Source organism: Bufo gargarizans, chromosome 5 (assembly GCF_014858855.1).
Source record: "Bufo gargarizans isolate SCDJY-AF-19 chromosome 5, ASM1485885v1, whole genome shotgun sequence".
Lineage (NCBI taxonomy): Eukaryota > Metazoa > Chordata > Amphibia > Anura > Bufonidae > Bufo > Bufo gargarizans.
The window spans coordinates 74,744,393-74,816,481 of NC_058084.1; the positions used below are offsets into that span (position 1 = coordinate 74,744,393).

At 43.0% G+C, this 72,089-nt stretch overlaps 1 protein-coding gene across 1 annotated transcript; it reads left to right on the plus strand.

Annotated features, from left to right (window-relative positions):
* Positions 1-17,595: 17,595 nt before the first annotated feature.
* IMPA1 (inositol monophosphatase 1) lies at positions 17,596-45,613 on the plus strand. Its single transcript, XM_044293406.1, has 9 exons — positions 17,596-17,735; positions 23,754-23,822; positions 26,907-27,040; positions 27,658-27,762; positions 27,942-27,987; positions 32,338-32,446; positions 41,578-41,686; positions 42,949-43,100; positions 44,842-45,613. The coding sequence occupies exons 2-9, from the start codon at positions 23,760-23,762 to the stop codon at positions 44,961-44,963; spliced, it is 840 nt and encodes a 279-aa protein (XP_044149341.1). The 5' UTR covers positions 17,596-17,735; positions 23,754-23,759; the 3' UTR covers positions 44,964-45,613.
* The last annotated feature ends 26,476 nt before the right edge of the window (positions 45,614-72,089 follow it).

The following is a 72,089-nucleotide window of genomic DNA, read 5'->3' on the forward strand; positions in this document are numbered from 1 at the left end:
TTCAGATAATTTTTAGTTTGTAACTTATAACCATCTAAAAAACATAAAATAAAATAATTTAAAATAAATAAGCTAAAAAATTTCATTGAAAGAACCTTATTTTCTTACGAAACATTTTGTTAAAGAACCGTTAATTGTGGTCTTATTTAAATGTAAACATACGACTTTTAATACAATTTTTTTAGTCAAGTTTGAGTTGTAAAATTCGTATAGGCAACATGTTGCTGAATTCCTGAATTATAAATTATCAACCAACAGAAAACTATAACGCTGCATGGATATTTATTGTTTCATTCGAAAGCCATAAATTCAGCAGGGCTATCGGGATGTTGTTTGTAACTCATGTATTCTTGGTCCGGGTCTGGGAAACAATTGCGTATTGTGGACACAACACAGGAAGGGATTGAACGCCGGTTTCCGATCCCTAAGGCCTCTTTCACACGGGCGTCATTTTTTTTGCCCGGATAAGAGCCGGGTGCGTTGCGGGAAAATGCGCGATTTTTTCTGCGCAAGTGCAAAACATTGTCATGCGTTGCACTCGCGTGAGAAAAATCGCGCATGTTTGGTACCCAAACCCGAACTTCTTCATAGAAGTTCGGGCTTGGGATTGATGTTCTGAAGATTGTATTATTTTCCCTTATAACATGGTTATAAGGGAAAATAATAGCATTCTGAATACAGAATGCATAGTAAACCAGCGCTAGAGGGGTTAAAAAAATAATAAAAAATAATTTAACTCACCTTAGTCCACTTGCTCGCGAAGCTGGCATCTCCTTGTGTCTCCGCTGCTGATGAACAGGACCTGGGGTGAGCTTCTGCATTAAATAGAGGTTAAGGACCTGTGATGACGTCACTCCGGTCATCACATGTTACGTCACATGATCTTTTACCATGGTGATTCACCATGGTAAAAGACCATGTGATGACCGGAGTGACGTCATCGAAGGTCCTTAAGCTCTATTTAATGGAGCAGCTCACCCCAGGTCCTGTTCATCAGCAGCGGAGATGCCAGCTTCGCGAGCAAGTGGACTAAGGTGAGTTAAAAAAAAATTTTTAACCCCTCTAGCGCTGGTTTACTATGCATTCTGTATTCAGAATGCTATTATTTTCCCTTATAACCATGTTATAAGGGAAAATAATAATGATCGGGTCTCCATCCCGATGGTCTCCTAGCAACCATGCGTGCAAATCGCACGGCATCCGTACTTGCTTGCGGATGCCATCCGATTTTCACACACCCCATTCACTTTTATGGGGCCTGCGTCACGTCAAAATCGGAAAATATAGAGCATGCTGCGATTTCAACTGAACGCACAAGTGATGCGTTAAAAACATCGCTCATGTGCACAGCCCCATAGAAATGAATGGGTCAGGATTTAGTGCGGGTGCCATACGTTCGCCTCACGGATCGCACCCGCACGGAAAACTCGCCCGTGTGAAAGGGGCCTAAGTATCCATGAATCCATGCTGTGAAAGACCGATAGGCGGCCTTTCTTTTCAGTCTATTGGAAGAAGAAACTGAGAATTTAGATTGTAATGACCAACAATAAATTTAATGGTTCATTTTTAACAAGCACTATCTACAATGTTATTAGTAGTTATCCTATGAAAATTTGTTTCAGGCTAGTTTTCAGATTTGGATAAACTAATCAGGATCGGATTAGCTTCTCATTATATATAAAAAAAATAATAATTTAGAAAAAGTTAAAAATAAATAAATCTAATTTTCTACTCACTACGATAGCATTCAACCCCACCTCTCAAATAAATGGTAACATATCCAATTATGTCCTTTTTAAAAATTATTAATACTTTTTATATAAAGAAAAATAAAAATAAAAAAATATATTAAAATGTGTAATATGGACATGAAATGTACAATCATCTCACCTATTGATATCCTTTTGAGGCAGGGGAGATTGAACTTGTCCGATTGTCCGTAAAACAATAATTACTGTATCTTCCCTCCGACAAAAAAATAAATCAAAGTATTCATGCTGAATGATACACGTAAAGTCACACATGTACAGCTAATTCTGTTTAACCCTTCAGGGTGTCATATTGGTAATTTCTTTACAGCATATGGATTCAATGTTGGTTGGCATTATTGTACAATTAGAACAATTGCACCAATGCAATAGACCTATTCGCTGTTCTGTTTCCTTCTCTGCAAATATTTGGTATTTTGAATTTTGACTCAATAGTGGGTTTGTTGAAAAACATTCTAATTCAGAAGTATCCCCAGCATATTTTTGGTTTAGTTCTTGAATTAATATCTGCATCTTAAAAAGTAAATTAAAATTATTAGTACATTTTCATAACAACATAAAAAATCAAACAAATGAAAATTACCTCCTCATCATTTTCATTTTTATGCAATTCAACCGTTCCTGTGTCTATGACAGTTGAGGCTACTGGAGTAGTACTATCTGAATTGAGTTCAGCACTCTCAAAAAGTTGCTTTTCAAAAAAAGAAAAAAAATGTAATTAATAATCATTATATCTTGTTATACAAGATATACATACTTATAGTAAATACTTTTTTAATGCTTTGTGTAACACCAGGGTTTTATGCTGGATAAGATTTTGTTTATATTACATACCCAATAATACAATTATATAATAATATTGGTCAAGTATCTAAAGATCTAGTAAATGATGGAAAAAATTGGTGTTTAAAAAATATTAATTACGTGATTTAAAAACAAATAGGTCCTTTCTTTAAAAAAAATTTTTTTTTTTTTTTTATTCCTAAAAATAACTTACCGATGAATCGAAACTATCATCCTGGATATAGCAAGCCAAAATGTCATAATTTGTATTCACAATAATAGAAGAGCTATCGGAGCTAATTCTTAATTCCAAGTCTTCGTGCTGTAAAGTAAATCCTTTATAAATCATTTATAAAATGCTCTACTTTTGATAAACTAGTCTAATCGCCTGCATCAGCACTCACTATGAATGTAGCGTGCGGTCCCTCCGGCGCAGGACTTCATCCTGCTCCTGCTTCATTAATGAAGTGGGAGGAGCGTCACACGCCGGCCGGACCGCACGCTACATTCATAGTGAGTAGTGATGCAGGCGATTAGGGTAGTTTATCAAAAGGAGAGCGATTTATAAAGGATTAATGAAAGATTTTACATACAAAGAGACTTCTGTGCGTGGGGCTCGGTGTAATACAGTGACTGCACCGGGCCCCGCTGTGAGTTGCCTCCAGCCCCTCCTCCCTCCCCGCACTGTGACTGATGTATCGACGGCCACACTGTGCAGCATTATTTTTTTTTTTACCAGATAATTATGTTTATTTATTTAGACCTTTAAAATATATTATAAAATGTATAATACTACTCTGCAATGTAATTTGGGCGTATAAATGTAAAATAATTTCATTATGCCACTAAAAAAATAATTAAATGTATTTGATAATTCCACTCACCGAGTCTGGGTTGATTAAATATGTTGGCTGTTCTTCCGCAAAATCTGACATTTAAAAAAAAATAAACACTGAAGAGTAAAAAAAATCTCAATTGAAAAACAGACAATTAGTGACCAATATACCAATTCAATTTCTCATAATGTATAACGTACAGGAAACTGTCGAACTGAAACTTTTATTTTTTTTTGTTTGTAACATGGCCTGCACACATTGGTTCAGGTCTATGTACCACCGCCATATCCCAGGTAACATGGCCTGCACACATTTGTTCAGGTCTATGTACCACCGCCATATCCCAGGTAACATGGCCTGCACACATTTGTTCAGGTCTATGTACCACCGCTATATACCAGGTAACATGGCCTGCACACATTTGTTCAGGTCTATGTACCACCGCTATATACCAGGTAACATGGCCTGCACACATTTGTTCAGGTCTATGTACCACCGCCATATCCCAGGTAACAAGGCCGGCACACATTGGTTCAGGTCTATGTACCACCGCCATATCCCAGGTAACATGGCCGGCACACATTTGTTCAGGTCTATGTACAGCCGCCATATCCCAGGTAACATGGCCTGCACACATTGGTTCAGGTCTATGTACCACCGCCATATCCTAGGTTAAATTGACGGAACGTTAGTCAGGTCTATGTACCGACGCAATATCTGATATAATCAAACCAGAACATATTGACACTTTGGTATGTAAACACGCAATATGCCATTTAATAATTCACGAAGACATTGATGCGTGTACAATTAGTATAGATCCCACTGTAAGATGTCTCTCTTTGTGCCACCAACGTACACCAATCTTGCACTTTGCCAAACCATTTCAATATGAATTTTTTAAAGAAAATATTTGGTAAAAAATATATGTGTCTCTTATATAATGTATGGTTCAATATTTATATTGAAATCATTATTTAATTATTAGAAAATTATAGGGGTGGAGGTGGGCCTTATTACATAGATACGAGAAAACATGTAAAAATTTAATTTTGGGGCCTGAAGGATATTTTTGCATTTTATTAACCATTATATGGAACGATTATTAACAGTCTTAGTGGTGGCAATAAATGTTTATGTACAAAAATCTTTATTTACCAAGTCTTAGAAAATTATTGATCTCACAAAATGGCTCCTTGAGGATCTCAGATGGCAAACTCTTCCTCCACCTTTCTTCTTTGTCTGTGTGTACAATGTGCGGAGAGAAGAGTTTGAGGTCCGGCGCAGGCGCATTAACACACAGTGATGCCGCTGACAGCAGCGCTCTGAAGCGCTGGATAGGAGTGCCTGTGATAAGAGAGCCAGCGCAGGCGCAGCAGGAGACGCCGCATTGAAGAATATGGGACGCAGGCGCACTACGATTCCGGCGAGTGAGGGTGCCGGGTAAGGTATCCGGCGCACGGGCGGAAGCTCCAAGTAAGGCCGATGCCCATAAGTTTCTATTGGGCATGCGCAGGATCTAACAGCATCGGGGACTGGAAAAGCCGCCCAGCGCAGTGAATAATAATGAGCTGGGCGGCGCTAGGAAACGGCAGTTTGGACGCGGCTGGGCACAAATGCAGGAGAAAGACCGCCCCTTGGGCACAAAGGCAAGTGATTCACATATGAATATAAAGTTGATTTTACAGTGTTTGAAATGCGGACAGGGGGTACACTTATATGATTGGCATACACATTATAAGACCTATGACAGCATATGAATATCTAAATATGTTTATAGGGCCTGTCAGTGTCCCTTTAAGGCGGTTGTCCCCAGGTGAGTGTTGGGCTTACCGCGAGTTATGCGTTGACAGCACAGGGTGCAGATGGCAACCCTATTGTCAGCAGCGGACATGTTAAAAAAAGCCCACACTGCGGAGCCATGTGCCGGCGTCCTGGGAGCGCCAGATGTGACCGTGCATGGAGGATGGCTCGCTCCTGATACATTTGCAGTCTGCTTTTTGCCTCCTCTGCACTGTAAGTTCTGCCTGCGTCTCCTCCCTATCTTCTGCTGTGTCTCTCCTTCTGAACTCCCCTCCTCTTCCTCTCTTGTGGGCATCCACGTGACGTCCATCGACATGTCATCATCGTCACCTTCACCACCACTGACATTAGAGATCTTGGAGTAGGCAGCAACAGCGGGGACCACCCTCCTTGGGCTGATCTGGGTACTGTCGTCAGACCGATGGGTGGCGACCGTTGTTACCTCCTCTTCCTGATCCGATGCCAAGAATGGCTGCGCATCAGTAAGGTCTGGGAATGGATGGGAAAATAATTCCTCTGACTAGAGTGAAGGGGCTATGGTGGTGGTGGAGTCTTTGGGGGTGCACACAGTGAGGAGTGAGGAAGGTGCAGATACAGAGGATGAGGAGGGTGCAGAAGCGGAAGGCTGAGCCTCAACCAACTCTGGTGCGTCCTTTGACGTAATCGCACGCACCTTCTGCATCTTCCCACTTAGGCTCCGGCTTGGTGCACCTGCCTGACCCCTACCACCCATGCGGAATGGTCTGCCTCTTCCTCTGCCTGTCACTTTTAAAATGACCCTGTGACAAAGTCCCTATAGAAGAGCAGTATTTTGTGGAAACAGGTATATAGAACCCCTTAATGAGTATTTGCTGGAAGCAGGCATTTCAAACCCAATAATCAATAATTGGTGGAAGCCGGGGTATCACAGTCCTCAATCTATATTTGGTGGAAGCTGGTGTATCAATCCCCTCTATCAGTATTTTGTGGAAACAGGTATATAGAACCCCTTAATGAGTATTTGCTTGAAGCTGGTATATTAAATCCCTTAACCCTTTGGCTACTGGAGGTTTTTTTCTTTTTCATTTTTCTTCCCTATTTTCTGTGAGCCATAACTTTTTAATATTTCCAGTCTGTATGAAGGCTTATTTTTTTGCGGGACAAGTTGTACTTTCTAATGCCACCATTAATTATGGCATAAAATGTAGTGGGAAGCGGGAAAAAAAATTCCAAATGGGGTGGAATTGGAAAAAAAACACAATCCCTCCACGGTTTTACGGGTTTTGTTCCCACTGTGTTTTGCTTACGGGTAAAACTGACGCATGTTCTTCATTCTTTGGGTCAGTACGATTACAACGATACCCCATATGTATAGGTTTTTTATGTGTAAATAGTGTAAAAATTAATGTAAACTTTGAGATATTTTTTTTTTACATCACCATATTTTGACCCGCATAACTTTTTTATACTTAAGTCTACTGTGCTGCTTAGGGGCAATTTTTTTGCGGGACAATTCGTCGTTTTTATTGATACCATTTTGGGGTGTGCATGACTTTTGGATCACATTTTATTCAATTTTTTGGGGTAAGAGAAGCAATGAAATGATGGCAAATGGGCGATTTTGACCCTTTTTTTTGGTTATGCCATTCGCTGTATTGGATTTTTTTTTTTTTTATTATGGGCGTTTTCGGTTGCGGTGATACCCAGGATGTTTATATTTATTGTTATTTAGTTTTTTTTTTTTTATTATACGGAAAGGGGGGTGATTTAAACTTTCATTTTTTTTAATTTTTGCAATTTCTTAGCATTTTGCAAATTTTTTTATGTTGGCCTGCCATCTGGTGGCCAGAATAAGAATTGCAGCATTAATGCTCTGAATTTCTTCATAGAGACTCAGAGCATTCAGCACATGTAAGGAAGTCCCGATTGGCCGCACGGGGCTTCAGTACTAAGCCCGGAAGCATGAGCTTCCAGGTTTTTGAGCATTCAGGTGCCGTGATCTCACTTGATCACGGCACCTGAAGCATTTAATTACCGCGATCGGCATTATTGCCGGTTGCGGTAATTAGCCTCAGGTCTCTGTTTTTTTAAAGGGTTAATCAATATTTAGTGGAAGCCGGTGTATCGCAGGCCTCAATAATATATATTTTGTGTAAGCAAGTATATCAATCCCCTCTATCAGTAAGCAACCTCTCCCTACACTGACAAAACACAGAATGTAAAATGGCTGCAAGATCAAGTTTATTTATAAGGTAGGGAGTATGTCCATGTGCTGAAACGTCTCAACTGACTGTCCTGTCCCACCTGATGGATGTGTCATGGGTCAAAGTTCTGCATAATGCAAAAGAATATGGCGCCGGCAGACATCATCATATTCGGCGAACCGCGAATGAGCAAAGATCGCCGCAAAACGACTGCTGGGCGAACCGCAAGGCCATCTCTAGTGGAGGCTTTGATGGCTAATGCAGCGCTGAAGACCACCCATTAGTGGCAATGACGTCACGGGGGTCACAGCTAGGTGGAAACCTAGTACGTCACTGGATCTCAAGAAAAGCTCCGATGCTCCACTCATTCATGGTGAATGAGTAGAGATCGGGTTGTGTCCGGGTTCAGCTCTGAACCTGGACAACTCCTTCAACCATAGTTTTCACCTATTTCTCTGCAGGATGCTCCTGACTCCTTGTGGCCAGTAAGGCAGTTTTTTTTCTGTGAGAAGAGAAATAGCCTATAAAGTATAGTTTACAATTACATTACTAACTTATGGTGGTATATTTATGAATACATTAATATTATATCTGTTTTATGGTGCCTCTCCTTATAATCCCTAAGTCTATTTACTGAGTCCACACTCCTCTTTAGTAATAGCAATGCGCCGCTCTGGAACACATGCGGTCACCGAGAACAGCCTTCATTGGGTTGTTCTCGGAACTGCCTGCTCCCGGTGACAGCATGTGTTTCAGAGCGGCTTGCGGCGCCGGCACAGTTAAGGACTTACCTCTGCATCGCCGGACTTGGGAATAAAGATGGCAGATCGCATGTGTTCGTCGGCGAACACTGCGAACTGGCCATCACTGATCCTGATGCATCCTGAACGGATTACTCTCCATTCAGAATGCATGGGGATATACCTGATCAGTTCTTTTCCGGTATTGAGCCCCTAGGACGGAACTCTATGCCGGTATTCCGTTAAGATTTCCCTACACTGGTCACTTCCGGCCGCACCGGACATGACGTGAGGAGGTGTGCCATGCCGCGCAGGCGCACAACAGGGTAGGGAAATTTCACAGCAGAGTTAGCTGGACACCGGCCGGCACTGCGCATGCATCGGAAGCCTCACCAGTGGTTAGGGTAGGGAAAAATTACAGGCCAGTGCTTCTTACCTATCCTAACTGGTGGTGAGGCTCCTGACACATGCAAAAAAGAAAAAACGTAGCAGCACTACAAAAATGATGGTTGTTCCTTACTGTGGTGGTGCTCGCTGTGTCAGAAGCCAGTCTTGTGCTTCCCCAAATCCAGATGCAATTGTAATAGAAAACTGCAGCACTCTCCAGCCTTGATCTTTCCAAATTTTATTTCACCAATACAAATGCGACGTTTCGATCTGTGTGATCTTTCTCAAGCAATTTAACAATGTGAACCAAGAACCAGATACATATACCCTACTAAGTTGGTCACATGACCTAATCAATTATGTTAATACACCATTAAAAAAGACTGTGAGTACTGCCCCTTCCTCTATTCGTCCTACAGCGGGGTTAATGTGTCATTCTCAAACATCCTATACTGTGCATACATATACATAGATACAACTCCATCAACTTACTGCGATGCAAAATGTGAACCGGGGGAAATCGTCACTGAGGCAGACTTTAACGGCATATGCGGCCGATCGCATCACTTCCCTCGGCGTTCCTCCATATCGAATGCGCCTGCGTGTCTACCTCATGACGTCAGCCTCAGGACGCTCAACTGGTGCCATGGAGACAGGGCGGCACTATTCAGTCCAGAGCACAAGAGGTGATCACCACTCCTGTTCTAGAGTGAACCAGCGCCCACCCCATCTAAAAATCGTGATGGTCACAATGGCAACATGTCCCCCCCTATCATGGGGTTGACACATATAGCCTTGGACCACCCCATGCAGTTTTAGGGGGGCATACCCTCCAACCAGGAGGGACGTCCGTCCTATATATTCAACCATTCAAACCTATCCAGTCAGGTAATAGGTATCCCCGTCTCCGGGTATACATCTATAAATCCGACCACTAGGTCATCTCATACAATTCAACCCCCTCCACTATAAACCATACGGCCACTCTACAGAGGCTGTGCTTCTCAAACTCCCATACATGGAGCAAGTGGTGAAAACCATATGTTATAATCCAATGAATCTTGAATAGATCCGAAATTTGCCCCCCCATGGGGTGAATACTGAAATAAACCCAAAATATTGTTAAACATAATAGGCTACCATTCGATTTTCTATGCTCAGTCACCTCAGTCCGCATCCCCAGATCACACCCGCATACACAGTCATCTATAAAAAGAAGACAGAGAAATTATGTAAATGTGAGAAAAATAAAAAGTTACAAAATTATTAAAATAATCTCAACCTATCAGGTTGGGTACTAACTTCATTAAAAAAAATCAATTTATACTTATACTTAGATAGAACATAGTATTAATTAAACAAGTGTGGAGACGACTGGATTCCGCATAGTCAGTAGAGTGAGCCAATCCTAAACTCCCTGTTGAGGCCTTTGGGTTCGAGTGTTTGTAACTCGTAAATCCACCTCAACTCCATCCTTTTTAAGAGTTTCTCCCTATCCCCCCCTCTTTGGGGTGGAACTCCATCTATAATTCGGAAGCGTAGTTGCAAAATATTATGATTATAGTTGAGGAAATGTTCTGGGACAGGTAACTCTGTCTTGGGACTGTCGGCCTCCCTTACTCCCCGTAATAGTTTACGTATGTCATACTGATGTTGATTTATTCTCTTCCTAAATTCTTGGGTTGTTTCTCCCACATAGAAAAGTCCACATGGGCACTGCAGCACGTAAATCATGTACTCAGATCTACAAGTGTAGTAATTCCTAATCTGGTAAGTTTTCCCTGTCCTGGGATGTGAAAAGGAACTTCCCTTTAAAATCCCATTGCAATTACAACAACCCAGGCAGGGAAAACAACCCTTTCTCTGTATTAGGGGTAGGCTACGCTGTTTAGTGTCAGCATTGACTAACTTGTCCCCTACATTACGTGGTCTTCTATACGACATGAGGGGTGTGGTACGAAATGCCTCAATGTCAGGGAAAGACTCAGTGAGAATGTGCCAACTGTTTTTGAGGACATGTGATATCTGTTTACTATACGCTGTGTGCGTTGACACAAAGGGAACCCTCTTGTTCTTCTCTCCCTGTTCCTTTTTCTCCAAGAGGTCCTCCCTTCTATATTGATTCACCCTCTACTTATGCCTCTGTACCATGGGCCTCGGGTAGCCTCTCTCAAAAAACTTGTTACACATCTCACTGAGCCTTACCTCTGATTTGTCATTGTCTGTTACTATTCTTTTTACCCTGAGTAACTGGCTAAAGGGCAGTGACTCCTTCATAAACCCAGGGTGGTTACTCTGGAATAGAAACATGTTATTTCTATCTGTAGGTTTTACAAACAAATCAGTGTGGAGTCTACCATCTACACAGTATACTGTCGTGTCCAAGAACTGTAAACTAGTTTGGGAGTACACGGCCGTAAACTGCAGTTCAGCATGAACCGAGTTAATATCTCCCTGGAACTTAAGTAAATTCTCAAGGGATCCAGTCCAGACAAAGAATATGTCATCTATATACCTCATCCAGCCCTTCACCGAAGTAAAATGGCTGGATGGGTATACAGAACATTCCTCAAATCTGTTCATATAGATATTTGCATAAGTTGGGGCCACATTGGACCCCATTGCGGTCCCCCGCTGCTGTACATAGTAGGTATCCTCAAAGAGGAAATAGTTGCACGTAAGGACGATCTCCAACAGGGAGAAAACAAACCTAGCAATCTCTGGCTTGATCCCACCCCTAGAGAGGGTCCATTCAACCGAATCTAATCCTTTGATGTGGTCAATACTCGTATAGAGACCGACCACATCAAAGGAAACCAGGTATTGCCCTTCTTCAACCTGCAGAGTTTGCAATTTCTTGAGGAAGTCTGTTGTATCTTTTACATATGACCTAGTGGACATGGCATAGCCTCTGAGGTACCTATCAAGAAAAATAGCAGCTGGGGAAAAAATTTAGCCTATCCCAGAGACTATAGGGCGCCCGGGTGGATCAAGAAGATTCTTATGTATTTTGGGCAATGTATACAGTAGTGGTGTTACCGGTTTGTCCACCAATAAATATTTATGTAGCTTCTCATCTATTATATCCGATGCAAAGGCATCGTCTATTAATAGTTTAAATCTCCTTTGGATGGCAAATTTGGGGTCGGCATCCAGTGCTCGGTATACTGCACTGTCACCCAATTGTCGCTGTATCTCTGCTATATATTTATTGGTGTCCATGATTACCGTGGCCCCTCCTTTGTCGGCTTTTTTTTATTGTAATCTCCTTTCTACTGCTAAGCTCTCTCAGTGCTCTTTTTTCTCCCCGGCTCAAAATACTCTTGCTACCATATCTATTACTATTGATCTTGATTTTTTCTATACCTTTTTTTTAACTAGGTCAATATATGTATTCACTGCATCTTTCATGATAGGTGGTTGAAAATCGCTATGTAAAAATAAACCCGTCTCCTTTAGACACAGTATATCAGTATTGGCATTATCCTGTTTATCCGTCACAGTGATCATTTTAGGGGAATCTTTAAAGAAAACCTGTAATTTGATGCGCCTGTAGAACTTTTGCAGATCTACCTCATAGTTAAACCAGTCTACATCTGAATGTGGACCGAAAGATAACCCCTTTTCCAACAGTGAAATTTCATCTTTAGACAGTGTAACAGATGATATATTTACCACTAAAGTCTTTACATTCTCTGGTCCTGTTGCATTCACTATTTCTGTTGTTTCTGGGCCGTCTGTCCATGTTTGCAATCCAATGGTGGTTTCTTTGAGCGAGTCACCCTCGGCGCCTCGTTTCCTCCGCCTCTGGTGCTTGCGCCCCCCTCTTCTTGGTGTTTTTTGGCGCCTTGCGTCGATCTTTGGTCTAAAAAACTCTGGTCTTCACTTACCAGTATTTCCCCAGACGATTCGGTATCCGTATTGCGATTCCTCCTTATCTGTCGTCTCACCGGTCTTTGTCGTCCCTGTACGTTTCTTCTCTGACCCCCTTCTATGGGGTTCTTTTTATAAACTTCTCCCTTTAAATAATCGTCCTGGTCGCGGAACCACTTCTGTCGCTTTGAGGTCTCTATGTTGGCCCTGTACACCTGGAGGTCTTTATCTGTCTGTTCTTTCATTATTACATAATCCTGTGATGTCATCATGGATTTTAACTGTAATTCCAATCCTTCTATCATTGTTTTATTCTCCATTAGTTCCTTCTGTAAGTACTCCATATTTAGGAGCATTATGTCCATTGAATAACGGTTGGAAATTTGTGTAAACTTCATACAAAAGGCAGTATTCTTTGATAGAAGGATTGGTCTTAGGTGTGTTCTTAAGCCTTGTGGGATCCGCTCTGCAACGTAATACTCCTTCATAGTGGACAGGTGCAGTTCATAATTAATACTTTGTTTCAACTCTGTCTCCCATTTTCTTTTGATTAAATCTTTGGTCGGTTTGTTTAAGAATGAGCCATCCCCCACCGCACCATCTAAAATCCGCGTCACCTCCTCACTTGAAAAAAAGAATTTACTTGGTGAATCCATTGCTGGCTACCACTTGTTAACCACAAAAGAAAGTCTTTTAAGAAAAAATAATTATTCCTTTGTGGTATCGTGTGCACGCTACCAGACTAAACATAGCAAAAAAGGAAAAACGTAGCAGCACTACAAAAATGATGGTTGTTCCTTACTGTGGTGGTGCTCGCTGTGTCAGAAGCCAGTCTTGTGCTTCCCCAAATCCAGATGCAATTGTAATAGAAAACTGCAGCACTCTCCAGCCTTGATCTTTCTAAATTTTATTTCACCAATACAAATGCAACGTTTCGATCTGTGTGATCTTTCTCAAGCAATTTAACAATGTGAACTAAGAACCAGATACATATACCCTACTAAGTTGGTCACTTGACCTAATCAATTATGTTAATACACCATTACAAAAGACTGTGAGTACCGCCCCTTCCTCTATTCGTCCTACAGCTCCTGACACATGCGCAGTGTTGTTGGCCAGTGTCCAGCTAACTCTGCTGTGAAATTTCCCTACCCAGTCGTTGTGCGCCTGCGCGGCACCTCCTCATGTCACGTCATGTCCGGTGCGGCTGGAAGTGACGAGGGTAGGGAAATCTAACGGAACGCCGGAAAAGAAAAACACTAGTTGTGAAAGTACCCACACAGCTACCGCAAATGAGAATGGCGATGTTAGGCGGCCAGTTTCCTTATGAGCATAACCTTGTACACTATATAAGTTTCAGGGGTCACTAGGACCAAAGCATGGCTTGATTCACCTCTCTGACTGTCTTTCTGTCTTTTTACTTTTATTTCATAAAACATATGCTTTTTTTTTTTTTACTCGTTTTATTAAAAGAGAATAAGACAAGTATGGCATACACATGACATCACGGTGACCCGCGCAGGGGCCAAATGTAAGAGCAGATATAGAACGCAAGAATGGCATACAGCTGGGGTCGCATGTGAAAGATTTACATGAAAATGTCTCAGATGACACACGCTTAAAACAGTGCAGACATGATGCACACACAATAGGCTGGTCAGTAGAGGGTGTAACATAACCCACTGGTGAATATCCCGTAAGGTAAAGAACCCTAAGGGCCATCAGCTGTCGAGTACAGACATGAAGTATACAGGGTAAGCGGGGACGCACACCAATCACCCCATACTTTATCAAATCTTTGCGGGCATCCCCTATGCTTGTATACAATGTTCTCCATGGAGACCGCGTCATTCACAAGCGCAAGCCATTGTCCCCTTGAGGGGGGGGGGGGATCTCCCATCCATCGCAGGGCAATCGCCTTCCTAGCTAGGAATAAGGTTTCCTCCAGGAAAATTCTGTGGTAATGAGACCACGACTCCTCATCCACGACACCCAAGATACACATTTTGGGACATAACCGCAGTGCCGTAGGGACCACAGTAGTGAGAACCTCCAGCACCGCAGCCCAATACTGGCGAATGACTGGGCAATCCCAAATCATATGCCAGAAATTGGCACCTTCTGCACCGCACCTATGACACCTGGAGTGATCAATCCTACCCATCTTTGACCTGCAACTTTGACCTCTGGAGAACCAAGAGTGAAAGCTTTCTTCTGGATTTGCCCCAGACAAAGGCTGTAATCAGAGCGTGGATTTGCTTGAAGAAGCCTCGGGGAATAGGGGTACAAGCATGGGACAACAGGTACAAACCCTTAGGCAGCAGCACCATCTTCACTAAATTCAGTCTCCCCATAACTGACAAGGGTAGCGATTCCCATGTTTTTACTTTATCTTGGCCCTCTTCTTCTGGAGATCAGTCGAGAAATCCGGGAAAAGGGAGACTCTTGCATTTTCATGCCTGATATCCTGCTTGCTCCTAGCCTGGCTGATGATAAGGTTGCGATCCCTCCAATTCAAAAGGCGCGCTAGGAGTGGTCTTGGGGGAGCCCCGGGTGGGAGGTGTCTAGCTGGAACACAATGGGCTCTCTCCAACGCATACGCAGGGGTGAAGGGCGCCTCAGGGAACTGCGCCTTGAACCAGGTCTCCAAGAACGCCGCCGGATCTCTGCCTTCAGCTTTCTCAGGTAGGCCCAAGATCCTCACATTATTGCGACGCGATCTATTTTCCAGATCATCGCACTTCTGTTGCCATTGACCCACTGACCTCTACAAGTCTTGCACTCGCCCCTCCAGCGGTCTGGTCTGATCTTCCAGGGCAGACACCCGGTCCTCAGTGGATTTGACCCGATCTCGCAATTGCTGAATGTCATGGCGGAGTAGGCTGACATCCACTCTCACCTCCTCCAGCTTCCCGGTGAGCGAGGACTGGCATGATGATATCGCCACCAGCAGTTGATCGTAGGCAGCCTTAAGAGTAAACTCCATTTTGGGCCTCAGATCTTGCAAACTCCTTCAGCCTCTCAGCGGCTGTCTGTGCTTTGTTGGGCCCCACGATCGGTGTGCGGGGTCTCCTCCTGCGTCTACACACCGTCCACTCTGTCGGCAGTTTGTCAGGATGACTCAGGATTGTAGAGGGTAAGCGGAGCTGCTCTCATGCCGGCAGTTGGCCACGCCCCCATATGCTTTTATTTATTACACTTAAAAACACTATACTCAAAAGGATTAAAATTCCTCAGATTTGGAGAGGTGGGACTGTAGTTTTTTTCGTCCTCTGTATCACTTTTCCAGATACCCTTTGCTACAGGGTGCCTGATAATGTCTCAGGACATACCCTCTTCCCTATTATTAACTATTGAATGTCTCAACAACAGCTGTATATTAGGGCTCTTTCACACCTGCGTTATTGTCTTCCGGCATAGAGTTCCGTCGTCGGGGCTCTATGCCGGAAGAATCCTGATCAGGATTATCCCCATGCATTCTGAATGGAGTGAAATCCATTCAGGATGCATCAGGATGTCTTCAGTTCTGGAACGGAATGTTTTTTGGCCGGAGAAAATACCGCAGCATGCTGCGCTTTTTGCTCCGGCCAAAAATCCTGAAGACTTGCCGCAAGGCCGGATCCGGAATTAATGCCCATTGAAAGGCATTGATCCGGATTCGGCCTTAAGCTAAACGTCGTTTCGGCGCATTGCCGGATCTGACGTTTAGCTTTTTCTGAATCGTTACCATGACTGCCGGGACGCTAAAGCCCTGGCAGCCATGGTAAAGTGTAGTGGGGAGCGGGGGAGCAGCATACTTACCGTCTGTGCGGCTCCCAGGGCGCTCCAGAGTGACGTCAGGGCGCCCCACGCACATGGATCACGTGATCGCATGCCACGTCATCCATGCGCATGGGGCGCTCTGACGTCTCTCTGGAGCGCCCCGGGAGCCGCGCGGACTGTAAGTATACCGCTCCCCCGCTCCTACTATGGCAACCAGGACTAATAGCGTCCTGGGTGCCATAGTAACACTGAAAGCATTTTGAAGACGGATCCGTCTTCAAATGTTTTCAGTACACTTGCGTTTTTCCGGATCCGGCGTGTAATTCCGGCAAGTGGAGTACACGACGGATCCGGACAACACAAGTGTGAAAGAGCCCTTAGCTGTGTATTTTTCCCCACAGTGGGGGCCCTGCCTCTCCAAGTCTGAACTAAAAATGCGCCTGCATCCCTACATGTTTCGCCGTACTGACGGCGTCTTCAGGGGATAGCGTGCAGGTTGTGGCTGGAGGGGGTAGTCCCTAGATCAGTGATGGCAAACCTTTTACAGACCGAGTGCCCAAACTGCAACCCAAAACCCACTTATTTATGACAAAGTGCCAACATGCCAATTTAACCTGAATACTACAGTCCTTTATAGTATATCTTCCATGTACTTTATCATGTAGTAGGTATGATAGTCTGCCTACATTCCGTGCGCTGCCTGTGCTGTTCATAGTGCGCCCTGCGCTGATGAATGGCAGGAAAAGTCTAAGGCATATTGGTACACCTTAGACTTTTTCCAGGGTGCAGGTGCCCACAGAGAGGGCTCTGAGTGCCGCCTCTGGCACCCGTGCCATAGGTTCGCCACCACTGCCCTAGATTATATACCCTCGGTTCCTGTGGGCGGACTTTAGCCACCCAATCATCACTGGAGTCTCTATATGTGGCACATCTTTTGACCAATCTCTATTCAGTTCCGGCGCTCACCATCCGCGTCACTCGTCCTTTACCAGTGACGTCTCGTCGATGTCCTATGATGTTTCGCTATTCTCTGTCAGGCGCTCTATGATGACGTCGGATTCTTACCATCATCACAACTCTCTTCTGCGCCTGCGTCGGGACTTCGAAATTTTTCAATAATTGGTCCGGTATTCAGGATCGTTGCGCCTTGGTATTGCGCCTGCATCAGTACTTAAACAGATTTCTGGAATCTATCTGGTTATCTGGTATGAGACTACTGCCTTCATAATTAGAGGAGGATCAGGAGCAGGATGTTATATAAAAGCGTGTACGATAACCTTGTACACTCACACAGTGAGTAGACATTAAGTAAACACGAGCCAGACCCGCCGATTTCGTTGAGATCGGCCGACCATCTTTGCGCACCAGGGGAACGGTTACCTATGCGGCACGTGACAAGGCATGACGCTACAGGAACCGCCCACCTACTGGCGCATGCGTACTATATCTGTAAGCGGACTGGGTTACTGCTGCGCGTGTGATGCCTGGCGCATGCGTGCTATAGCCGGAAGCAAACTGCGTTTCTGGAGCGCTCTGTGCTTCCCGATACCTGACTGCGACTGCGCGGAGATCCAGCTGATCGGACACTTTAATTAAACGGTGAGTGAAGCCTCCTCTTGTGATCCAGCTAGTGAGGTTGTCTGACGTCACTGTGCTCGGAGAGGGGCGTCATAAGTTTTCTGGGGGCACATTGACGTCTCAGTGCAAGCCTGGGAAGACTGTGAGCAGGGTCCTAAGGCTGACACTCCCACCAGGCTCTCACTACAATGAAGAGGCTGCTATTTGGGGTCCTATCTGGGGCCCCTGGACTGAAGGGGGGTCTGGGTGCCCACATCCCTACTGATGCCATCCTGACATTTGCTCATCCTTTACCCAGTTCTATGCTGCCTTAGGTCAAGGTTGTCACTTTGCACTTTAGTTGCCCATTCAGTGCACACCCAGGGCGCTGACGAGATGGCGCTACTTTACGTTGTCTTGCGGCCTGATCATTGTTTTCTTGCTATTGTTTTATTTTGTGACGTCTTCAGTGGCAAAAAACCTGGACCTGCAGACTGGTTCTTGCACTTGGCCTTCACTGGCGGGGTGGTTCTACCCCCTGCATGTAGCTGGGTTACAGCGGGCTGCTGGGTAGAGGGGACATATGGTGGCACAGCATGCTCGGCCTGACGCTCTATCACGGCAGGAAACCATGCTCAGCCTGACGCTCCATCACGGCGGGAAACCGATACCCTCGTTCTTGGAACGAGTGGGGATCCTAGTGGTTAGTTATCGCCTATGCTGTAGATAGGTGTTACATTTAAAGGGGTTGTCTCACTTCAGTAAATGCCATTTATCATGTAGAGAAAGTTAATACAAGGCACTTGCTAATGTATTGTGATTGTCCATATTGCCTCCTTTGCTGCCTGGAGTCATTTTTCCATCACATTATACACTGCTCGTTTCCATGGTTACGACCACACTGCAATCTATCAGTGGTGGTCGTGCTTGAACACTATAGGAAAAAGTGTCGGCCTCTCTGTTAGCTGGGACAGTGGTACTGCACATAGGCTGGTGCTTTTTCCTATAGTGTACAAGCACGACCACCACTGGATTGCAGGGTGGTCGTAACCATGGAAACGAGCAGGTGTATAATGTGATGGAAAAATGAATCGAGCCACCAAGCAAAGCAATATGGATAATAATACATTAGTAAGTGCCTTGTATTAACTTCCTCTACATAATAAATGCCATTTACTGAAGTGACACAACCCTTTAAAGGAGGTTAGTGTAAAACAGTGACGCTCAACATGCGTCCCCCCAGCTGTTGCAAAACTACAACTCCCAGCATGCCTGGACAGCCTACTGCTATTAGGGCATGCTGGTAGTTGTAGTTTTGCAACAGCTGGAGGGCCGCAGGTTGAGCGTCCCTGGTGTAAAACATGAAAATCAGGCATCGTATAGTAGGTGATAATCTGTAACAGAGCTACAGCCAGCCCTGCACCTCACGTGGATCCAGATATCTCGCCATTCATTGCTCCAAATGATCTGCTAGATGTATTTCAAGATGGCAGCTCAGGGGCTGTGTCCTTTCTACTGCAGCTCAGGGGCTGTGTCCTTTCTACTGCAGCTCTCTCCCTGTAACGGTCACAGCCACCAAATGTAGATTCATCTGGTGACAGTTGAAGAATGGAACTGAGCATGTGTGACCACTTTAGCTATGTTGCCAAGATGGACATAGAAGTAAGGAAAAGTGAAAACAGCGGGTGGTGCTATAATCGAATACCCCAGGGGCTATACAACCTTTTTAATTACATGCAATTGCAAAAGTATCCAGACCCAGGCGCTGGTTTGAAAAATGTAGACTATTTTTCATGATACAAACCCTTTAAACATCTGGGACGTTTATGGCACATCAATAAGGTAGGCTATAAATGACTGATCGGTGCGGGTCCCACCTCTGAGACCTACTCCTCTGAAGAACAGGGCAGCCACCCTCCATTCACCTCCATGGGACTTCTGAAATTAGCCGGGCTTGGCTGTTTTTGGACATCCAATAGCAGCGTATAGCGAGGACTCCACACATGAGCGGGTGTTGACACTGGAAGTCGAGAGATCTGCAGCTGGGGAGTGAAGGAGCCGGAGCCCAGCAGTGGGTAGGGTTGTCACCATACCAAAATTTCCATACCATAAAAAAGTATCGTGATAATTGGTACCCCACAAAAGAAAAAGAAAACACCAAAAAAGCCACGTGCTTTCTGCTTTTTATGGACTTCCAGACCATAATAGAACAGTCCTATCCTATTTTTTTTTTTTCGGGGGACAAGGGCACTAAAAAAATGGCGAATTGCATGTTTTTTTTTTTTTTCTGTTACGGCGTTCACTGTATAGGAGATATTTATTAATATTTTAATAGTTCAGGCTTTTTTTTAGATGTGGCGATACCGAATATGTTTATTTTTTATATATATTTTATATGTAAAATTGGGAAAGGGGGTGATTTTAAACTTTTTTTTTTTAATTTTTCTTTTTTTCTTTTTATTTAATAACTATTAGCCACCTTAGGGGCTAGAACCCTTGTCTTATTCACCCTAATGGAACTCTATTCGGGTAAATAGGACTTCACACTCTTCCTGTTGCCCTGGGATTTGTGCACACAGCAGCAGGGAGCTTACCATGGCAGCCATGGATGGCTTCCATAGCGTCCTGGCTGCCACAGTAACCAATCGGAGCCCTGCAATTTCACTGCTGGGGCTGTGATCGGAGGTTGCCACTGCCACCAATGAAAATACTCTAGGGTGGGCGGAAGGCTCTGTGGCCACTGCACCACCAATGAATATAATTAACCCCTAGATACAAATGTACGCTGACACCCGGGCTCCATGACGGGGAACAGCGATCCCGCCGAACCCCGTCAATTAGCCCCTCAGGTGCCACTAACTTTTCACACCTCTTTGAATAAACCAATAGTACAAGCGACTATAGGAAGCTTTGTAATAGGTGTTATCAGAGAATAATGCCGTGTTGTAGAGTTATGAGCATTTCCCCCCCTCCTTACCCCTTTTTTCTAAAATTACTTTCTTTGAAATTAATGAAAAATCCATCTTGGACAGCAGCTGCTCGCTAAAAGATTAGATTACATCATCCCATACAAGTCTGTGGAAGGGGAGGAGTGTGCAGTAAATCAGTGAGACGTACAGTCGTGGCCAAAAGTTTTGAGAATGACACAAATATTAGTTTTCACAAAGTTTGCTGCTAAACTGCTTTTAGATCTTTGTTTCAGTTGTTTCTGTGATGTAGTGAAATATAATTACACGCACTTCATACGTTTCAAAGGCTTTTATCGACAATTACATGACATTTATGCAAAGAGTCAGTATTTGCAGTGTTGGCCCTTCTTTTTCAGGACCTCTGCAATTCGACTGGGCATGCTCTCAATCAACTTCTGGGCCAATTCCTGACTGATAGCAACCCATTCTTTCATAATCACTTCTTGGAGTTTGTCAGAATTAGTGGGATTTTGTTTGTCCACCCGCCTCTTGAGGATTGACCACAAGTTCTCAATGGGATTAAGATCTGGAGAGTTTCCAGGCCATGGACCCATAATGTCAACGTTTTGGTCCCCGAGCCACTTAGTTATCACTTTTGCCTTATGGCACGGTGCTCCATCGTGCTGGAAAATGCATTGTTCTTCACCAAACTGTTGTTGGATTGTTGGAAGAAGTTGCTGTTGGAGGGTGTTTTGGTACCATTCTTTATTCATGGCTGTGTTTTTGGGCAAAATTGTGAGTGAGCCCACTCCGTTGGATGAGAAGCAACCCCACACATGAATGGTCTCAGGATGCTTTACTGTTGGCATGACACAGGACTGATGGCTAGCGCTCGCCTTTTCTTCTCCGGACAAGCCTTTTTCCTGATGCCCCAAACAATCGGAAAGAGGCTTCATCGGAGAATATGACTTTGCCCCAGTCCTCAGCAGTCCATTCACCATATTTTCTGCAGAAGATCAATCTGTCCCTGATGTTTTTTTTGGAGAGAAGTGGCTTCTTTGCTGCCCTTCTTGACACCAGGCCATCTTCCAAAAGTCTTCGTCTCACTGTGCGTGCAGATGCGCTCACACCTGCCTGCTGCCATTCCTGAGCAAGCTCTGCACTGGTGGCACTCCGATCCCGCAGCTGAATCCTCTTTAGGAGACGATCCTGGTGCTTGCTGGACTTTCTTGGATGCCCTGAAGCCTTCTTAACAAGAATTGAGCCTCTTTCCTTGAAGTTCTTGATGATCCTATAAATTGTTGATTGAGGTGCAATCTTAGTAGCCACAATATCCTTGCCTGTGAAGCCATTTTTATGCAACGCAATGATGGCTGCACGCGTTTCTTTGCAGGTCACCATGGTTAACAATGGAAGAACAATAATTTCAAGCATCACCCTCCTTTTAACAGGTCAAGTCTGCCATTTTAACCCAATCAGCCTGACATAATGATCTCCAGCCTTGTGCTCGTCAACATTCTCACCTGAGTTAACAAGACGATTACTGAAATGATATCAGCAGGTCCTTTAATGACAGCAATGAAATGCAGTGGAAAGTTTTTTTGGGGAATAAGTTAATTTTAATGGCAAAGATGGACTATGCAATTCATCTGATCACTCTTCATAACATTCTGGAGTATATGCAAATTGGTATTATAAAAAAACTTAAGCAGCAACTTTTCCAATATTTATGTAATTCTCAAAACTTTTGGCCACGACTGTACACAGCCAGAGAGACTGCTCAGCTGAATAGACAGTGTCTGTCTCGGCCCAAGTGCCCTACAGTCTTCACAACCATTCAGCTCAGTCCTTCTCTGCAGTGTCCTTCATGATCCCGGTGATGCTTCTGAGTGAGTAAGAGAAGGTTAGGAGGCAGATTCTCCTCTACTTTCTGTGTTCACTGGATAGGAACTAGCTTCCACCCACAAGCTCTAGGAGAACTGCAAACTAAAGATAAAACCTGCATACGGAAAACTACTAAAATTCCCAATACAACTGATTTAATGGCTAGAAATAGTGTAATTCCTGTACTGTCGATTAATGCAAAGTTTGTTGATAGGTTAGTTACGCTTTAGGCTACTTTCACACTTACGGCAGAGTGGTTCGGCAACCAGTTCCGTTGCCGGAACGGTCTGCCGGGTCCCTCAAGACGTATGCCAACTAATGGCATTTGTAAGACTGATTAGGATCCTGATCTGTCTTACAAATGCATTAAAATGCCAGATCTGTCTTTCCAGTGTCAAAGCGCAGTCCAGAAGGACGGATTCGGCTTTGCGGTATTTTGAATGCTGGGTACGGCACTAATGCATTCCTATTGAAAAAAATGGCGGTTCCGGCATTCAGGCAAGTCTTTAGTTTTTTTTTTGGGCCGGAGATAAAACCGTAGCATGCTGCGATACAGTATTATCTCCGTCCTGAACAGTCAAAAAGACTGAACTGAAGACATCCTGATGCATCCTGAACGGATTGCTCTCCATTCAGAATGCATGGGGTTAAAACTGATCAGTTCTTTTCCGGTATTTTGCCCCTAGGATGAAACTCTATGCCGGAAAAGAAAAATGCTAGTGTCAAAGTACCCTTAAAGGGGTTATCCAAGTTCTTAAATGCCCCGCCCCCCCCCACCCGCGTCGCTTCTCATACCGGCACGGCCGCCGTATCTCCCCGTCATGTGGATGAAAGCATCTGGTGTTGGGAGGCATCCAATAGCAGAACACAACGGAAACAAACCTTCCTAGCATCGCGGGTGACGCTAGGGAGGCTCGATCCTGTTGTGGCCTGCTATTGGCTGCCCCACCCCACCCTGATGCTGGATGTTTTCATCCGCGCAACGGGGAGATGCGGCGGCTGTGCCGTTATGAGAAGCAACACGGGTGCCGGGGAGTGAGGTAAGTACTAATCTGTGTGAGGGGCTCCGGCATATGGGGGGGGGGGGGGGGCATTATAGAACTTGAATAACCCCTCTAAGCAAAAATGGGTTTGGACTGATGAAATAGGTAAAATTCTCATTTGTATTATTTGTTGTAGCATTGATAGTTATCGTTAACTTTCTGATTTATCAATTATAGACTTGAATATGGCAGCAGGATTCACGATTTCTCATTTTTTTTTCTAGGTTAAAATGGCAGATCACTGGCAAGAATGTATGGACTTTGGAGTCCAAGTAGCAAGACAAGCCGGAGCAGTATGTACTGAAAAATAAATAGATTTTCCAAAAATTGTGTTAAGGTTTTCCTGTTCATTTGGATGCTTTCCCTCTAAAACTGTAATTCCTGTCACATGGAATTACATGGAAAGACGTCTGTCACATGGAATCAAAGGGGTTGTCCGAGTTATGAAAAAAAATATAGCTCCGTAAATCTGATGGGCAGCAGCAAGATTTAAGCCAAAAAAACTATATTTCCTCATTTCCCTGGTTCTCTCCTGGCCCTTTGTTTACCTGCAATAACAACAATCTCTGCCCCTCCCCCTGCTCTGCAAAGGGAGTGAATACAAGTTCTGCCCCGAGTGACATGTCTGCCTGCTGGGATACTCGGCAGTATGTTGTATGTGTAGGACTATAAGTCCCAGCTTTACAATGACACTGCTGATACACACAGGATCTTCCCCTTACCTGTTCTTGTGCAATGCTCTGCAGAACTACTCTAGTCTGTCAGCTCCTGTGCCCAGCATTTGTTTCCTCACTGCCTGCAGGTGCTCAGTTAAGCCTTCAGCCCTGAGTCTGTGCTGCTGAAGGGGTTAAAGTTTTTTTCCTGAAGAATCCAGGGAATGAGCAATAAGCAGCAGAGGGCAGTGCAAGGGGGCGTGACCAGCACAATGACCTCTCCTGTACAGGCACACATCTGTTCTCTCAGGCTTGTGCAGGAAACCTCATCAGAGCAGGCAGAGAAGATGACATCACAGGTCAGCTGACCCCCAGTGAGAGCTGAGAAAGCAGCAACTGCAGATGCAGTAAGTGCACGGTAAAGCCTTTACATTTGATTAGTTAGAGACTTACAAAGAACAAAAAAATAACTGACAACCCCTTTAATAGTAAATGTACATAGATCCATATGGATGGCTGGATGCCACATTTAGGCTAGGGCTACACGGCAACAGGATTGCAGTGGTGATCCCATAGAAATGAATGGGATCGCTGCAGCAGTCACAAGAAATCCAGCCGTGTTTGATTTCTTGCAACTTCTGCGGCGAACCCTTGCATTTCTATGGGATCACCACTACTCGACGATCCTGGCTGCAACCAGTGTAGCCTTATAGATGAGATGTGTGCAAGCATACATGGCTTGTGGTCTTCATATTCTGTCAGAGAAAACCTGTCCAAAATTAGAGCATCATGGTGCTTCTCAATCCTCGTGCAAAGTCTCATATTAAGGGCTCATGTACACGAACATGTGCGTCCTGTGCCCATTCTGCTGTCCGCAATGCATGAGCACAAGCCATGTGGTCGCCGTTTGTGGATGCGTACCCATTCACTTCGTAGTGCTTCTGCTCCGTGCTCTGTATCTTGTGAATTGCGGATCCATTCAAGTGAATGGGTCCGCATCTGTGATACGGAGCGCACATGGCCAGTGCATGTATATTGTGGACCCACACAGGCATGAGCCTTACAGCAGAAAAATTGTCATATTAAGCCTGAACGGTGACATGATTTCGACACATCCTGGAAGGGCTGTAGTGAAGCTCGTCATTGTAGTGTCTGCACTTCACAGATCCTTTATGATCCAAAATGATCCAAACATGAGGTAGACATATGGGGAATGTAAAGTAATAACATTTTTTGGAGGTATTACTATGTATTATAGAAGTAGAGAAATTGAAACTTGGAAATGTGCAATTTTTTTACAAATATTTGGTATTTTTTTTTATAAATAAAATATATATTTTTTAACCTCATTTTACCAGTGTCATGAAGTACAATATGTGACGAAAAAACAATCTCAGAACGGCCTGGATAAGTCAAAGCGTTTTAAAGTTATCAGCGTTTAAAGTGACACTGGTCAGATTTGTCAAAAAATGGCTGGGTCTTTAAGGTGAAATAGGGCTGAGTCCTTAAGGGGTTAAAGGGGTTGCCTCATTTCAGCTAGTGGCATGTATCAGTAGAGAAAGTTAATACAAGGCACTTACTAATGTATTGTGATTGTCCATATTGCCTCCTTTGCTGACTTGATTCATGTTTTCACCACATTATACACTGCTCGTTTCCATGGTTACGACCACCCTGCAATCCAGCAGCAGTGGCCGTGCTTGCACAATATAGGAAAAAACATCAGCCTCTCAGGTGGCTGGAACCACGGAGGTGAGCGTGGACTGGAGCTTTTTCCTACAGTGTGCAAGCACGACCACCGCTGCTGCACTACAGGGTGGTCGTAACCTTAAAAACAAGCAGTGTATAATGTGATGGAAAAATAAATTCGGCCAGCAAAGGAGGCAATATGCACAATAACAATACATTAGAAAGTGGCTTGTAGTAACTTTTTCTACATGATAAATGCCATTTGCGGAAGTGAGACAACCCCTTAAAGCACACTCATTCACTTGTATGGGCAGTCTGAAAATAGCCAAGAGTGCATACTTGGTGGGTTTCAGAATTCCCATAGAAGTGACTGGAGAGAGCTTTACGTGCCTGGCCACCGCTCCATTCATCGGGGCCACGAGATAGGTTCAGGTCCCCGAGTTGGGTCCCAGGCTGTCAGGCATTAACCTTTTAAGTAGAATGCTGATGTGAAAATGTGTCCACTATGGACAGCCCCTTGCCTGCTGTACAGATAAGTATGGAGAAATGGGGTCATTTTCATGGTTTTAGGGGCCATTCATATGACTGTATATTTGGTCCGCATGTTTTGTGGATCGGATTCGGACTCCTTCATTTCAATGGGGCCGTGTGCTGTCTACATCCGTATGTCTGGTCCGCGGCCCAGCAAAAAATAATAATAGAGCATGTCCTAATTTTGTCTGTTTCGCAAACAAGAATAAGCATTTCTAACATAGGTTGATCTGCAAAATGCGGAATGCACACTGCTGGCATCCGTGTTTCGCGGATTTACAATTTTCAGACCGCAAAAAGGATACAATCGTGTAAATGGACCCTTATTGTCACCTAAAGAGTCTACTTAAGACTCAGAGCAGTGTCTTAATCAATGGGAACATTCTGAATTATGAGGCAGTACCCTCCAAAACGCATGCTTGATCAATAGATTCTAGATAAGTGTAGCTTTGTAGTCCTGTTACATATCATGATGGTTATTCTATTGTGACATCCCTCTGACAGGTGGTATGTGCGGCAATGAAAGAGGACGTTTCTGTGATGTTGAAGAGCTCCCCGGCTGATCTGGTGACCGCTACAGACCAGAAAGTTGAAGAGATGATTATCTCTTCAATCAAGGAGAAATATCCATCACACAGGTAAGGCTGTGTACAAGTCCTGTGCGGGGACTGTGCGTCCCTTTTTAGGGTCCACTCACACATCCGTATTGTATTGCGGATCCGCAATACACCCGGCCGGCACCCCCATAGAACTGCCTATTCTTGTCTGCAATTGCGGACAAGAATAGGACATGTTCTATTTTTTTTCTGGAGCCGCACTGTGTGCTGTCCGCATCTCTTCCTGCCCCATAGAGAATGAATGGGTCCTTGTGGAACGGATGCGGACCCATTCTACGGACATGTGAATGGACCCTTATAGCGGATGCACCTGGAGATATGATAAGAACGTCTTGTGCCATTTTTGCCCACTGTGGTGGCCATACGCCTTCCATAGCTATCTGCCGAACGCAACCCGCCTCCCATTGTCCTCCACTGATTCACATGCGTACATTTGTTTTTAATGGCAGAGAGGAATAAGCCACTGGCTGCCCATGTCCCCTAAGGACAAGGAATCGGGCATGCCGAAATCGGTACTCTTACTCGTAAGGCGGCTGGCCAGTCCAGTGGAAGTTGTCGGGTTCGCCTATTCTGACACTTGTACACTACTATGTTTTCCTGCTATCCAATGTGTAAAGTGATTCCTTTATCTGTTCCAGTTTTATTGGGGAGGAATCGGTAGCTGCAGGTCAGGGCAGTACTTTGACAGATAACCCAACGTGGATTATTGATCCCATTGATGGCACGACTAATTTTGTTCACAGGTAAATAATTTATTGATTGAGGTCCAGTTTTATTATGTTGTGTTATTTCTTCTATTTTGTGCTGAGTAGTTTGCATTGTGCATCCATTTGAGTTTATTTTTGTGCGTCTGTAAACCTGGAGAAGCTTCTTTTGTGATGACGGTACTTATAATATTCCTCTTTTGCTCTTCTTTATCAAGGTTTCCCTTTGTGGCTGTGTCAATTGGTTTTGCAGTCAATAAGCAGGTAGGTTGACTCTTACATAGAAACTTATACCTGAAATTATAGATATTTTTATGTTTTAATTTTTGGCACAGGTTAGCCGAGTACATTAAAGGAATTCTCTTGTGCTTGGGCATCAACACTAAGCAGGTACTCCGGAGCAGAAATTACACTGGTTACTACTTTATCTGTTCTGTGTCCATGGTTCGGAAGGGGTAAAGGACTTGTGGTGACATCACGTGCACAGGTCCTGCACCCACGGAGAAGGTCAGTAGCAGTCTGGAGACTAGAAATAAAACGTGAGGAGGTGAGGGAAGCCAGGAGAGCTCTCCTTTCCCATCTCCTCATTAGTATCAACTTTCCACTTCTTCTCAGTTTGGGACAGGAAGGAAATGGGGAATTGTTGCAATCGGTGGGGAACGGTGGTTTAGGGGAGACTGCTACTGCCGGCAGTGGAAATGTTGAATGCTGATGCCAAGGTGGGAAAGGTTGGAAGAGGTGCAACTAGCTGCCATTAGATGAAAGGGCGATGAGGGGGATATTGTTGCTGGCAATGGAGGAGGGGTGGGTAGCTAACAGTGTTTCTGCCAGTTTGGGAAGTGGGACAATGCTGTTGCCAATATGCACTTATGCACAGCAGCTTGTCAGTCACCCTCCTAAGGGGCAGGGAGAGGTGGAGGGAGCGCTCTTCTCATGAATATACTGGACACACAAACTATGGGGCACATTTATTAAGACTGACCTTTTAGACTCGATAGCTTGCTGTGGATCGCCGGAGTTATGAAGAGGCGGTTGTGGCCTCTACATAACTTAAGCGTATCCACTGCTGCTTCTAAATGTAATAGACCTTCCTAGCTGTCTTACATTTAGACACCAGGCGTAGAAAATGGTAAATGAGATGGGTCTGCCAGCCCGCCTACGCCACACCCCCTTTTTAAGATCTGCAATGAGCTGGGAGAAGTAGAACATTGCAGCGCAACGGACCTTTGTGCCATCTGTGCTAGAAATCCGCCTAAGTTAGGCGTATTTCTGTTTAATAAATGACCCCCTATTTGTCTGCTGTATTATTCCAGTGCTCCTAGTAACCGAATGGCTGCATTTTATTTTTTTTTATTTATTTTTTTTGCAGTGCCGCGGAACGGATGTATAGATGCGGACAGCATGCAGTGTGCTGTCTGAATCTTTTGCGGCCCCGTTGATTGGGTCTGCAAAAAAATTCTGATCGGATGCACAACAAATACCTTATACGGCCATTTGAATGGGGCTTTAAGGTCACAGATTTGCTTTAATGCAGCAAGTTAAAAAGATAGTCTTGTTGCCTGAAGCTGCCACTAGACAAGTTTATTATTGCATTGACCTGGAGGTGTATTAACCACCTCCGGACCGCCTAACGCAGATGTGCGGTCCGGAGGTGGCAGCCCTGCGCAGAGTCACGCATATATGCGTCATCTCGCGAGGGCCGGGATTTCCTGTGAACGCGCGCACACAGGCGTGCGCGCTCACAGGAACGGAAGGTAAGCGAGTGGATCTCCAGCCTGCCAGCGGCGATCGCTCGCTGGGAGGCTGGAGATCCGAATTTTTTAACCCCTAACAGGTATATTAGACGCTGTTTTCATAACAGCGTCTAATATACCTCCTACCTGGTCCTCTGGTGGTCCCTTTTGTTAGGATCGACCACCAGAGGACACAGGTAGGTCAGTAAAGTCGCACCAAACACTACACTACACTACACACCCCCCCCCCCCCCCGTCACTTATTAACCCTTTATGAACCCCTGATCACCCATGATCACCCCATATAAACTCCCTGATCACCCCCCTGTCATTGATCACCCCCCTGTCAGGCTCCGTTCAGACGTCTGTATGATTTTTACGGATCCACGGATACATGGATCGGATCCGCAAAACACATGCGGACGTCTGAATGGAGCCTTACAGGGGGGTGATCAATGACAGGCGGGTGATCACCCATATACACTCCCTGATCACCCCCTGTCATTGATCACCCCCCTGTCATTGATCACCCCCCTGTAAGGCTCCATTCAGACGTCCGCATGATTTTTACGGATCCATGGATACATGGATCGGATCCGCAAAACACATGCGGACGTCTGAATGGAGCCTTACAGGGGGGTGATCAATGACAGGCGGGTGATCACCCATATACACTCCCTGATCACCCCCCTGTCATTGATCACCCCCCTGTAAGGCTCCATTCAGACGTCCGCATGTGTTTTGCGGATCCGATCCATGGATCCGTAAAAATTATATGGACGTCTGAATGGAGCCTTACCAGGGGGGTGATCAATGACAGGGGGGTGATCCGGGAGTCTATATGGGTGATCACCCCGCTGTCATTGATCACCCCCCCCCCCCCCCTGTAAGGCTCCATTCAGACATTTTTTTGGCACAAGTTAGCGGAATATTTTTTATTTTTTTTTCTTACTAAGTCTCATATTCCACTAACTTGTGTCAAAAAATAAAATCTCACATGAACTCGCCATACCCCTCACGGAATCCAAATGCGTAAACATTTTTAGACATTTATATTCCAGACTTCTTCTCACGCTTTAGGGCCCCTAAAAAGCCAGGGCAGTATAAATACCCCACATGTGACCCCATTTCGGAAAGAAGACACCCCAAGGTATTCCGTGAGGGGCATGGCGAGTCCATGAAAGATTTAAATTTTTGTCCTAAGTTAGCGGAAAGTGAGACTTTGTGAGAAAAAAACAAAAAAAATCAATATCCGCTAACTTATGCAAAAAAAATAAAAATTCTAGGAACTCGCCAGGCCCCTCATTGAATACCTTGGGGTGTCTTCTTTCCAAAGTGGGGTCACATGTGGGGTATTTATACTGCCCTGGCTTTTTAGGGGCCCGAAAGTGTGAGAAGAAGTCTGGGATCCAAATGTCTAAAAATGCCCTCCTAAAAGGAATTTGGGCCCCTTTGCGCATCTAGGCTGCAAAAAAGTGTGACACATCTGGTATCGCCGTACTGTTGGGGAATGTGTTTTGGGGTGTCATTTTACATATACCCATGCTGGGTGAGAAAAATATCTTGGTCAAATGCCAACTTTGTATAAAAAAATGGGAAAAGTTGTCTTTTGCCAAGATATTTCTCTCACCCAGCATGGTTATATGTAAAATGACACCCCAAAACACATTCCCCAACTTCTCCTGAGTACGGCGATACCAGGTGTGTGACACTTTTTTTGCAGCCAAGGTGGGCAAAGGGGCACATATTCCAAAGTGCACCTTTCGGATTTCGCAGGCCATTTTTTACACATTTTGATTGCAAGGTACTTCTTACACATTTGGGCCCCTAAATTGCCAGGGCAGTATAACTACGCCACAAGTGACCCCATTTTGGAAAGAAGACACCCCAAGGTATTCCGTGAGGGGCATGGCGAGTTCCTAGAATTTTTTATTTTTTGTCACAAGTTAGTGGAATATGAGACTTTGTAAGAAAAAAAACAAAATAATCATCATCATTTTCCGCTAACTTGTGACAAAAAATAAAAAGTTCTATGAACTCACTATGCCCATCAGCGAATACCTTAGGGTGTCTACTTTCCGAAATGGGGTCATTTGTGGGTTTTTTCTACTGTCTGGGCATTGTAGAACCTCAGGAATCATGACAGGTGCTCAGAAAGTCAGAGCTGCTTCAAAAAGCGGAAATTCACATTTTTGTACCATAGTTTGTAAACGCTATAACTTTTACCCAAACCATTTTTTTTTTTTTATCAAAGACATGTAGAACTATAAATTTAGCGAAAAATTTATATATGGCTGTCGTTTTTTTTGCAAAATTTTACAGCTGAAAGTGAAAAATGTCATTTTTTTGCAAAAAAATCGTTACATTTCGATTAATAACAAAAAAAGTTAAAATGTCAGCAGCAATAAAATACCACCAAATGAAAGCTCTATTAGTGAGAAGAAAAGGAGGTAAAATTCATTTGGGTGGTAAGTTGCATGACCGAGCAATAAACGGTGAAAGGAGTGTAGTGCCGAAGTGTAAAAAGTGCTCTGGTCATGAAGGGGGTTTCAGCTAGCGGGGCTGAAGTGGTTAATGATCTTTATTAAACATGACCTTGTGCTGACTGCAGGATTTTACTTTTTCTGCTATTTTCTTTTTTTTCTATCTTTCTGTGTTTCTATAGGAAATAATAATAATATATAGATTCACCAGCATTGTCTGCTGTCATATTATGGCATATCCACTGGATAAATATGTGACTGTGATGGGAAGCAGGATTTTAATAGCTACACAATTGTATTTTACATTCTTTCTCCAAGCTAGTATTGTGTTATGGCTGTCTGTCTGTCTTGTTCCTTCCAGACAAGTAAAAGAATGATTTTGTGATTGCGCCCCCTAGGTTGAATTTGGAGTTGTATACAGCTGTGTAGAAGAAAAGATGTACACTGGCAGAAAGGGGAGAGGGGCGCATTGTAACGGTCAGAAGCTGCAAGTCTCAGGGCAGAAAGGTAAGCACTACTTGTGCATCACTGTTTGTTTGGCTCAGTAGTGACTTCTCTGTGCAAAACTTTTCTTTTGATTGTGTAACATTGAATATTGTCCACAAGACGTTCCTCAGATGAGCGACTAAACGTTACCTGTGTAATATCTATTACACATGATCTACCCCGAGAGAGATCAATCCTAGATTGTTTCTGCCCTACAGAATGTTTGAGAGCCTCTCTAAATGTAGAGATATGACAGTGCTCTAAACTTGTGGGGTGGGGGGGGGCCTACTTTAAGGTCCTTTAACATAGGCTTAGGATCAGGGCTATTATAATCGCCCTGTGTAAATGTGCCGCCAATCGTCCAATAAGCAAGCAAATGCTCATTCATCATGTAGTAATTTTTTTTTTTTTTATGAGCCACATAAAATTGTTTACCAGCAGCATGTCTAGCAAAAAATTAGTTTGTATTGGGATGAATGATCGCAGTAGTGATCTTTCATCCCCATACAGAGGAGATGATTTCTGCATTTAAATGCAGCTCTTCCTAGGGTTAACTGTCTTTACATTTTAGGGAACATACCATTTGAGACTCTCAGCCAATATATTTTGATCAAAACACCTCTGTGCCCGCCTACCCAGAGCCAAGGTGGTCTCAGTCAGGCAGGTCCTACTCTAAACCTACCTATATCTATGTTCAGGAGAGCAGACCCTGCACATAGAGGTGACTAGGACCAGCACACTATATGTGCATCCAGTGACCGATGAGAGGAGGAGCACGCATAGCTATATGTTCCACCTAATCAAGGCCGCCTGTGGGATAAGAGTGAGGGCTTAGTCCATATACAGACGTGGACAAAATTGTTGGTACCCTTTGGTCAATGAAAGAAAAAGTCACAATGGTCACAGAAATAACTTTAATCTGACAAAAGTAATAATAAATTAAAATTCTATAAATGTTAACCAATGAAAGTCAGACATTGTTTTTCAACCATGCTTCAACAGAATTATGTAAAAAAATAAACTCATGAAACAGGCATGGACAAAAATGATGGTACCCCTAACTTAATATTTTGTTGCGCAACCTTTTGAGGCAATCACTGCAATCAAACGCTTCCTGTAACTGTCAATGAGACATCTGCACCTCTCAGCAGGTATTTTGGCCCACTCCTCATGAGCAAACTGCTCCAGTTGTGTCCGGTTTGAAGGGTGCCTTTTCCAGACTGCATGTTTCAGCTCCTTCCAAAGATGCTCAATAGGATTGAGGTCAGGGCTCATAGAAGGCCACTTTAGAATAGTCCAATTTTTTCCTCTTAGCCATTCTTGGGTGTTTTTAGCGGTGTGTTTTGGGTCATTGTCCTGTTGCAAGACCCATGACCTGCGACTGAGACCAAGCTTTCTGACACTGGCTAGTACATTTCTCTCTAGAATTCCTTGATAGTCTTGAGATTTCATTGTACCCTGCACAGATTCAAGACACCCTGTGCCAGACGCAGCAAAGCAGCCCCAGAACATAACAGAGCCTCCTCCATGTTTCACAGTAGGGACAGTGTTCTTTTCTTGATATGCTTCATTTTTTCGTCTGTGAACATACAGCTGATGTGCCTTGGCAAAAACTTCGATTTTTGTCTCATCTGTCCACAGGACATTCTCCCAGAAGCTTTGTGGCTTGTCAACATGTAGTTTGGCATATTCCAGTCTTGCTTTTTTATGATTCGTTTTCAACAATGGTGTCCTCCTTGGTCGTCTCCCATGTAGTCCACTTTGGCTCAAACAACGACGGATGGTGCGATCTGACACTGATGTTCCTTGAGCATGAAGTTCACCTTGAATCTCTTTAGAAGTCTTTCTAGGCTCTTTTGTTACCATTCGGATTATCCGTCTCTTAGATTTGTCATCAATTTTCCTCCTGCGGCCACGTCCAGGGAGGTTGGCTACAGTCCCATGGATCTTAAACTTATGAATAATATGTGCAACTGTACTCACAGGAACATCTAGTTGCTTGGAGATGGTCTTATAGCCTTTACCTTTAACATGCTTGTCTATAATTTTCTTTCTGATCTCTTGAGACAGCTCTTTCCTTTGCTTCCTCTGGTCCATGTCGAGTGTGGTACACACCATATCACCAAACAACACAGTGATTACCTGGAGCCATATATATAGGCCCAATGGCTGATTACAAGGTTGTAGACACCTGTGATGCTAATTAGTGGACACACCTTGAATTAACATGTCCCTTTGGTCACATTATGTTCTGTGTTTTCTAGGGGTACCATCATTTTTGTCCATGCCTGTTTCATGAGTTTATTTTTTTACATAATTCTGTTGAAGCATGGTTGAAAAACAATGTCTGACTTTCATTGGTTAACATTTATAGAATTTTAATTTATTATTACTTTTGTCAGATTAAAGTTATTTCTGTGACCATTGTGACTTTTTCTTTCATTGACCAAAGGGTACCAACAATTTTGTCCACGTCTGTATAATGTTTGCATCTATTGTGTTAGTGCATTATTTTCCATGATTTTTTATTTTTTTTCCTTATAAATGTTGCCGTGTACATCTGCATATTCAGTTATCATATCATGCAGGATGTTTTGTATCTTTTTTCTATATATATATATATCTATATATATTAAAATATATATATATATATATATTATTATTTTTTTTGGGACAAATGTATTTTCTTGAAGTGACACCTTCAAGTGTAAATGCACTCCTAAGATCGTGGGAGTAGCACTTTTGTGCACTTTTGACCTGCCGATCCCACAGACAGCCTTGATTAGGTGGTACACATAGCTGTGCGTGCGCCTCCTCTCATCGGTTGCTGATGCACATAGAGGCGACTAGGAGCAGCACACTATATGTGCAGGGTCTGCTCTCCTGAATGTAGATGCCCAACTGCATAGGTAAGGGTACTTTCACACTAGCGGCAGGACGGATCCGACAGGCTGTTCACCCTGTCGGATCTGTCCTGCCGCTATTTCGCCGGACTGCCGCTCCATCCCCATTGACTATAATGGGGACTGGGCGGAGCTCCGGCGCAGTACAGCAGTTCGCGGTGAGAGGCTGTCAGACTAAAAAGTCGAACATGCAGTACTTTTAGTCCGGCGGCCTCTCGCCGTGCTGTGCCGGAGCTTCGCCCCCCGTCCCCATTATAGTCCATGGGGACTGAGTGGAAGTCCGGCGGCACAGCGAAATAGCGGCAGGACTGATCCGACAAGGGTGAACAGCCTGTCGGATCCGTCTTGCCGCTAGTGTGAAAGTAGCCTAAGTAGGAACTGCCTGACTGAGACAGAACTGAGACTTCTCGTAGTAGTGCTTCTAATTAATTTAACTACACCTGCATACTACAAGATTGCACATAACTCATTGTATACCTTTTTGGATTGCAGCTATAGCTCGATACTTAAAATGAATCAGTAGCGCTACAAAAAGTGTATGTAGGCTTAGCGTATGGCCACCCCTAGTACCTTCAGAGCAGTGTCAGCTACCTCAGAGACCATTTCAGAATCCTATGCAAACGGTCATTCACTATTGTCTGCCACAAATCTGATCTTTCAGGTTGAATAAGGCTGGGGCTACACCTAATGACCATATCAGGTTTCTGGATGCAGCGTGGGAAGCCAAAATCAGGAGTGGATCATAAACAGAGAGAAAGTATAAAGGAGAAATACTAATTTTCCTCTTTTTTTTTTTATTTTTATTTTTTATAGTTTTGGCTTTCAGAAAAGCATCCCAAAAACTTTATTTTTTATTCTATCTATATAAAGGACGTATGTATGCATGTTCTGCGATCGCTCAAAAACGCAACCATCGATTTCAACAAAACTTGGTATACACATCCCTTGCTACCTGGAAAGCTCTCTAGGATGTACCGTTCCTGAGATATTCCCAAAAAATTACCTGTATTAGCCAATACAAGCCTGCAAGTCTTTTTCTTCATATCCCAACTGCCAAACACGGTCATGTCTCTTATCAGCCAATAGAAGCTCGCAGGCCCTTTGTCTCCACATACACACACAGTTTTACTCCAGGTTTCCATAACAACCCAGCCATTTTTCTTCACTGCTGTAGGTCAGCTTGGGCTAGGGCTACATGACGACATGTGTCGCACGATACATAGGGCACAACTACACTGCTACATGTGTCGCGCAACATTTTGTCTCAACAATTTTTATAATAGTCTATCGTGTTGCACTGCGACTCATGACATACTGCGACGCGACAGTCGTTTTGCAACTGTCATGTCGCAGCATGTCAAATGTCGCAGTGCAACACGATAGACTATTATAAAAATTGCTGAGGCAAAGTGTCGCACGACACATGTCGTCGTGTAGCCCTAAAATTAAAGGGGTGGGCACTGTGGAGGTCACTGCTAAAGAGCCGTTCACTGTGGATGTTACCGTTAAGGGGCGGACACTCTGGAGGTGACTGTTAAGGGGGCAGGGTCCACTATTAAAGGGGCAACTGCTGTGGAGGTCACTGAGGCAGAATGGTACTGTGGAGTCACTATTAAGGGGGCGGGCCCCTGAGGAGGTCACTGTCAAGGGAGTGGGGTGCTGTGAAGGTCACTGTTATGGGGGATACTGTCAATAACTTTTAACGACACTCAAACAATAAATTAAATAGATGAAATATACCCGTGCGAAGCCGGGTCCTTCTGCTAGTGTATATAGATATACAAGACCTCTAGATCCTGTCTTCTATGCATGCTGCCTCTGGACCCTCTGCAAGGGAAAGTTTGTGACATGATTATGGAATCACTGAGTTCCCAAGATACTGCCTGAATGCGGAAGAGACGTCTTCGGAATTTGAGAAACCAATGTTCATGATGAGCCCGACGTTCAACTGTTCTTAGGGACAGAACTAATTATATTTGAGCAAATGTATTACCACACGGCACAGTCATGCTGCGTTGGTGTACTGCGTGGGTGAAATGGCCGCAGCATGCTGTAATTAAACTAATGAAGACTGGACCGATCTGTGGGTCTGTATTGTTTCTGGCTGCATGGCACCTGCAGTACTGCATGGCCACTAACAGTACAATCCCACTACGACTGCGCAGTGTGGTCATACCCTAACTTTAATATAATAGGATCAGGCTGTCAGTGTGACAACCTGATCCTACTAATGGCACTGGGTTTAGGAGCTTGCAGTGCTTAGAAGACACCACTGAAAATGAAACGGGCTCCTGGTACTATGCTAGCACATTAAAGGGGTTGTGCCAAGTTTGTAAGCTATCCTACATCCACAGGATAGGGGATAACTAGATGATTGCTGGGCATCCAAATGGTGGGACCCCCACCAATCCCGAGAACAGGGGTCCCATTCACCCTTTCTGATGGGGCGGCAAGTTGTGCATGTGCACTGCCGATCCATTCATTCCCTACAGATACGCTGGAGATAGCTGAGCACTGTACTCGGCTATCTGCTGCGCTCCCATAGAAAATGAATGGAGCAGCTGGGAAAAAAGGTAAAGCATGTCACAGCAGTACAGTTCTGGCCGATTCCACAGAAGGGAGATGCTCCTGGTTTCTGAGAGAAATGCATCTAGCTGCAGCTGAAGAGAGGAATAATTAGGCTGAAAAAGACATTAGGGAAGACCAAAAAAGATCTATTCCTTGACACTCATTGTACAAAGAAGCAAAACCATTATGCACACTTTAAGAATAAAAAAAAAAATGATTTATTGTTATTTTTAAACTTTCAAACAAAAGAAATATTATTCAACGGTTATAATAATGCATGAATACAAGTACAGTTTAATCCCATCCCCTGGCCTACACGCTATCACATCCTACCAGCTCCCCAGACCTCACACTCCCACCCATAACATTTTCAATAAAGATTATGATGCAGCTCCTAACTCCCACTGTACTCCACCCTTCAACCCACCCTCCACATCTTCAATAAGGGTATGGCACAGCTAATCAGCAATCCCCCATATCTTTTATAATTGGTATGTTCATTTTTTTGACACCCCCTACCACCCCAACATATTCAGCAACTGTAATGGACACTATGTGTTCCGGTTACAGGTGAATGATACAAGGGTGTCCACCCTCTCCTCAATGTCAAGGAATACGATCCTCCCAGATCTCCTCCTCTACAAGGTTTAAGATGATACGAAGAATAGTGAAGCACCCTTGAGAATCTTATCTTTAAAAGGTTTTATTCTACTTACAACAGATCAGTAGACAAAAGGCATAAAATACAAGTAGATCGTCACAATCCTGCCCGACCCGGGTTTCGCTGCCTCGCTTCTTCATTGCCCCTGAAGAAGCGAGGCAGCGAAACCCGGGTCGGGCAGGATTGTGACAATCTACTTGTATTTTATGCCTTTTGTCTACTGATCTGTTGTAAGTAGAATAAAACCTTTTAAAGATAAGATTCTCAAGGGTGCTTCACTATTCTTCGTATCATCTTAAACCTTGTAGAGGAGGAGATCTGGGAGGATCGTATTCCTTGGCATTGAGGAGAGGGTGGACACCCTTGTATCATTCACCTGTAACCGGAACACATAGTGTCCAGCAGCGCGGTTCCAAAACCTATTGATCTGACTTTGCCAGTGTGAAACCTACCGCACTATTTCGGGACCAGCAGCAGCGCAAGTAATTGTCAGTGTTGTGACATAGGACTGACCACTTTGCTATATTTGTATTTTATTAGCAACTGTAATGGCAATGCCCCCTCACCACTTGACTGCCTGCCTACACCACTAAATCTCAAAAAATTATGATCTATTAAAGATAAAGGCTACTATGTGCCCTTAGCTGTATGAAGATGGTACGCCTCCTACCAGTCTAAAGTTTTTAAATAATCTGATGCTTAAAGGGGTTGGACATCTCGCACATTGATGATCTCTGGGATATGACACCAATTTCTCTGGAGCCCCAGCTATCTCTAGAACTAGGGTGCACCACGCAAGCGCTGACACCCTTCATTCACTTCTATGTGAGTGGTGAAAATAGCCAGTTGTTGGCTCAGCTATTTCTGTCAGTTCTGTAGAGGTGAATGGAGAAGTGGCTCTGCTTGCTTGGTGCGCTCTCCATTCACTTCTATGGGTGTTTCAGGAATAGGCTAGCGTGCCCGCTCATTTCACTACTCCCATAGAAGTGAATGGAGAGCATGCCGTACATACGTGCTGCACTCTCCTTCACTGGGGGCCCTCTTCTAGACAACCTAGCAATATGCCACCAATGTGTGAGAACTAATAAAAGCATGGCTGCACAACATTTCACATGCAAACAATAGAACTGAGAAATGGGAATCATTTAAAATTAACGTGGTATTATACCGACCTATAAATGAAAAAATAGAAGCTCTTTGCGCACGTTTTTGATCAAACGTGTGTCTGCCCATCTGCCAGGGGTCAAGGTGGCATCCCCTGATGGGTACCTCTCTTGGGCTTACCTAAGCCTACAATTTCCAGGGCAGTGTAGGAACCAGCTACATTTATACTCTGCTCAGGAGCCCCAGGTAGATGGGCATTGCTCAGTCTAAAAGAGTCCGCTACCCTCAATATATACTACAAGACAATTTAGACTAGCACATTCATGGTTACAGGTGCATATCCATAAAGCAAGAATACAGAGAACTAATAAAAGCATGGCTGCCCAACATTTTACATGCAAACAATAGAGCTGAGAAATGGGGATCATTCTAAATTAAAATGGTATTATACCTACTATAAATGGAAAAAATAGAAGCTCTTTGCGCACATTTTTTATCAAACGTGTGTCCGGGCCAATCTACCAGGCGTCAAGCTGGCTATCCGCAGATGGGTACCCAATGTGTGAGATGGACCAACTAACTTCATAGATATGGAACCAGAGCCAACCTTATTACATAGATATGGAATCAGAACCAAGCTTACCACGTAGAAACGGTATGTGAACTAAGCTTACCGTATAGATCTGGTACCTGGCCGTGGTTTGTCTCTATCGGAACAAATATATCTCCACTACCATTGTAAAAAGAAAAACAAAGCAAAAAATGGTTCCAATAAAAACAGTATGTACCTTTTTAAAAACATGGTATGAAACAACCTGTTACACATCCTTGTACACTTTTACCTATGTGCACACACACTTTTTTTTTTTTATGCTGACAAAGGGGCACAGAGGGCAAAAGAGGAAGGGTGGGCTTCAAAGCTCATGCACTGCAGTACCCTATCAACCAGCGCTGAAAGCTAGGGAGAACAGTGAAAACCCTTCTTAGTAGCATCGGCGCGTACCCCCAGGCCTGTTGCATGTATTCCCTTAGGTGCGTGTACCTCGCCTCGAGAACCTTTGGTCTAGACCAGGGATGGCCAACCTGCGGCTCTCCAGCTGTTGCAAAACTACAACTCCCAGCATGCCCAGACTGCCTACAGCTATCAGCCTACAGCAGGGCATGGTGGGAGTTGTAGTTTTGCAACAGCTGGTGAGCCGCAGGTTGACCACCCCTGGTCTAGACAATCCCTTAAATAGAAATAATTGTATTTGCCTGTTAAAACCAGATAGCGACACACATCCTTTTTTTCTAATTGTATTTTCTAATAGCAGATATTTTAAATTCTATCTCTTCAACATAACTGGGGGCAATCATCTTGCCTGATCTGTTGTTAACAGCATTTAGAGAGATGCTTTACAGCAGCCACTATGTGCCGTAGACACAGTGGGCAGGAGCTGACCAGATGGACTCATATGGGAGTGCTTTCTAGGCATTCTCTGTGGCCCGTGCAGAGGTCAGGAGGGAGTAGATAAGCTTTGACAATCCTCTTTTGTGAGTGGTGGATACTGTTATCTGTAAGTGATGTCAGTTATTGTAATTCTGCCTGTGATGATAATGAGATGACTGCTGAAAGAGATCTCCACAGACCAAAAAGTGGTGCCTATTATTAGGCTTAGTGATCAACTTGGATGCTGCAGGAGTTTAGGATTTGTTAAATACATAAAGTGACATGAAAAATTAAAAATCGCCCACATTTCTTATAAACATTTGATCTAAACAATAGGTCGTTTTCTGGAGACTTATTCCCTTTACATTTAGGGTACCTGTTACATTTTTAAATAAACTGACCTTTTCAAACTGAGTTAAGGAATATTGGGTAAATGGGCATGAAAGAAAACAAATTCCCTTGTTTACCCGTGTTTTATACTCTCCAGATATCACAAAGTCCATGATTGTCACAGAACTGGGATCAGATCGTAACCCTGAAGTTATCAAAACTATTCTTTCTAACATGGAGAGGCTGCTCTGTATTCCAATCCATGGGTAATGATCACTTTGTATATTTATATCCAGAAGACTTTTGATCATACTTTTTGTGATTTGACTTGTTTGTTTAGTGCATGAAGACACTACATTCCAGCATAAAATCTGTGAAACATGGTGGTGGCAGTATCATAGTTTAGGCCGGGATGGATGGATGGAACAATGAATTCTGCATTTTATACCAGCAAATTGTAAAGGGAAATGTCAGGACATCTGTCCGAAAGCTGAATCTCAACCTGGGTCATGCAGCAGGACAGCAACCCTAAGCGCACACATCATTCTACCAAAGAATGGCTGAAGAAGAATAAATAAAGTTATAAGTTTGGAATTGGCGAAGTCAAAGTTTTGATCTTAATCCAGTAGAAATGTTGTTCAAAGCGGTTGTCTAATTTCAGCAAGTGGCATTTATCATGTAGATAAAGTAAATACAAGGCACCTACTAATGTATTGTGATTGTCCATATTGCCTCCTTTGTTGGCTAGACTCATTTTAGCATCACATTATACACTGCTCATTCACATTGTTGCGACCACCCTGCAATCCAGCAACGGTGGTCGTGCTTGCACAATATAGAAGAAGGCGCTGGCCGGGACCATAGGAGCGCACATAAGATGGCTATTTTTACTAAAGTGTGCAAGCACGACCACCCCTGCTGGATTGCAGGGTGGTCGTAACCATGGAAACAAGAAGTGTATAATGTGATGTAAAAATGAGTCTAGCCAGCAAAGGAGGCAATATGGACAATCCCAATACATTAGCAAGTGCCTTGAACTTTCTCTACATGATAAATGCCATTTGCTGAAGCGACACAACACCTTTTAAGGACCTGAAGTGATCAGTTAAGGGGTGGAAACCAATAAAGATGTTGAAGCTGTTTTTGTATGGAGGAATGGGCTAAAATTCTACCAAAAGCCGATGTGCAGGACTAATCAACACTTTCTGGAAATGTTTAGTTGTAGTTGCAGCTCCACATGGTGGTCACAGAGATACTGACGGCAATGGTTCGCACACGTTCCTTTGCTACATGTGTTATTGGATCATTGGAAATTCTGAAGGGTTCACAAACTTTCAGGCACCACTGTATTTCTGCTTCACAAGAGTGGTTGTCACTCTCCAAGCCCATCCATTGGGTTAACACTTGGATGAATATTTTGACGCCACCAACACTCCACCTCCCATGGGAAAATATTTATTATTCAAATGTATTTGTAGTTTGATTTAAATAATATTTATTAATATTGCGCCATGTATGTACCCTCTAGGATCAGGGCAGTGGGCACAGCTGCTGTAAACATGTGCCTGGTGGCTACAGGAGGGGCTGATGCTTATTACGAGATGGGAATCCATTGCTGGGATATGGCAGCTGCATCGGTCATCGTCACAGAGGCTGGAGGGGTTGTCCTGGATGCCACAGGTTAGTCCATGTGTAACCCTTTCTCTGCCAGGGCATTTTGGAGATTTAGGCACCTCAAGTAGCCTGGACAATTTTTCCACTTTTGATATGTACAAATGAATAAAAAAATACTAACCCCCTCCCTCGACCACACACAGACCCATATATTGTCCTAAAGGGCCACTTCCATCAGAAAGAGATGTTTATTTTTATTTTAAAGCTCAATATTTACAGAAAACTGGTTCTTTTTTTATAATTTTCATTTCAGCGGCATTATGCCATTGAAAATTTAAATACTAAATCTGGTCCTTCTCTACCAGTCAACATAAATGATTATAATTCCTAAGTAGATTGGTAGCCTATTGTCAGTTTACTGCTGCTCTGAACAGTAAGGCAATCCCCATTGTAATAGTAGGTGTAGAATTGGGATAACAGTATGACAGCTGTATTGTTCTTTTGATAGGCTAAGATGCCCACAGCAGAACATTGCCCCTTTTCATCACACACCACATTTTGCTGAGAGGTCAGTCTTCAGAGAGATGTCATACGTTACATTATTTTCCAGCATAGAAAGGGCAAACGTGTAAAAGAATAAATTAAATATTGTATCTTTTCCCACAAGACTACCATATTGTTCGGACCTTAAAGAGGACCTTTCATGGGTCCAGACTTTATAACCAAAGTATTAGGGTATGTAGGGCATACAGCAGGGATCTAATAGTGCTTACTATATTTTCTGGGCGCCGCTCCGTTCGCCCTCTGTGGCCCCCCGTTAAATTCCCCCACCCTGTATGCTAATTTTCGCATTGGTGCAATGAGGAGGAGACAGTCTTCCTCCGTGGGCGTCTCCTTCTCCCTGGCTGTAGCGCTGTCCAATTGGAGCGCAGAGCGTCACAGCCAGGGAGAAGGTAATTTTATCTATTTTTTTTTTTTTTTTCTTTTTTTTTTTTTTTCTTCTCCCTCTTGTTCGTCTGATCACTTTTCTGTGCCTAATTAGGACATTTCTTGACACCATGAACCAGACGTTTAAAGGTGTCTGGATCATAGAGGCAAATAAGTTGCAGCACCCCACCACAAACGCCTTAACCATCAAGTTTACATTTTACACTGTCTCTATCCTGTCCAGATCCGATCTGTAGTGTAAAATATGCTTCTCTAGCAATACCCATTAGACTGCAGTAATAGCGATAACGATTATCAGATAAGAATATGTATTATATTTCTGACAGCAAAAAAATACATTTTCACTCAGTTACTGTCACCAGAAATGATCACTTTCGATTATTTTTACAACAAAAAAATCAAAAATTTGTGCAGTGAAAATGGCACTGATAGTATCAACTCTTCCCTCTAAAACAAATAAGTTATAGCTCTTTAAATTATGTAATTTTTTTTTGTGTGTTTTTATTGTGCCATAATCGTACTAACACCAAATTAATGTAAAATTTATGGTGAACTTGTGTTAAGTATAGGGGATAACTATCAGATCGGTGCGGTCCTACCGCTGGGACCCCCACTGATCACAAGAACAGGTGCACCATACCCCATGGAGCCCCCCTGAAATGGACGGAGCAGCTGGTTGGAAAAGCGGCGCTATGCATTTCCAACTAGCCGCTCTGTCCATTTCACTGGGCTCCACAGTGAGCGTGGGGGTCCCAGCGGTAGGAGCCCCACCAATCTCCCCGGAAAAGCCCTTTAGAACCATGTCAAAGGCTTTATACTGTATAAACTTTTGCCCCCTTCTTTTTTCTTTCTTCCACAGGAGGACCATTTGACCTGATGTCCCGTAGGGTCATTGCAGCGAGCAGTAAGGAGATTGGAGAACGCATCTCCAAAGAACTTCAACTCATACCATTGGTGCGGGATGATGACAAGAAGGAGTAAACAGATGTGTTCATTTTAGGTGCACTTGTGTTCATTGACTTTGCACTTTATTTAAAAATAGGCTATTTTAATTTAACACCTTCCTGGCAGTCATTTTTCACCTTTCTGACGACGCCTGTTTTTGCAAATCTGATGTGTCACTTAATGTGGTAATACCGTTCTAATGCTTTTACTTACCAAGCAATACTGAGTTTTTTTCTCATGACACACCGTACTTAATTGATTGATAAAAAAATGGCTGTACAACATTTCACATACAAACAATAGAACTGAGAAATGGGGATCATTCTAAATTAAAGTGGTATTATACCTACTATAAATGGAAAAATGGAAGCTCTTTGCGCACATTTCTGATCAAACTTGTGTCGGGCCCATCTACCAGGCGTCAACGTGGCTTCCGCAGATGGGTACCTGACACTAATATACTGCCCTTTCTTGGACTTACCTAAGCCTACAATATTCAGGGCAGTGTAGGAGCCAGCTACATTTATACTCTGCTCAGGAGCCCCAGGCAGATGGGCGTTTCTTAGCCATTCTTTTTGTAAACCATGTTTGCTTGATGGATATGAACATCGTACTTCATGTCAGTGGTAAACTTCAATATGTTTTACTGTTATAAAAATATATATATATGCAAAATTTACAGAAAATTTTAAAAATGTCACAATTTTTTTTAAAGACGTTAAGTCTTTAAATTTTTCAAGAACATTTCTAAAAGTGATTTCTTAGAGCACTGATTCAATTCTGAAATGACATTGAGGAGGCTTACATAATAGGAACCACCCAAAATTACTCAATTTTTTTAAACGACAACCCTCAAACTAATTTTAGAAACTTTTATTAGGCTCCTTTCACACTAGCGTTCGTCGGTCCGCTCGTGAGCTCCGTTTGAAGGAGCTCACGAGCGGACCCGAACGCAGCCGTCCAGCCCTGATGCAGTCTGAATGGAGCGGATCCGCTCAGACTGCATCAGTCTGGCGGCGTTCAGCCTCCGCTCGCCTCCGCACGGACAGGCGGACAGCTGAACGCTGCTTGCAGCGTTCGGGTGTCCGCCTGGCCGTGCGGATCCGTCCAGACTTACAATGTAAGTCAATGGGGACGGATCCGTTTGAAGATGCCACAATATGGCTCAATCTTCAAGCGGATCCGTCCCCCATTGACTTTACATTGAAAGTCTGGACGGATCCGTCCGAGGCTATTTTCACACTTAGCTTTTATATGTCAATATAATGCAGACGGATCCGTTCTGAACGGAGCCTCCGTCTGCATTATTATGATCGGATCCGTTCAGAACGGATCCGATCGAACGCTAGTGTGAAAGTAGCCTTAAATACTTTACAGGAAATAAAAGGGTTATCCCATGACTAGTGTAAAAAATGAAACTAGAACATCATATAGGATATGACAACCTCTCTAACAAAGCTAGAACCAGTCCTGTACCTCACATGGATCCAGAGATCTCCTCATTCATTGCTCTGCTAAATTTATATCAAGCTGCCGCTCAAGGGTAGTCTCATTTCTGCTGCATCTAAGGGCCCATGCTCCTCCTATCACAGCTCAGGAGGTAGTTGAAAGATTAAACTGAGCATGTGCGGCCTTCTCAGCAAGCAAGACAAAGTAATAAGGAAAAAACAGGAGGTGGCGCCATACAGCTACATTTTATTGAATAAATCAGTAGCTATGTTAAACGCAATTACAAAAGAATTAAGGTCCAGGTTCTGGTTTGAAAACTGAATTTATTGTGGGACAACCCCTTTAAAAAAAAAGTGGAGGTGAAACCCTTTTTTTATTTACAGATTTTCCATTTTATTAAAACGGCATGGATTAACAGCAAGCATTAATATTATGTTGATTCTGCAGTTTACAGAAACACTCCATAGGTGGTCGTAAACTGCTGCATGGGCAGATGGCAGGACTGAGAGGGGAAGGAGCACCATATGTTTTTTTTTTTCCTAGGGCAGGGAAATTTTGCTGGAATGGTTTTTGGGTGCTGTGTCGCATTTGAAGACTCGGGTACCCCTACAGTAGAAACACTCCAAATGTGACCCCACTTTTGAAACTACCCCCTCAAGGAATTTTTTTATGGGTGTAGTGAGTGCTTTGACCCAACAGATGTTTCATGGAATTTTAGTAAAAATAAACAAGTTTCAGTTATTCCAGTAAAATTATTATGTTTTAGTCCTATTTTTTTTTATTTTAACAAGGGATAACAAGAGAAAAAGCACCTAACAAAAGTGTTTACTCCTGAATACGGAAACACCCCAAATGTGGTCGTAAACTGCTGTATGGGCACATGGCAGGGCTCATAAGGGACATTTTTGTGGTGCTCAGGTGTCCATGTTACATTTGCAGAGGCCCCAAGGTACCAATACAGTGTAAAATCCCCAAAAGTTACTCCATTTCAGAAACTAAAACCGTCAAGGAATTTATCTAGGGGTATAGTTATTGACTTGACTCCACAGGGGGTTCATAGAATTTTTTAAGATTGGTACGTGAAAATAAAAATTACCTTGTATTTCAATTATATGTAGTTTTAACTTCAAATGTTTCATTTTCACAAGTGGTAGGAGAACAAGTACCCCAAATTCTGATACATTGTTTTTCATGAGTACAACAATACCCCCTATATGGTTATAAACTGCTGTTTGATTTTTATACAGCACTGGCCCAAAACGGCAGAGTCTGAGAGGTGAAATAAAATAAAAAAAACACCTAGACGTGATGCCATTTTAGAAATCGCACCTCTCATGGAATTTACTAAGGGGTGTAGTGAACATTTTGACCCCACAGATGTTTTGCAAAAAATAATTCACAGCAGATGGTGCAAAGTGAAAACTGCAATTTTTACACACATTTGCCATTTCAGTGCCCAATATGTTGTGCCCAACTTACGGCAGTGGGAAAATCAAGTCCTCTTATTATTATTCTGTGCTTACTGGTTTTAGAAACACCCTACATGTGTCCCTAATCTTTTCAATTTGACATACAACAGGGCTCAGGGGTAAAAAAGCACCACGTGCATTTGAGGCTCATTTTGATGATTTACGCAGTTTGTACTGACAATTGTAGAGGCTCTAGGGTGAAATAATGAATAGAACCCCCAAGAAGTGACCCCATTTTTCTAAACACACCCCTCAAAGTATTAAAGATGAAGTGAGCATTTTGACCCCACAGTTGTTTTTGCAAAAGGCACACCCGATTCAAAGTGAAAATTGTAATTTTTCCATGAATTTGTCAACTCTGCCCAGTATGTTATGCCAATGTGAAAAATAAGCCTTGTTGTTGTTATTATTATGCAGTGTTTTCTAGTTTTGGAAATGTCATAAGTGTGGCCTTATTCATTTGGCTGAATGCATGACTTTCATCAGGAGTATAAGAGCATTATTTGCATTGGAGGCCCAGTGTGGTGATTTACGCAGCTTTTGCTGACAATTTGGTCTGGGGTAAAATAATAAATGAAACCCCCAAGACCCATTTTGGAAACTCCGACCTTCAAGGTATTAAGAGGTGCAGTGAGCATTTTAACACCACAGGTGTTTTTCAGAAATGACTGCATAGCGGACCATGGAAAATCAAAATTTATATTTTTCCACACAGATGGAATTTGAATGCTTAATATGTTGTGCCCACCTGGTGCCACCTGAGACTCACACCACACTTCTTAAGTTCATAGGCTGGTTCCAATGGGTGCATAAATGCCATAAATGTGGACATGAGCTGCTGTATGGGCACACAGCAGGGCACAGAAGGGAAGGAGTGCCAATCTGCTTTTGGAATCTGGAATGGTTTTGGGGCACTACATCACACCTGAGTTACCCATACTGTGAAAATCCCCAATAAATGACCCCATTTTGGAAATTACACCCCTCAAGTTATTTATCAAGGGGCTGAGTCGGCATTTTGACACTCCAGGTATTTGACAGAAATCAAAGGGGTTGACTGGGGTCTTTCTATTGATGACCTATCCTCAGGATAGTATAAATATGTGGCACACAGGATATTCTTTGCAATTTAAAGGTGATTTTATTTAGTAATTTTCACAATTAGAGATTCATGATCCAGTTTATAGGAAATTAAATACTGTGTAACCACTTTCCTTATTAGAGCTGGATGTTTCGACCCATAAGGACCTTCTTCAGCGACTTGGAATTTCTGTGGTCAGAGGTAGTGATATGTCTTGATCCAGACATCCCACTACCTCTTCAGCTACTTGGAATTTCTGTGGTCAGAGGTAGTGATATGTCTTGATCCAGACATCCCACTACCTCTTCAGCTACTTGGAATTTCTGTGGTCAGAAGGTCCTTATGGACCGAAACATCCATCTCTAATATGGAAAGTGGTTACACAGTATTTAATTTCCTATAAACTGGATCATGAATCTCTAATTGTGAAAATTATAAATAAAATCACCTTCAATTTGCAAAGAATATCCTGTGTGCCACATATTTATACTATCCTGAGGATAGGTCATCAATAGAAAAACCCTGGACTACCACTTTAAAGATCAGGGAACCATGCAAAATGACAATTTTGCTTGTTTTCCACAGATATGGTATTTTAGTCCCCAATATCCTGTGCCCAGCTCTGCCATGCTTCTTAAATTGTTAGGCAGGTTCTGCTAAGTATGGAAATAACATAAGTGTGAGTGTAAACTGCTGTTTAGGCATGCCACAGGATTCAAAAGGTAAAGTTTGGCTTTTGCAGTGCATATTTTGAAAGGTTGGTTTACAGGCGCCATGTTTAAGCAGCCCCCAGGGTACCAGTACAGCTGTTTTTTTACATCAATATGTGGCATGCCCAGAGGTCTTTGTATGGGTTCCGGTTGCCATGTTGGCCCTCGGCAACCTGTGACCGCATTGTGGGGAGCTGATGGAGTTAGAAGGGGAGCTGTACTGTGCCCTCTCAATCGGTGCACCATACATTTACAGTGCCATTTATGTGCATGTTTGGAGGGTGTTAAAGAATAATTAGAGTTCCGAATACAGCGCTTTACAGGAGCTTTACCATCTGGACCCATGTCCATCATCTGTGCCTCATCTCCTGTCAGTGTGGTATTGCTAAAGCGCTGGGACTTTGACTATAGTTGAAGAGCTGGGTAGGTGACGGTCAATGCAGTGCCACAAGTTTAAACACCCCCACCCCTGAGTACATAGAAACTGCCCATAAGAAACAGCATAAACTTATATAGTTGTAAAAAGACACAGGTTTATCAAGACCAGCTGAATTTACTTTTTCCACCAAGAAAGAATTATTTAAAATGACGTTACTAGCTCTGCTCTTTACTTCTCATGAGACCCTTCTTTCTCCCAACAACTGTTGCGGGAGGTGCTGTATAGCTGGTGGGAAGAGCTTCGGGAGCATAGCTTTGGCTGGATATGGGCATGGACCAGGTTCTCTACTACAAAATAAAAAAAATACGGCACAAAGTGCCAGAAGTGTTATGTTGGCGTTCCCCATGTAGGCCTTCACTGAGTACATTATATGGAGAGGCAGGATTAATGTACCACTGAAATTTTCCTGCTGTAATAAATCACTCAAAAGGAGGCAGTTCATAGGAAGAAAGATTCAAGAAGCTGAACCCCATACGCCCAGGAACATGGGTCTGATGAAGAAGAGCTGTGACTTCAGAAACGGCTATTGCTTACACCGAGCACAGGATGCCAGACACTGGTATTACCTTGCTGGTGTTGGCGGTCCACTTCAGAGACAGAATCACAGACGTGTGGGTAAAAGCCAGAGAGGCTGCAGCACTAATATCAGTGTTGTGCTTTGCGGGAAGTGAAGATGTTTCCTGGGTATGTGCCATCACTTATAATGGGTTTTCGAACTCCTTTATATCATGTAACATTATGATTCTGAAGGCTCTTGGAAGTTGGAACTCATTTATTCTGAGGAACGATGTCTGGTTTCATCATTATCTGAATTTCATTATAATGAAATTCTCCCTCTGCTGGATATCAGTGCAGAGAACGCTGAAATCTCCAAAAGACTTGAACGCCTGCTATTGCTATCAGGTTTTGTGAAATGGGAGAGCATGCTCTTTTTTTAACATTTTCTATAGTCAGCCATGTGATGTTAAGTACTTTTGTGTTAAGTATTATAGAAGTGATGCTTTTATTGGGTAACCAAAAACATTCTGTTTGCAAGCTGTCGCAGCACAGCGGCTCCTTCTTCACATGCAAACAGAATCACTGTTATAATACTTTTGTCATTTCTAACATCACACAATGTTGGCTTAGTCAACCATAGATGTGGTATCTGTTTTTCGAGTTTCCCTGTTGAATGTGAACCACAACTCATATATATGAGGCATATTTCTAATATGCTTGTCCCCTTTGTAATTAGGTAAATGGTTTTACCTGCAATGTGATGTGAATGTGAGTTTTATGCACCGTTTGCCCTTTAGAAAACTATTCTGTAATGGTCAACTGATTTGACCTGGAAAACATTAAGTGTGAGATGCCTTTTATTTGTTTGGTGCTCGTTCATGATCAATTGGGCTACTTTCACACTAGCGTTCGGGTGTCCGCTTGTGAGCTCCGTTTGAAGGGGCTCACAAGCGGACCCGAACGCATCCGTCCAGCCCTAATGCATTCTGAGTGGACGCGGATCCGCTCAGAATGCATCAGTCTGGCAGCGTTCAGCCTCCGCTCCGCTCAGCAGGCGGACACCGGAACGCTGCTTGCAGCGTTCGGGTGTCCGCCTGGCCGTGCGGAGGCGTGCGGATCCGTCCAGACTTACAATGGAAGTCAATGGGGATGGATCAGTTTGAAGATGACACAGTATGGCTCAATCTTCAAACGGATCCGTCCCCCATTGACTTTACATTGAAAGTCTGGACGGATCCGTCTGAGGCTATTTTCACACTTAGAAATATTTTAACAATATAATGCAGACGGATCCGTACTGAGCGGATCCGCTCTGAACGCAAGTGTGAAAGTAGCCTTAGATGGCCATTGCAAAGAATGCTGGCCAGACTCTTTATTAACAGGTTGCATATGCTGAGATTTCAGCTCCAGACAGCCTCATTCAGGCGGCTCTAATTTGGCCACAGTTTAGGGTCCATACGACAGTCTAGCCCAGTGATGGCTAACACTCCAGCTGTGGTGAAACTACGACTCCCAGCATGCTCCATTCATTTCTATGGAGTGCTGAGAACAGCCAAGCCTGTGTACATCTTGGGAGTCTCAGTCACATGATCCGTGGTAATGGAATCCATAACACAATTCAGCAAAACTTGAAGATCGCTTATCCCTAGTTTTTATGTATAACATATTTGTAAAAGAATTTCTGTTATTTTTAATTTTCCATGTCACCATCTGTATTTAAACAAAAACCATAAAATCCTGCCGTTTTCGCACTGGCCACTATGCCTGATAAAAGAGCCACTTGTACAGATCACTTTACTGCAGTTAACTCATTCTAATCCTGCCTGTAATGATATCACCTGTGTGTACAGATAAGACCGGATCCTCCATTTACAATAGGTGATTGTCTACATCTTTTCTATTCTTTCCTTATACAATACCCTCTGCACAGGTCACAGAGCATGCCTAGAAAGCTCTCCCATAGGAGTCAATGACATCCCCTCCTGACCATTGTGTCTATGGCCCATGGGGCTGCCATAAAGCAGTTTTCTTAATGCTTTGTAAATGCTGTTAAGAACCGCTCTGGCAAGATGGCCACCCCGTAATCATGTTTAGAAAATAGAATTTAAAAAAAAACTGCAATTTTAGAAAATAAAATCAAATTAGAAAAAAGGATGTATGTCGCTATTTGGTTTTATCTGGCAGATAACAACATTTTTGGTGACACATTTCCTTTAATTTAAACCATCAGTGGTAATTCAAGTTTGATTCCCTTGATCTGCAGGTTGTCTGGGTCTTAAGACCGTAATATGAACCCTAAAATGCAGCGACATTAGAGCCGCCGTTAGGGTAAAATCTGTAGTGCCATAGAAAATACATACTTCTGCTTATTATCTTGATGGATATCCACAGCAGATATATTTGTCTATAGCTTTGTTCTTAGGTCCTTTTAGTAAAGGATAATTAGAAAGTAAAGTGTAGATGTAAATACGGTTCTTGCAGTATTTTTCTTTTCTCCCTTCCTTCATTTGCCTCAATGGATTTCTTATCACACATGTTACAAATTGCTGCCCAGGAACAAGGGCCAAACACACAACTAGGCTATAGCTTCTCCCACCACCCAGCTAGTTCCATAGACACTCCCCTGTTGCTCCTTTGACACGCCCATGGACATAGCATCACAGGAAATAAGAAGGAGCGCATGGACATGGTCATTTGACCCCAAAACAGAAGATGGGAAAAATAAAGGTAAAAGAAATATGTTTCAAAATTACAGCTGTCTTCATATTTGAATAATGTGGTAAGGCAAACTGGAAAACAGCCTTTTAAAGGTCTTCAGTCAGCAGGTTTGTCCCCATGACACTGGCTGACCTGTTACATGTGCACTTGGCAGCTGAAGGCATCTGTGTTGGTCCCATGTTCATATGTGCCCACATTGCTGAGAAAAATGATGTTTAAATATATGCAAATGTATTGACCAGCTGAATTTTGTAGCTGTATTTTGGATCATTTGTTTAAAAAAAAGTAATTTCTTAAACTGTTGCTTTTAAAATGACCATCTGTTCTGCACCTAATCATCTATGTTGGCGCCGTTATTCAGTGGAGTAGGTGGGTACAAGCTGTCAGTGTCACCTACTAGAGTTTGCCAGCCTACACCTTCTCGGTGATTTGAAAGATGAGTATGAGCCTAGCATATTTTTAGGTTCGTATGAATTTATTTAGAACTGCTCAGTCAAGGGACTTGGATCATCGCTTTACGTGATTTAGAGACCAGTTTATTTCCAAAAATGACATAAATAGCCTGAATCATTTCAAGTGCGTATACGAAATATCTTATGAACTTTATATGGAACCTAGCAAATATTTCTGCTGATCGCGGGGCCGGTTCTAGGTGAAATGGGGCCCTGGGGCAAAAAACAATGACACTTGATGACTTTTACAGAAGAAACTGTATATTGTGTGGCACAGTGTATGCTATATGTGTATAACAAAAATATTTCACATGAAAGCTTACAATTACTTGGCTTGGCCCTTGGGGATCTCGGACACCACTTCCACACTTTGGCCGGAGGCTCGGTGGAGCTGATGGGTTTTATCCTAATAAGAAAGATTTCATAATAAGGATTTGGAGAAGGGCAGAGGGATAGCAGAGCAGGGAGAGGCTGGTGCTGCTACTAGGGGGTCATACCTTGGGGGATCAATAAAGCCCACCATAATGCCCCCCCAGTAGTAATAATTCTCCTTTATAATGTGACAGTGCAAAAAATACCCCCTTTGTAATGCCCCCAGTTGAGCTAATGTCCCCATAATGTGCCAGTATAAAATACCCCTATATAGTGCTCCTCTCCCCCCTTCCTCCTAGTGCCCCCCATAATGTACCAGTATAAAATGCCCCATATACAGTGCCCCAGTAGATGCCCTCAGTGTCCCCCATAATTTGTAAGTATAAAATACCCCTTCTTAGTGCCCCCGTAGATGACACCATAGTACTCCTCTCCCACCTTCCCCATAGTACCCACCATAATGTGTCCCAGTATAAAATGCCCCTATACAGAGCCCCCATATAAAATAACCGTTCTTGTGCCCCCAATGTGCCAATAATAAATGCCCTCATAGATGTCCCCCAATAATGTGCCAGTAGCCATAGCCCCCCTATATCGTGCCAGTAGCCATAGCCCCCCTATATCATGTGCCAGTAGCCAGAGCCCCCACTATCATGTGCCAGTAGCCAGAGCCCCCACTATCATGTGCCAGTAGCCAGAGCCCCCACTATCATGTGCCAGTAGCCAGAGCCCCCACTATCATGTGCCAGTAGCCAGAGCCCCCACTATCATGTGCCAGTAGCCAGAGCCCCCCCCATCAACATGTGCCAATAGCCTGAGCCCCCCCATCAACATGTGCCAGTAGCCTGAGCCCCCCCATCAACATGTGCCAGTAGCCTGAGCCCACCCATCAACATGTGCCAGTAGCCATAGGGCCCCCCCTATAATGTGCCAGTAGCCATAGGGCCCCCCCTATAATGTGCCAGTAGCCAGAGCCCCCCTTATCATGTGCCAGTAGCCAGAGCCCCTCTTATCATGTGCCAGTAGCCAGAGCCCCTCTTATCATGTGCCAGTAGCCAGAGCCCCTCTTATCATGTGCCAGTAGCCAGAGCCCCCCTTATCATGTGCCAGTAGCCAGAGCCCCCCCTTATCATGTGCCGGTAGCCTGAGCCCCCCATCAACATTTGCCAGTAGCCATAGGGCCCCCCCTATAATGTGCCAGTAGCCAGAGCCCCCCTTATCATGTGCCAGTAGCCAGAGCCCCCCCTTATCATGTGCCGGTAGCCTGAGCCCCCCCTTATCATGTGCCGGTAGCCATAGGGCCCCCCCTATAATGTGCCAGTAGCCAGAGCCCCCCTTATCATGTGCCAGTAGCCAGAGCCCCCCTTATCATGTGCCAGTAGCCAGAGCCCCTCTTATCATGTGCCAGTAGCCAGAGCCCCTCTTATCATGTGCCAGTAGCCAGAGCCCCTCTTATCATGTGCCAGTAGCCAGAGCCCCCCTTATCATGTGCCAGTAGCCAGAGCCCCCCCTTATCATGTGCCGGTAGCCTGAGCCCCCCATCAACATTTGCCAGTAGCCATAGGGCCCCCCCTATAATGTGCCAGTAGCCAGAGCCCCCTTATCATGTGCCAGTAGCCAGAGCCCCCCCTTATCATGTGCCGGTAGCCTGAGCCCCCCCATCAACATGTGCCAGTAGCCATAGGGCCCCCCCTATAATGTGCCAGTAGCCAGAGCCCCCTTATCATGTGCCAGTAGCCAGAGCCCCCCTATCATGTGCCAGTAGCCAGAGCCCCCTTATCATGTGCCAGTAGCCAGAGCCCCCTCTTATCATGTGCCAGTAGCCAGAGCCCCTCTTATCATGTGCCAGTAGCCAGAGCCCCTCTTATCATGTGCCAGTAGCCAGAGCCCCTCTTATCATGTGCCAGTAGCCAGAGCCCCCCTTATCATGTGCCAGTAGCCAGAGCCCCCCTTATCATGTGCCAGTAGCCAGAGCCCCCCCTATCATGTGCCGGTAGCCTGAGCCCCCCATCAACATTTGCCAGTAGCCATAGCCCCCCCTATAATATGCCAGTAGCCGTATGCCCCCCTATAATGTGCCAGTAGCCACCAGTATTGACAACAAAACAAAAAAAAACAACTTATACTTACCTCCATGTCAGCGATGCGATGCAGGCCTCTTCCGGCCTGTGTCCCGTGCTGTACGGCTCCGGCGGCGCGATGACGTCATTGCGCCGCCTGTGCCGGCCTCTGATAGGAGGAGATACACCTCTCCCTCCCCTGCCCTGCTGCACAGCCATCTGTATTGCTGTCCTGAGGACGGCGATACAGATGACTATGGAGATGAGCGCTTCCACAATGGTAGCGCTCATCTCCGTGTGACTGTCCTGCATATAGTTAGTTGCGGGCCGGCACGGGGGGCCCCTAAGGACTCAGGGGCCTGGGGGCAATTGCCCACCTTGCCTCTATGGAAGCGCCGGCCCTGGCTGATCGATACAAGGTCTATTTTAAACTTTTAATGCACACTAAATGACAAATGCATAAAAACATGTATGTGGAGATACTCCATGATGGATTTAAAATTTTTGAGGTAGGGCAGATCAAGGTGTAAAATAATAAAGTTAGTCATACTCAACAATCCCTGCTGATCCTATTCTGACTCTTTACATCCCCCCCCCCCCCCCCCCCTGGTCTCTGCATGTTAGACCCACTCATCATGCCAATCACTAGCGGAGGCAGGTCATCACTGCTGTCTTTGAGGAGCTGAGTGGTCATTTCGTGTGTGTTGACAGGGTCCAGGAAGCAGAGACTGGTGCAGGAACATGGGGGGGATCAGTAAAGTGAATATGACTTGTTACACCATGAGGAAATTTTTTTTTCTAAAAATTTAAACAGCTGGGCAACCCCTTTAAGGGTTAAGCAAGAAGCAGGACAGTTAATCAGTAGTTGGCACTGGGGCCTTGCAGTGCTAGGTCCTTGGTTCAAATCGAACCAATGGCAACATCTGCCTGGAGTTTGTATGTTTCCCCTGTGTTTGTGTGGATTTCCTCTTGGTGCACTGGTTTACTTCCACACTACAAAAACATACTGATAGGTTCATTTGATAGCGCTGAAAGTATTTTGCACAGGAAATGATGCTTATGTGATGAATGCTTTCAGTGCTGGCACAGCAGAGGGTATAACTGGGTAGGTAAAAACATGATGTGATCACCACCAAATTGGGAGCAATCAAAGAGGTGTAGACCATTTTAGGGTTTTCATCAGAAAGCAGACGTGCAGAGAGAGAGACAGTCTTTTCATTTAAAGGGGCTGTTCAGTGGGTAAATACTGATGACCTATCCTCAAGATAGGTCATCAATATCAGATCAGAGGGGAGGGGTCTGACTCGCAGTAGGGCCTTAGTATGAGAGGTGGTCAAGAACCCAATGCTCACTCTGGCTCAGCTAAAATGATTCTGTGTGCAGATGGGAGAAACATACAGAAGGTCAACCATCACTGCAGCATTCCACCAATCTGGGCTTTATGGCAAAGTGGCCAGAAAGAAGCCTCTCCTCAGTAAAGTACACAAGAAAACATGCCTGGAGTATGCAAAAAAAGCACCTGAAGGACTCTCAGACTGTGAGAAACAAGATTCCGTGGTCTGATGAAACTAAGTTTGAACTTTTTGGGCCCAAATCTAAGTGTCATGTCTGTAGGAAACTGAGCACTGCTCTTCACCTGCTTAGTACCATCTCTACAGTTAAGAAGGGTGATGGCAATTGTAGGTGGCTGGGAATAGGAGACTGGTAAGAGTTACGAGAAAGCTGAATGGAGCAAAGTACAGAGATATTCTTAATGACAACCTGATCCAGAATGCTCTGGACCTCAGACTGGGCTTGAGGGGGTGGCACCTTCAAGTGTGAATGCGCTCCTATTTTATCTTGGGAGTAGCATTCCTTTGCACTTTTGCCCTTCCTATCTCATAGACCGCCTTGATTAGGTGGAACAGACAGATACAACATCGCTAGCGCTCCCTTCAGAACCGCGGGAGCGCAAAGCGATTTCCAATTCAATGAGCAAACCCGAATCGCGTAAATAGCCATTGAGAAAAATCAGGGTGCAATGTTGGTTTGTGAACACCAGATGGCGCATGGAACTACAGTCAGTTACTTAGTTCCCGTACGCTATACAGTAAATATCAAAGTATCGCTGTGGAGATACTGTAGAAGTACTGTAGGTGTCAAGGCATATTCCTTTACGGAAGTCCCGCATAAAGTCAGTTTCACTACAGTAAAAGAATAATCTAGTTTATTAATATAAAAAGTTGATATAATCAATATAAATAATTATTGAAAAAAATGAAAATGTGAAATAAAGGCAAAACATTAGAAAATGAAAACAATGATAAAGTGGATTAAAAAATAAGGCAGCGAACTTCATAGAGCGATATCTCTCATGGGGCTGGTCCAAATATATGCACATAAATCCGTATAGAGATTATGGGTTCATAAATTGTTTATCTCCTGTGTTAATTAATGGTTATTATATAATCACATACAGTTCATCCATATTTAAAATATAGTGTTTGCTGTATAATATTTGTAATGCTTCCTGAATCAGACAAAAATTGTTATTTGATCGTTATTTATTGTATTGTAATACCTGCTGATGAAGTCCAGTATGTGCGGCTTTAAACACTCATGTACTGTATGCGATCACATAACAATCATTGACTGATACAAGAAGCATTACTTGTGCTGCTTGACATCTTAACCTGAGAAGCCATCTTTATGGATAATTTTCATCTGCTTCACAATGGTGCTCTTCCCCGATTCCCTGGCCCCCGGCAGCAGCTTGACATCCTTGGCCGCACTGATCCCATCCTCCTTCAGGTTCCTCTCGATCTGTGTGCTTCTCTCCAGCGCTCTCCTCTGCGCTCAGGGTGCAGATCATGACTGCTCGGGGGTCCCGGTCCGGCGGGGTGGAGGGGTCCCGGATCCTTTTTGTTTTCCCGGTGGTTGATAAGGAAAGGGGGAGGAGGTGGGTTTTGTTGGAGGGCGGCAGGGAGTAGATCCCGCTAGGTGTAGCGTCGCTTCATATATAAATATATATATATCTTGGATTAGTACTTTCCCCTATATTTATTTTAAGAGAAAGGGTTAATGTGCAGTATAACTAGAGGCTAAAGTGGAGCGTTACTTGGGGCAATTGCATTTAATTAATATAAAGGGAATAAAAATAAAATAAAAAATTTGGCAGCACCCCAGTATAATTAATCAGAATTAATTATATAAGACAAATATATATATATTTATCCTTTACTTATTATTAAATTGTTGCACTTTAAATGTGTTAATATCTGCATCTTTAATAAAAATATCTTGATTAATAGTAAAAATTGTTATTACATTAATATTGCTGCGTGCTGTACATTCTATTGCGATCCGCGTGTCAATGTTCCGAATACACAAATTAGCGAGACGCTGGAGAATGTAAATTTGTGGTGTGAAAAGAGCTTTTGTTTCCCTGCTGGTCGGAACTACTGTTCGGCTTTGTCTTCCCATCCCCCGCTAGGGCAAGTAAAGCAATACACATTCTTTCCTAGCAGAACATTACAGAAGTTGGAGAATGGGTCGGTGGGGGTTTAGTGGTTGTTAGCAGCGATAATTGTAATTGTTAAAAAAAATAATATAGCCGCCATACACCCCAGCGGTAGGTTCTGTATACCCAAGTAAAGAAAATGGCAGTTCTAATTAATTATCAGATATCTTTTATTCCATAAACGAATATGGAATAAAAGATATCTGAGTTGCATCAAGACACGACTGCTGGGATTCCTTTCTTATATTGCTGTGGAGTGACGTCCTCTCCCGGGCAGCATGCACCTGAGCGAGTGCTGGTTTTTCCATATCCACTAATTAATTATCATACTGGGGTGCTGCCAATTTTTTTTTTCTTCTTTTTATTCCCTTTATATTAATTAAATACAATTGCCCCAATAGCCTTCCTGCAGAAGTGGCAGCTGCAAATACAGTGGAGGAGTTTAAGCATGCATGGGATAGGCATAAGGCTATCCTTCATATAAGATAGGGCCAGGGGCTATCCATAGTATTTAGTATATTGGGCAGACTAGATGGGCCAAATGGTTCTTATCTGCCCACACATTCTATGTTTCTTGTAAAATTCTTTTTATTAACATTTTTTGGAAAAAACAAACAATACAAAATATAATGTAATGAATCAAAGATAGACATATATGTATTGAGTTACACAAAGGTAGATTAGATAATATAGAAATCTGTTATGATGTACATATTCGTAAAATCTACAGGTAATCTCAATGCTTTGAAAATTCAAAAACAAATTAAATAACTAACGTCATAACAAAACAAAACAGTACAGGAGTCCCCTTCAAAGTTGAGATCGGTGGTAATTACTCTCTAACCATTTGTCCCATCTATAGTGATATGTGGAGGATCTATCTTGGATCCGTGCTATAGTTTGTTCAAACATGCATGTATTATTAACAGTTTGCCACACTTCTTTAACATGGGGAGTATCAGTAGACTTCCAATGCCTAGTTATAACTAACTTAGTAGCCATAACCAGATGTGCTACAATTGATCTAGAGTCGTCCGGCAGATCGTCCAGCCCTAGTAGTAACAGTGCTAATTGTGGTGATAGTGTAAAGGAGAACCCCCAAATCGGCGCTAGAAGTCTAGACTTTAATGTTGTCATGCCACATATACCTTTCTCTATTTGGACCCACAACTTGTCAGTATTATCTATCCACCAGTGAGACAGTTGGTCCAGGATGGCCGAGAAGTAATAATATTGGATATGTGGTACTCCCAATCCACCCTTTTTATGGTGTCCAATTATGGTTTTGAAGGCAACTCTGGGTTTCTTGTGGTCCCAAATGAATAATCTGAGTTTAGAATTTAGCGATGTGAAATATGAGTCAGGAACAGAAATCGGTAGTGACCTGAAGAGATACAAGAGCTTTGGCAGAAGCAGCATTTTGTATGCCGCAATTCTGCCCAGCCAAGAAATGGTGTTTTTAGTGAATTCAGCGATATCTCTGTTGATCTCAGAGGCTATTCTAGGAAAATTAGTATCAAAAAGTCTTGATGAGGGATGTGACACCTGTATACCCAAATATGTAATATCCGATTTTTGCCAATCTAGGGGGCATTCTATGTTTCTATGTTTCTAAGTAACGCTCCATCCGTATAAGCAAAAGAATCAGACAAAGATGATATACTTGTTACCTTTGTATGTAATTTATACACATCTATATCACATGATAAAGGTTTGAAAGCGATTCGCACACTTCTAGCATTAAGTCACTAGAAAAATGCAGAACGTGAATTTTTCCTGACGCTATTGAGGATTGTTCTTGAACAAAATTACTTTTTATTTCAGGATTCTTTTTATCAGCAGCGGCGTGGGACCGCGATGGGATCGAACGTCGCACCGCCATACGCAAATTGCTATACGGCGCAATTTGAGACAGAATTTGTCTATACTAATGATCTTTACAAAAAAACACTGCAAATTTTGGCGTCGTTTTATCAACGACATTTTTTGCGTGAGGCGACGTTCGATCCCTTCAACAATTTACACTTCACCTCAATTCCGTGTGGCCTGAATTAAAGTTCACTCTGCATTTTGACGTACATAGAATTTCATTCCTGGACACGTGGGTAATTAAGGGAGACACGGGTGGGATATACACGGATTTATTTACAAAAATCACAGATAGGAACAGTTTACTTACCTACACGAGTAACCACCCAGTAGCTACAAAAAAATCTCTCCCCTATTCCCAGTTTCAAAGGGTTAAACGCATAGTGGACGATACTGAATTATGCAAGGTTAGACTAGATGAGATGACTAGATGAAATTTAGGGAGAGAGGCTATCCCGATCATTTACTACAGGAACAAAGGAACAGAGTTGATGTAATACAGCAGGATAAACCTTTGAAACAACCACGGATTCCACTTGTAGTCAAGTATCATCCATGGACCCAGAGATTGAGAGGGATAATAAACAAACACTGGCATGTGGTATCAAGATCCTACCCACAAGTGGTGGAATTTAGACAACCACCCATGATGTGCTTTAAAAGAGCTAGCAATATACACTCACCTAAAGAATTATTAGGAACACCATACTAATACGGTGGCATTGATTCAACAAGGTGCTGATAGCATTCTTTAGAAATGTTGGCCCATATTGATAGGATAGCATCTTGCAGTTGATGGAGATTTGAGGGATGCACATCCAGGGCACGATTCTCCTGTTCCACCACATCCCAAAGATGCTCTATTGGGTTGAGATCTGGTGACTGTGGGGGCCATTTTAGTACAGTGAACTCATTGTCATGTTCAAGAAACCATTTTTCCAGTCTTCAACAGTCCAATTTTGGTGAGCTCGTGCAAATTGTAGCCTCTTTTTCCTATTTGTAGTGGAGATGAGTGGTACCCGAGGGGGTCTTTTGCTGTTGTAGCCCATCCGCCTCAAGGTTGTGAGTGTTGTGGCTTCACAAATGTTTGCTGCATACCTCGGTTGTAACGAGTGGTTATTTCAGTCAACGTTGCTCTTCTATCAGCTTGAATCAGTCGGCCCATTCTCCTCTGACCTCCAGCATCAACAAGGCATTTTCGCCCACAGGACTGCCGCATACTGGATGTTTTTCCCTTTTCACACCATTCTTTGTAAACCCTCGAAATGGTTGTGCGTGAAAATCCCAGTAACTGAGCAGATTGTGAAATACTCAGACCGGCCCGTCTGGCACCAACAACCATGCCACGCTCAAAATTGCTTAAATCACCTTTCTTTCCCATTCTGACATCCAGTTTGGAGTTCAGGAGATTGTCTTGACCAGGACCACAACCCTACATGCATTGAAGCAACTGCCATGTGATTGGTTGACTAGATAATCGCATTAATGAGAAATAGAACAGGTGTTCCTAATAATTCTTTAGGTGAGTGTACGTGACAGGATAGTGCGGGCAGATATTGGCAGCAATAGAACTGGACCTATACAGAGAGTATTGGCTACCCCCAAAATGGGAACTTTTCCCTGTTTAAATTGCGTACATTGTTCCAGCGTAATTAAGGGTACACATTTCACACACCCACAATCGGGTGAACGCAGACCTATTAAAAGCTTTTTTTCCATGCGATAGCCGCTTCGTTGTGTACATCTTGAAGTGCCCTTGTGGTCTATTGTATGTGGGAGAAACTTCCACAAGGATGAAAGATAGATTAAGCAACCATTAATCTACCATTAGAAAGCAAAATTTATTATTTCCTGTACCATTTCACTTTCACAAACATAGACACACAGTGGCACAGTTGCGTTATCAGATCATTGAAAGTGTACCCCTTCCACGCCGAGGTGGAGATAGAAATAAATTATTGCTTCCAAGGGAGGCTTATTGAATACACCGATTACAAACGATTGAGCCCCGTGGACTCAACTGTGAATACAATGTACAAAGCTTCCTTTGATAGATCACCTTACTAAAAAATATAATTTTTTCTTGATAAAAATTCCCCAAAAATTTTCTTTTGGAAAATAAATAAAACTATTTTTGAAAATAAAAAATATATATTTTTGAAAACAAAAATAAAAAAGATTCCTTTTTTCTTATATTTTTTACAGCGGACCTAAGGAAAGAAGAACACAATAAGGAATAATATAGATTGAATTCAAAGAAATGTCACTATAAAGCGTGTTTTCATTTTGTTCATATGTTTTGATTTAACACTGATTGGTGGGAGTGGTTTTCTGTGTGATGTCATTTCCCTGTGTTTGGGCGCTCTATTTAAACATGAAATGTTTCTTGTATGATGATAAGTCTGATGAAGGTGCGGTAGCACCGAAACGCGTCACTTATTCCCTGTATATATGACACAATAAATACAAGATTGATCTACAGCGAGTGCCGGTCTTTTCTGCAATATACATGTGCTCTGTATATGTATATATATGGATATTATGGTTTGAACCGGCACTCAGCATCAGGGGTCTCGCAGGAAAGAGCTGATTGCGATAATAAAACGACTGTAGTACACATACCGTTCATCAGTGTTTAAAAACAGTGACCGCTGAGTAATGCTATCTCCGATATTGATGGTGGTTGTAAAATCATATAAAATTCATCCGCGATTAAGGCATAGTATTCACTGAATTATACTGCGTGAAATTCACTGTATCATGTTGCATAATAGCCGCTCAGTAAATGAGGAATATGTAACAGAGTATCAATTATCTGATAATTCCTGGAAGGTGGTATACTCACGCAGGGTATTACAATACAACGTTCTTGAGGGGTTAGATTATAAATTCAAGCAAACCAGCTCTGTATGTGATCAAATAATAATTTTCGTCTGATTCAGGAAGCATTACGAATATTATACAGCGAACACTATATTTTAAATATGGATGAACTGTATGTGATTATATAATAACCATTAATTAACACAGGAGATATCAACAATTTATGAACCCATAACGTCTATACGGATTTGTGTGCATATATTTGGACCAGCCCCATGAGAGATATCGCTCTATGAATTTCGCTGCTACAGTACATGAACTTTGCTGCCTTATTTTTTAATCCACTTTATCATTGTTTTCTTTTTCTAATTTTTTGCCTTTTATTTTCAAATTTTTTAAAATAATTTTTATATTGATTATATCAACTTTTTATATTAATAAACTAGTTTTATTATTGCAATTGACTGTTTCCTGCGTGACTCCAGATATTGAGCACAGGTTTAAACTTTCTCATCCATTTATTCCTGATGGTCAAGAACCAGACGGGTGAGCTAGACACTCACTGTGTCTTTATTTTAAGAGAAAGGGTTAATGTGCAGTATACCTAGAGATCAGGGGGACGCTTCTGAACATCAAGGGTCAATAAAAGGACAGTATTTCGGCTTTAAACATAAAGGGGACTGCCGTTTTGTTTTCTGGCTGGTCCTTAAATACCCCGGAGGCGTGTTTTCATTGGCTGAAGGAGTCACATGCCCCCCCGGCCATTCACATTACTAAAACTAGGTTTCATTCAAAGAATACTGAATCGGCCGCCTATTATGTGATCACATAACAATCATTGACTGCTACAAGAAGCATTACGAATATTATACAGCGAGCACTACTGTATATTTCAAATAAAGATGAGCTGTATGTGATTATACAATAACCATTAACTAACACAGGAGATACCATCGATTCATGAATCCATAACGTCTATACAGATTTATGTGCATATATTTGGACCAGCCCCATGAGAGATATCGCTCTATGAATTTCGCTGCTACATGAACTATGCGCCTTATTTTTTAATCCACTTCACTTTTTTTTTTACTTTTCTCATTTTTTGAATTTTTTTCCCTTTTTTCATTTTTTAAAAATCATTCTGTAAATATATACATTTTTTATTTTAATAAACTAGTTTTATCATCGAAATCGACTGTTTCCTGCATGACCCCAGATATTGAGTGCCAATTTAAACCACCTTATCTATATATATATATATATATATATACATATACACAGTGTGTGTGTGTGTGTATATATATATATATATATATATATATATATATAATCTATATATATATATATATATATATATATATATATATGAACAAAAAGTACACTGGGCACTCTGAGATATCGTGACCAATATTGAATTTATTATATATAATACTGAAAATAAGTGCTACCCTATGATGAAGGGTACTGGGCACAGTTAAAAATCACAGGAAAAGTCAAGGACATAAACAATCATCACAATAACAATAAAATTGATAAAATATTCGATAAAGAATCGCTAAGTAAAATTGCTAAATAAAATGCCTATATTAGTTTTCGAACTGTATCAATTCATAGGTGTAAAATATGTAACATTCGAATCGTAAAGATCGATAGTATTCGATCCAAACTTTAGAACATGAAGATAAAAGTCTAAATCCCATATGAATCACTTTGGAAGAACAAGGTTAGTCACTTGGAACTCAAATACAGCTTATAATAAGCTATTCGCCCAAAGATTGTCCTAGCGGCGTCCCGCTATACTGGATTCTCAGCGGCGTCCCGCTGAAACACTTAGCTGTGTGTTCCCAACACACATAAGCCGGCATACAAAAATCGAAGTCTTACCATTCGATGAAACGAATGCCCATACGTTGCTCTAGACGTTGGTCTTTCAATACAATCGACCGTAGTCTTACCAGTTATACGAATTTCTTTCTAGATCCCCACGCCGGCGGCTTGTTTGCACGTGGACCTCGATAGTTGTGCACGATCTTTACTTCGACCTACTGCGCGGCAGACAGCATTGGATGGGCAATCTTATATTAATATTCCATTACACTTGGCAAGTGATCCTTTGCGGGGTTTGAACCAGACGTGTTTCGGGGTATTAGATAACCCATTCCTCAGTGGAAGGGGTTATCTAATACCCCGAAACACGTATGGTTCAAACCCCCCAAAGGATCACTTGCCAAGTGTAATGGAATATTAATATAAGATTGCCTGTCCAATACCGTCTGCCGCGCAGTAGGTGATTTAAAGCTTGTCGAAGTAAAGATCGATAATTTGAGCTCTGACCTCTGGGAAAAGCATAGGAAATAGGGAAGCGCTGCAACGGTGTACACCCCCTCCCCTGTAGACAGTACATCCAGTCAAAGTACATTACTACAGATTTGAATACTACTGATTCATTTTGTACTTTGGCTGTGTACAGTGCCATCTACTGAAGAAGAGAAAATCCTGTTTCGTTTGTAACTATATGCAAAAAGAGGAGCGCTAACGATGTTACATCTGTATAGGTGTGTTTGCTCCTCATCCCATTGGTTGCTTGATGCACATGGAGGTGACGAAAAAGAAAAGGATGCATTAAAACAATTAGGAGCACGCACTGATCTCACATTTAAAATGGCAGATAAAGGTTGTGTAGTGATACTGGATACTGAAATGTATGTACAACAAATGATGGAAACGTTGTCAGATACCTCAACGTACAGTACATTAGGTTACAAAGTGATCCATTAGAGATATATCAAAAATAATTTATTACCATTTTGGAAAAGTGAAAAAATTATGGGCTTATAACCCAATGGGAATTTGAATTTGAATATCTGTATGTTAAGGGAGCAGCAACTCCCATCATTCACGCGCTTTCAAAAGTACATAAAAAAATCCACTCAGAGCTATTGTGTCTGGGATTGGGTCAATGTTAGAGAAGATGGGAGAATGGGTGGATGCAAATATACAATCTCTGGTTAAAGGGTTTCTACCACCTCATTTTGACCGAATTAGCTTTCAGACACTAGCGATCTGCTAGTGTCTGATCTCCATAACCATGCTATTCTCAGACCTTTGTGTGGAGCCGTTTCATTAAAAAACTAACTTTTATTCCTGTGCAAATGAGCCTCTAGGTGCTATGGGGGCGTCTTTTCAGCACCTAGAGGCTCGGTCTACTCACCATGTCTGCCGCCCAGCTCGTCAGTCAAGCCCGCCCATCTCGTCTTGAATGCCTGCCTCCATCTCAGCCATCGGACGAATTCTCGCGCCTGCGCCGTTCACTTTTGTCTTCGGCACAGGCGCAGTGAGTGAAGGCCGCTCTCCTGATGCCGGCTTCCTCACTGTGACGTAGTTGGCGCAGGCGCAGTGAGGAATCCGGCACCAGGAGCGCATCATTCACTCACTGCGCTGAAGACAGAAGTGAACGGCGCAGGCGCGAGAATTCGTCCGCTGGCTGAGATGGAGGATGGCATTCAAGACGAGATGGGCGGGCTTGACGGACGAGCGGGGCGGCATACAGTGTGATAGACCGAGCCTCTAGGTGCTGAAAAGACGCCCCCATAGCACCTAGAGGCTCATTAGCATAGGAATAAAAGTTAGTTTTTTAGTGAAACGGATCCACACAAAGGTCTGAGAATTGCATGGTTATGGAGATCAGACACTAGCAGGTGGTAGAAACCCTTTAAGCGGTTACCGGGGTATCTCAAAGACTCTTCAGATGTACTCAGAGCTTTCTATGATAAGACATGGGCTGCAAATTAAAAATGGTTAACATTAGATGTAGTTTCGTTATATCCATCAATACCACATCATGTAGCATTGGAAGCTCTGTAGTATCATCTTTACAGTTATAGTAATCACACAGAGAGCTTTATTGATTTTATTGTTGAAATAACATCTTTTTTATTGAGGCACAATTCTGTTTTGATTGTAAGTTCTATCTGCAGATTAGCGAAGTGTCTATGGGGGCCAAATATTCCCCATCACTTGCTAATCTAACGATGGCTTACTGGGAGGAGCGGTATATCTATTCTACAAATAGCCAATTTTCTGGGGACATCGTCTGGTATGGCAGATACATCGATGATTTGCTCCTCATTTGGGTGGGCGATGTGTCTGCCATACCAGACTTTGTGGAATATGTGAATGGTAATCCATTTTCTTTAAAATTCACTCATTATACCCATCCCTTCATGGTATGTTTCTTAGATCTGAGACCAGTAATACTGATCATATTATCAATACGGCTACTTATCGGAAGGATACCGCGGGAAACACCATACTTAAAGCTACTAGTCATCATCCGAAACATCTGATAAGGGCAATACCAGTTGGAGAGTTTGTGCGAGCCCGTAGAAAGAGCAGCACATTAAAGACATTTGATAGGGAGTGTCTATTAATATGGGATCGCCTTAGGATATGGGGGTATCCCCATTGGATGTTATGTAGAGCTAAACAAATTGCACTAAATAAAAAGAGACGTGATCTCCTGTTTAAAACAGATTTTACTGTAAAACGGGATAGACAAGGAATGAAACAGGAGAACTTGTTCTTACTTATAGCAAGCAGTTTTCAGAAATAGAATGTGCGGTCAAAAGATGTCTACCTATACTGTATCAGGATAATATTTTGCATGACATCCTTAAAAATGGGTGTAGGGTCATTCCAAGAAGATCAGGTACACTTGGTAATATCTTATCACCATCAGTGTTTGTACATAGCCCTAGACGTAGCACTTGGTTAAAATATCAGGGCTTTACCAAATGTGGCACGTCCCCATGTAAAACCTGTGGGTTTGCACAAAGAACAAAGAACTTTGAAGACTCATCACATAAAGAAACATTTGCAATAAAACATTACATTAATTGCAATACTGAGGGGGTAATTTACACTATCATCATCCCCCTGTGTGACAAAATGTACATTGGTAGTACAATTAGAAAGTTCAAAAATAGATTCAGAGAACACTTGAACTACATTACTAATCCTCAGGCCACAGGTACATCAAGTGTAGCTAATCATTTCATCAATGTACATAATAGAAGTACGGTAGGACTCCGCACTTATGCATTTAAGAAAGTAACGCTACCACCTAGAGGCGGTAACATTAAGCAGAAGGTTTTACTACGTGAAGCTTTCTGGATGCTGAGATTAAACACCCGCTATCCCACAGGATTAGGATGCCATACTTATAGTTTGTGTAACGTTTAGTAAGGGGAGATTAGACCTCTTTCACACTTGCGTTGTCCGGATCCGGCGTGTACTCCACTTGCTGGAATTACACGCCAGATCCGGAAAAACGCAAGTGTACTGAAAGCATTTGAAGATGGATCCGTCTTCAAAATGCGTTCAGTGTTACTATGGCAGCCAGGACGCTATTAAAGTCCTGGTTGCCATGGTGGTCATCATTTCTGCTCAATGTGTATCGACTTTCATAAGTGAACAGCACTGAGGCCTACTGGTCCCTCATCCAGCGTAGATGCTCCCTGGCCAATGCAAGATGACACCTGTGGTCAGGTACCTTTGCAGGTCGTCTGGCATGCAGACCACGCTGATGTAAACTGTTTTGAATGGTTTTATGTGACACATGGGTGCTTCTCACCTCCCTTAAATGTGCTTGGAGTTGTGTGGCATTCATTATCTGGTTCCGCAGGGCATTGTTCACAATGAAGCGTTCATCAATGTGGGATGTGGCCAAAAGATGTCCACTTCTATCCATTTCTGTGACACTTCCAGTCTTTCTGTATGTCTGTTGTAACCTGCTGATGACACTAGAAGTTCAGTGGCCACTTCTGTCTGAGAACATCCTCCTTGAAGCCTTGCAATGGTGAGGTACTATTGATCTATTGTTAGGTGTGATCTTGGTCTCATGATGTCAAAATGTGAACAGCATGATGAGGAGGACCGTTTAAATACCAATTCAAATTAAACCAGGAAATGTATTCGGTGATTCATGGATCAAACACCTGTTGTGAATTTTGCCGTCAAGCTCCTTGTTAGAGAACAGCAAGTTGTGCAAAAAGTACTGAAATATTGAACTGCTGGACATGTGCAGTCAAAAGTTTAGAGAAGTTCACATTAAGTAAAGGTTAGAGTGCATTTTAGATTCATGGTGAGTAGTGTATGTGCATCTGATTGTGTAATGTACTTTATACATATGTATTTGAGCAATATAAGTATCTATGCTTGTTTAATGTATGTGTATATATGTGTTATGTGTATGTATGTGTATATATGTGTTTGTGAGATATGTATGAACTAGGGTTTCAGTTGATCTTCCATTCATCAGACACACACTGATGTTTTGATCTGTTCTCTTACCCCTTGCAGTTTCTGGAGGTATACTTCCTGTCTGTCCTGAGTCCTGACCACTGTTTTCTGGAATGGTTACATGCCAACGCTGGAGCTCTACTCTCATCTCTTTCTCTGTGTATAGATCAGATGGATCCAGTTTATAGGCATTTATTCAGTTTCACTAAGTATTCCTTGTCTTCTATACTGTAAAAAATAGAAAAATGTTTCAATGCATGTTCATGAACAAGAAATTAAAGTTGTTTCTGGGACTACAATGTTAATGGAATATGCTTCAAAACATCAATATTAGATGGTTAGGGGTCTGATTCCCTGGAATTCAGCTAACTGGGGGGTTGCAGCACTCCAGTGACTGCCCCCTCTCCTCTATTGCTTACACAAGAACAGTACCATAGATTTGCCAGTGACTGAACCTGGTATTATAGCTAAGCCTAATCGACAAGTTGATCGGGGAGGTTGACGGCAGTAGAACAACCCACTGTTCTGATATTAATGACATATCCAATGGATAGACTTTCAATATTAACCCCATCCCTGCTTCTCATATCAGCTTTAAATCAGCTTTAAAACAAGACCAGGATTGCAGTGCTAGCCGTGATAAATTGTGAGTTAGAGCGCTTAGAAATCAAGCCAGGAATGAAAGCTGGTATGTGCAGCTTTTACTGAGACCCTATTCTGAGGGCTGTAATTCTCATTTATTGCAGCTAGTGCTGCAATCCTTTATTTTTTTTTTAAAGATAAACTGCGATAAAAATAGCTGCAATAAAACCTTAGATTGTCAACTTTAAAACAAGACCTGGTTTGAAACTGTAGTTGTTTCACTGTCACAGCCTGCTATTAGCTGCCCCCCACCCCGTCGCCGAATGTTTTGATCCGCGCGACGAGGCAGATGCAGCGGCAGCCGTGCAGGGATTTGGATCGAAGCAAGTGCTGGGGACCATGTAAGTATAATCTATACGAGGGGCTTGGCATTGGGGGTGATCTTTTAGAATTTGGATAACCCATTTAAGCTTAAGTGGTATGTGTGAGCTTTTCATCTGTTGAATATTTATTTTTAAAAGGTGTAGAGTAGACCATTAGGGTTGAGCGAACCCGAACTGCAAAGTTCGGGTTTGTACCGAACTTTGCAAGTTCGGGGACCCGAACCCGGACTTTTTCACTGAAGTTCTTGTTCAGTGTTCGGGTGATTTTATTTTTTTCCATTATAACATGGTTATAACGGAAAATAATGCATTCTTAAGACAGAATGCTAAATAAAATGGCAATTGAGGGGTTAAAAATAATTAAAAAAAACTCACCTCATCCACTTGATCGTGCAGCTGGTATCCTCTTTTTTTTTTTCTTTCTGCAGGACCTGCAATGATGTCACGTGGTGAGC

Coding starts and splice junctions, on each gene's coding strand:
- IMPA1 (XM_044293406.1), top strand. CDS start 23,760: ATGGCAGATCACTGGCAAGAATGTATGGACTTTGGAGTCCAAGTAGCA. Junction 27,988..32,337: donor GTTTTGCAGTCAATAAGCAG/GTAGGTTGACTC, acceptor TGCGCCCCCTAG/GTTGAATTTGGAGTTGTATA. Junction 32,447..41,577: donor GCAAGTCTCAGGGCAGAAAG/GTAAGCACTACT, acceptor TATACTCTCCAG/ATATCACAAAGTCCATGATT.